The sequence below is a fragment of the Cynocephalus volans genome, chromosome 17 (genome assembly GCF_027409185.1).
Source record: "Cynocephalus volans isolate mCynVol1 chromosome 17, mCynVol1.pri, whole genome shotgun sequence".
Classification (NCBI taxonomy): domain Eukaryota; kingdom Metazoa; phylum Chordata; class Mammalia; order Dermoptera; family Cynocephalidae; genus Cynocephalus; species Cynocephalus volans.
This window is the reverse complement of record NC_084476.1, coordinates 38,115,287-38,187,375: the sequence shown is the minus strand read 5'-3', so window position 1 is coordinate 38,187,375 and position 72,089 is coordinate 38,115,287. Positions and strand designations below refer to the sequence as shown.

The following is a 72,089-nucleotide window of genomic DNA, read 5'->3' as shown; positions in this document are numbered from 1 at the left end:
CCTCGTGGAGCTGAATCCTATCTCACAGAGGAGATCCTACCTGAGATCTTTCGCCCTTCCTCAGGAGAGGTCTGCTGATTGAAGAAAATCAGTGAAGGATCCCACACAGAAAACCCTTTTGTGAGGTTTTTTAAAAGGAGAAAATAGAGAAACATTTTTATCCACCTTACAAGGGAATAAAAGGGAAGTAACATAGAGCTCCATGAATGCAATGCAGGAAGACTATTCATGCATAACAATCTGCCTAGAGAGAAGGGAGAGAATGAGCCTCACCCTCCTTCCTCTTTTGTCTTTCAGCATCAATGCAGAGAGAAGAGGAGAGAGAGGGAGATTTTACAGGTAAGTGTCTTAGTGCATCTGGGCTGCTATAACAGAATACCAACGAGTCGGTGGCTTATAAACAAGCAGAAATGTGCTGCTCATGGTGCTGGAGGCTGAGAAGGCAAAATCAAGGTGTCAGCCAATTCGCTCTCTGGTGAGGCCTGCTGCATCCTCACATGGTGGGAGAGGTAAAGGAGCTCTCTGGGGTCTCTAATAAGGGCACTAATCCCACTCTCACAGGCTTCTCCCTCATGATCCAATCACCTCCCAAAGGCCCACCTCCTAACACCATCACATTGGGGGGGGGGGTTCAACATATGAATTTGGGAGGACACAAACATTCAGTCTCTAGCAGTTAGATTCTGCCTCTTCAGCAAAGAGCTCTCGAGGGCTAACCTTAATCTCTCCTTTCCAGAAGGTTCCAAGTTCACAGTCTCTCAGGATGTCAGCGGTTAGAGCACATCCCTCTCAGAAAACAAAGCTCTCAGTGGGGAAGCTCATAGGAATCAGAACCTGGAAGCTTGTCAGATTCCCTGCTCTGCCCATCCCTGGGAAGGACCAGTGGGTCTTGCCCACTAGGCGGCCACGTGAGATGCAGTGGAAGGAATATCTGGAGGTGAACCTTTTGAGTCCTGATTTTGGACAAATTGTTTAACTTCCCTGAGACTCAGATTCCTCCTTGAGTTACACTTGGTCTGCTTCCCTCACAACGTGGTTATGAAGATCATAGGGGATAACGTATAAGAAAACACTTTTAAGTATAAAGTGTTGTTAAATACTTGACCCTGTCGATTGTTGTCATTGACCACTTGACATTGTGTACTTAGCTTGGGGCTCTCAGAGTCTAGTCTCCTAAGAGCCTCCTCCTATGGTCTGTTTTACTCAGCCTCCTCTATGATCCCTTTACTCCTGCCTCCACCACATGTGACTGAGTCTCCTGGTTTCCCAGCTTGGAGAGCTTATCAGAAAGGAGCTCATGTGACCCTGGACCTGCTTGCTCTTTGGAAAAGCAGGTATTGATTAATCTCTTCTCCTTTTCTGTACCCTTCTTTCTAGCATGGCCTATGTGATCCTAGGGTCTTAATGCTGCCAGGGTTGACATGGGAGGGGAAGCCCATAGGGAAGGGAATATGAAAGAAAGCTCCGGCATGAAGAATAAAGGAAGTGTCATGAAGTCAACGATGTGGGGGAATGTGACTCCTGCCAGGCCTGCTGGACCCTCCGATCCTCATTCTGCTCCTGGCTGCAGCTTGTACCTCCTGTCTTTTGCAGCCATTTGGACCAACTTCTTGTTGAGGGCAGCTTGCAGCTAGATCTGAGCTGGGAGGATCACAATAGAGCAACTATAGAAGCTGACCTCCTGCTGTTTGAGGAGGCTGGGGGAGACACTGCTCCCTCCGTGTCCTCTTTGGCTTCCACAGCTCCTCTGCCTGAGTCCTCCCTCCCTTCAAGGCCGTCTCTGGAAAACTCTGCCAGCAGGTATGTGGAGGCAGTAGTCTCTCTTCCTCAGCCCTGATATCCAGGAGCTCCTGGAGATACAAGTCACAAAGAGAGTGCGTTTCTGCATTACAGAGGAGAGGTATTTCCCAAACAATGGAGACAGACTACCAACCAAAATATTTTGGATCAACTTTAGAGCCTCTTGCTGACAAGCAGGACACCACAGGCTCCCAACCCTTGTGGACAAATCAAAGCAGCTGGACAGTCCTCAGCAGCTCCCAAATCCCAAAACCTGGGGGAACCATTTGCAGCAGAAATGAAGCCAGTTCTTCTGGGGTCTGTGCTCCCTGCACAGAGAGTCCCTAAAGGCTACGGTCCTGGTCTCTGACAGTGAGTGTCCTGATCCCTGCTAGGATCTCCCTTTGTCTTACTCAATGGATTCTGTAATGGCCCCCAGTCTATATTCAGGCTAAAGAATCTGCACTGCCTCCCCAGCCCCTGCCCCACCCCAAGGCCCAGCCCAACCCTTACCTCAAACCCGGACCCCATCCCAATCCCAACTGCAGGCCCGTCTTCAGTCTTCCCTCCCACCCTCATTCTCACCCCAGAGTAGGTCCTGTGGAGTGACCTTCCCTGGAGCCCAGGATGAGGTACAGTTTCTCATCCCAAGGGAAATTCAATGCCTGGATTGGTACTTGCTGCAGAAGCAGCTGGAACATTTGTGGTGTTATACTCTTTTTTGTTCCAAAGACCTCAGGGAGTGTTGAATCCTCCAGCTCCCAATATTCCTCAGTATAGTTTGGCCTCTCTGACCCAGGTACAAGTTTTCATACTTGTGGGAGAATGTCCCATCAGCAACGAGATCTGGGGGCAGTGGGACCACCTTCAAAAGAGCCACATCCAACACTGAGCCCACTTGGCATGTATACAGCCTCAGGGCAAATGAGCAGGGACTTCTCAGCCAAAGGGCAGATATGAACCTTCACAGCCCTCTGTGGTAAGGGTCAAAGCAGCAAGGAAAGATCTGAGCCAGATGGCACTGAGGCACCCATGAAGCTTCCATGTGAGGGGCCCAGCAAATTTCCAGGAAGGAATGACTGCAAAAAGTCTAGAGCACAGTCTGAGGAAGGGCCAACCGCCCCCCACCACTCCACCTCCTCCCCCCCGCTGCCAAATTTATCTAGAGAGCTACCCTGTGAGCAGTCTAAGGTCTGACTCTGAGAAGGAGAAAAAAAGTGGCTTGGAGTGTCACTCTGGGAATATGTTAGGAAATGACTTATCGATGTATTCAAGAGAGAACCTAGACAGGAAGCAACTGGAAAACACCCTAAAGATTTACTTGGGCAAGAAGTTGGTGGATCTACCAGAGTAGGGTCCCTATAGATGTGTATTGCTCATGGCTTGCTGACAACTATTCATTGCCCCCTCCTGGAGAGTCCCACAGCTGCTTGGAAACTGGAAATTTGGCACCCGCAGTGAATCAAGAACTGCCTAAGTACCTCTTGGAAGCTTTCCTTCCTTGATTCAGGCATTACGTAGGCACAAGAAGCCCCAATGGTATGGTTTTGAGTGTGGCAGAGGTAAGCTTACTTCTCAAGGTCCTTGAACCCATAAAACTATTAAGGTAATAGAGGTCTAATCATGGCCCCTTCCTCAGTCCATCTTTCTCTCTCAGTCACCTATGTTTCAGGGATGGCTAAGCCGAGGTTGCTTAGCTCCTTGAAAGAAACACTTAGGCAGGTCAGGAGACAAGCTGATCACAAAAATTCGGTCCCCACCCTAGACAGTCCTTTCCCTGCCCCTTCATCTGTTAGCAAGGAAGTCCAGAGGGCCCTGAGATATTGGTCAAGTGCTCACAGAGGCCCCTCAGTCTGAGGAGAGCAGACAAACTTTAGCTCCTCAGACCGTCACCATGGACAACTCATGTCAGATCGGGACTGTAAGGGGGATAAGAGAGGTAATCGAGTCACTACAAGTCAAATAATGGCACGACATGCCCAAGGGATCAGAGTGGACTTGTGTCTCAACAGACTCCAGCCATGGCAGAACAGCGCCCAGAGGCAGAGGACAGAGAGGAGAGGGTCTGGAGGGACTCTCCAAAGAGGGGAGCATCTTCTCGGAGTCTTTACTTTAGGAAAAGGATGTTGGAGATTTAGGGATTCCTTCAGGGGCTAAAGAGGCTGTGAGAGAGTGAAATCCAAGGAGACTCCAGCTCTTAAGACACAATCAGAAGATGTCCTGAGGGCCGAGCCCGTGGCGCCCTCGGGAGAGTGCGGTGCTGGGAGCGCAGCGACGCTCCCGCGGCGGGTTCGGATCCTATATAGGAATGGCCGGTGCACTCACTGGCTGAGTGCCGGTCACGGAAAAGACAAAAAAAAAAAAAAAAAAAAAAGAAGATGTCCTGAGAGCCAGTGAGCTGGGAGATGTCCAGAAGGTAAATGGCTATCTCAGTGGTCAAGGGGCTCCAGTGACCAAGGTATGTCCCCAATGCCAAGAGTGCTGGTTGCCCAAGATCCAGGATGGCCAACCCTAAAAGAGCAGCTTGCTGATTGGAGGCTCAAATTGGAGGCAAAGCTGCAGAGCCTGCCTCAGGGTTTTCCCATTGAAGTGCCCCATGCCTCAGACAGCCTGGCTACTCCACTCAGTTCTTGAGTAAGTTTTGATAGTCTACATCTTTCAAGGAGTTGGTTCATTTCATCTAAGATGTCAAATTTATGGGCATAGAGTTCTTATCTTTTTAATGTCTGCAAGGTCTGTAGTGATATCACCTCTTTATTTCTGATATTGGTAATTTGTCTTCTCTTTTTTTCTTGATTAATCTGGCTAGAAATTTATACATTTTATTAATCCTTTCCAATAACCAGTTTTTTGTTTCATTGATTTTTCCTTGTTCTTCTGTTTTCAATTTCATTGAGGTATGCTGTAATAAGCCATTTGTTAAATTTCTGCAGTGTCATTTTTGTCTGCCCGCTTTCAACATAGTTTTCATTATCTCTTGTTTTCAGCAGATTAATTCTGATGTGTGTGGACAGTTTTCTTTTAATTTACCCTATTTGGGTTTTTCTGTGCTTCTTGTATTTGTGTATTTATATCTCTTGACAAATTTAGGTAGTGTTCAGCCATTTTCTTAAAAAATTTTTTTTCCACAAATTTCTTTCTCTTCTTTTTCAGGGGTGCAATACCTTTTAATATTGTCCACAAGTCCCTGATGCTCTGTTCATTTTTTTATGTCTTTTTCCTATGTTCTTCAGATTAAAGCATTTCAATTCATCTATCTGCAAGTTCACTGACTCTTTTCTCTGTCACCTCCACTTTGACATTGAGCCCATTACAGTAAATTTTCTATTTTAGATATTGTAGTGTTCAGTTCTAAAATTTCTATTGTGTTCTTTTTTGTAGTTTCTATATATATCCTGAGAACTTCTATTTTTCCATTCATCTCAAGAGTGTTCTCCTTTGCTTTTTTATAGGACGGCTATAATAACTGCTTTAAAGTCTTTGATAATTCCAACATCTGGGTCATGTCAGGATTGGCATCTGTTGGCTATCCTATCCCTTGAGAATAGTTAAGATATCTCTAGTATATGTTGAGTGATTTTGGATTACATCATAGACATTTTGAACATTGTTATGAAGCTCTGGGTCCTATTAAAACCCTCTGGAGAACACTGATATATTTTTTTTTAATCCAGCAATCAGCCCAGTTAGGTTTAGACCACAAGTTATGTCTCACCTTCTGTAGGTGGTGGCTCTAAAGACAGTTCTGTTTTTAAAGCCATTGCTGTGCATGCTTCCCTGTGCATGCACAGTCAGGGGTTAGCCTGGGGTATGAGTGGTGGTTTATGTTGTACTTCAGTTGTCAAAGTCTTGCCATCGATTTTTATGTCTGTTTTGTACATGTGAAGCTTGGGAATGAGTTCATACATAGAATTAGAGAATTTACTTCTCCAGGGCTCTCTCCTCACTGAAATTTCCCTCATATTCTCCAGTTCCTAGGGGTCCCTTTTCCCAGTTCCTCTGGCCAGAAAGATGAGGTTCTCTCAGGATTTTAGTTCCCCTGACTATTGCACAGTTCTGCACAACTGGACTTGCCTCAGCACAAAGTGTTGGGAGAAAAGAGAGAAAAAAATTAACAGGGATTCTCCCCACACTCTTCCTACAACAAGTGCACCCTTTCCTGGTTCTTCTATCCAGAGAGACAGGTTTTCTCTCTGGGATTTAGGTTCTAGTACTGCCAGCACCACTGCAACTGTGTAGTTCTGCATCTGGGACTGGACTCAGGGCAGAGCCAGGAGACAAATTGAGAAGAAAAAAATAAAGGGGGATGTATTAGGGTTCTCCAGAGAGAAAGAACCAACAGGAGATATAGAAATGTGTGTGTGTGTGTGTGTGTGTGTGTAGAGAGAGAGATTTATTGTGAGAATTGGCTCACACAATTATGGAGGCTGAGAAGTCCCACAATATGTCATCTGCAAGCTGGAGAACTAGAGAAGCCAGTAGCATGGCTCAGTCCAAGTCCGAAGGCCTCAGAATCAGGGAGACTAGTGGTATAATTCAGTCCAAGGCCAAACACCTGAGAATCCAGGGGACTTCTGGTGCAAGTCCTGGAGTCCAAAGGCTGGAGTACTTGGAATTCTTATGTCTAAGGGCAGGAGAAGAAGGGTATCCCAGCCCCAAAAGAGAGAGAAAGAGTTTCCCTTTCCTCTGCCTTTTTTGTTCTATCTGGGCCCTCAGCTGATTGGATGGTGCCTGCCCACAATGGGTGAGGGCAGATCTTCCTTAATCAGTCCACTTATTCAAATGCCAATCTCTTCTGGAAACAACCTCACAGACATATCCAGAAATAATGCTTTACCAGCTATCTGTGTATTCTTTAATTCAGTCCAGTTGACACCTAGAATTAACCATCACAGGGGATTCCCCTGATACTCTCAAGCTCCATGGGCCCTTTTTACCAGTACTCTGGCCAGAAAGACAGGTCTCTCTCAGTGTGTTTGCTAAGTCCCTGCACAGTTTCCCTATATAGAAAAATCTTCAGGCTGGCTGGTTAGCTCATTTGGTTAGAGCATGGTGTCATAACACCAAGGTCAAGGGTTTGGATCCCCTTACTGGCCAGCTGCAAAAAAAAAAAAAAAAAAAAGAAAAGAAAAAGAAAAAGAAAGAAAGAAAAAATCTTTGCCTAATCTAATGTCACAAAGATTTTCTCCTGTGTTTTCGTCTAATTTTTTCTTTGTTTTAGCTCTTATATTTAGGTCTATTATATCAGTCTAGGTACAATCATGAGACAGAAACCACAGTGGATTTTAAACAGGGAAAGTTTAAACAGGGGAAGTTTACTATATTGCAGGATATAAAATTAACACACAAAAATCAGTAGTATTTTTGTACTCCAATAACGAACTAGCAGAAAAAGAAATCAAGAAAGCAAGCCCATTTAAAGTAGTCTCCAAATGCCTAGGAATCAATTTAACCAAGGAGATGAAAGATCTCTACGATGAGAACTACAAATCATTGCTGAAGGAAGTTGAAAAGGACACAACAAGATGGAAAGACATTCCATGATCTTGGATTGGAAGAATTAACATTGTGAAAATGTCCATACTACCCAAAGTGATCTACAGATTCAATGCAATCTCTGTCAAAATACCAATGACATTCTTTACAGAAATAGAAAAAACAATCCTAACATTCATATGGAACAACAAAAGACCCTGAATAGCCAAAGCAATCCTGAGCAAAAAAATTAAAACAAAGCCAGAGACATTAGACTCCCTGACCTCAAACTATACTACAAAGCTGTAGTAACCAAAACAGCATGGTAGTGGCATAAAAACAGACACTCAGACAAATGGGACAGAATAGAGAACCCAGAAATCAACCTACATACTTATAGCCTACTGATCTTTGACAAAGGTAACAAGAACATACATTGGGGAAAAGACTGCCTCTTCAATAAATGGTGCTGAGAAAACTGGAAATCCATATGTGGAAAAATGAAACTAAACCCATACCTCTGTCACCATATACCAAAATCAACTTAAAATGGATTAAAGACTTAAATATAAGATATGAAATTATAAAAGTCCTAAAAGAAAACATAAGGGAAACACTTCAGGATCTAGGACTGGGCAAAGACTTTATGAATATGACCCCAAAAGCACAGGCAACAAAAGAAAAAATAAATCAGATCATATCAAACTAAAAATCTTCTGCACAGCAAAAGAAACAATTAACAGAGCAAAAAGACAACCTACAGAATGGGAGGAAATATTTGCAAACTATGCATCTGACAAGGGATTAATATCCAGAATATATAAAGATCTCAAACAACTCAACAGTAAGAAACAAGTAACCCAATTAAAAAATGGGCAAAGGAGCTTAATAGACATTTCTCACATAAAACTATACAAATGGCCAACAGACACATGAAAAAATGCTCAACATCACTCAGCATTAGGGAAATGCAAATCAAAACCACACTGAGATATCATCTCACCCCAGTTAGACTGGCTATTATCAAAAAGACAGAGAATAACAAATGCTGACGAGGATGTGGAGGAAGGGGAACCCCCAACACTGTTGGTGGGACTGAAAATTAGTGCGGCCACTATGGAAAACAGCATGGAGTTTCCTTAAACAACTACAGATAGAACTGCCATATGATCCAGCAGTCCCATTGCTGGGTATACACCCAAAGGAATAGAAAACATCATGTCAAAGGAACACCTGCACTCCCATGTTTATTGCAGCTTTATTTACAATAGCCAAGAGTTGGAATCAACCTAAATGTCCATTTACAGATGACTGGATAAGAAAAACATGATATATATACTCAATGGAATACTACTCTGCCATAAAAAAAGAATGAAATTCTGCCATTTGCGGCAACATGGATGAACTTAGAGAAAATTATGTTAAGTGAAATAAGCCAGGCACAGAAAGAGAAATACCACATGTCCTCACTCGTAAGTGGGAGCTAAAATACAAAAAGAAAGGAAAGGAAAGGAAGGGAAGGGAATGGAAAGGGAAGGGAAGGGGAAAGGAGAAAAGGGGGAGGGGAGTGAAAGGAGAAGGGGGAGGGGGAAAGAAAGGGAAAGGAAAGGAAGGGAGGAAGGAAGAATCACAACAATAAACTTTCAAAGAAAAAAGAGAGAATAACCCCTGCTGAGAACTGGGGTTATTAGAGGTGGGAGAGAGGGAGGGGGTTGGAGAGAAACTAGTTAAGGGTCACAAAGATTGATTACATTTTGTAAACATAAGTATACTAATTATCCTGATTTGATTACCACATATTGTACACATGTAATGATATTCAATTCTGTACCCCACAAATATATATAATCAATAAAAAACTAAAAATAACTAAATAAATGAATAAGAAAAAAATAAACAGAGGAAGTTTAATATAAAGAATTATTAAACTGAATTTAAAATAACAATATGATATAATAAACGTCTATATGGTACTCTATGGCTGAGGGAGCGTACCCAAGGAAGAACACACTTGGAAGGGGGCCCCCTCACCAAAGCTGGGTTCAGACTTCATTGGAGAAGATATAGTTGCAGCCCCCTGAATGGCAAAGAAGTTCACCATAGTTCCCAGGTCAGAAGCAGAAAGCAATCACATGAACCCAAGGTGGGGCACAGATGAACTGCAGCTGGTGGCCAGGAACATGCACGTGTAGAGGGGAGGGGATGCTAATGTAGGCAGGAGGCCTGGAGTACACAGTGTCCTTGGTGGGAGGGCAGCAGCATCAGAGAGCTGTGAAAGACAAACCTCTGTTGGCTATGGGGAAGTGGACAAACAGAGAGAATCAGGGAGCAAGTATAAGTAGGAGGCCTAGAGCACACCATGTCTACCGGTGAGAGCGATGCAGGAAGGTGATCACTAGTCCTGGCCAAGACTGCAAGGTCATGAAGGAACCGTGCATGCATTCTGGACATATGGCTGGGCAGAGAAACACTGGATATCCTCACACCCATACTGTTCACCACCTATGCAACTGCTGGAAAATAGCAGGGTGTTCCTTCCTCTTGAAATGCCCTATTGCTGAGAAAGCTTAAGATCATACTTGCTGTAAAGAAATGTTTAAGTGAATTCTATTCAGTTTTACAAAACATATATTTAAGCATGACTTGAAATTGAAAGGCAATTGACAACTAACAACTCTAGATTCATTTTGAGTTTATTGTTATATGTGGTGTGATGTATGGGCTGACATGCACTTTTTTCCGTATGGCTATTGAACTGCTCCTGCACCATTTGTTGAAAAGACTATTCTCCCCCATTGAATTATTATTATTTTTTTAAAGCAAGTCAAGTAAAGCAGTGAGAGTGAAGAAGGAACAAAGAAATCTGTACCTGAATGGGATCAATTAGCCGTAAACACAACTGCACTTGGATTGCTCCAATGAATTATCTTGTCACCTTGGTACAAAATCAATTGATCATAGGAGGGGTCTTCAAGTAGTTCGTGAAAAGATTCATGTTATCTTTCAATTTCATTTTTCCACAAACTTTTTGAAGTACCCTCGTGTATGTGTAAGTCTATTTCTGGAATTTCTGTTCTGTTTCTTTGATCAGATTCATACCTATCCTTTCAACAATAGCACATTTATTGCAAGACTGTAGTGAGTCTCAAAATCAGGTAGAGTGAGTCCTTCAACTTCATTCTTCTTTTCAAAAATTTGTTGACTATTCTAGGTATATTTTCTACATAAATTTAAAAATCAGATTTTCAATTTCCACAAAATTCCTGCTGAGATTTTGAGTGGGATTTCATTGAATCTATGTATCACTTTGAGGAGAACTGATATCTTAATATTACCATGTCCTCCAATTCATGAACACTGTAGATCTCCGTGTATTTAGGTCTTTAATTTCTTGCAACAATGTTCTGTAATTTTCAGTGTACAGATATTATACATATTTTGACAAATTTATTTCCAATATTTTTATGTAAATGGCATTTTTATTTGAATTTCCAATAGTTCATTGATAGTATATAGAAACAAAATTGACTTTTGTTTTTTGACTTTATATTCCATACTTTGTTAAACTTGCTTACTTTTCCTAGTAGCGTTTTTGATTGATTCTTTAGGATTTTCTACATAGACAACCATGATATCTGTGAATAAAGGAAGTTACATTTCTCCCTTTCCAATCTGTATGCCTTTTCTTCTTGTCTTATTGCATTAATGAGCACCTCCAGTACAATACTAAATAGAAGTGGTACGTGTGGACACCCTTGTCTTTTTCTTGATCTTGGGGTAGAAAACATTCAACCTTTCACCATTAAGTATAATATTGCCTGTAGGTTTTTTGTAGATGTGCTTTATCAAGTTGAAAAAGTTCCCTTCTAATCCTAGTGTTCTGAGAGTTTCTATTAGAAATACACACTCAGTTTTGTTTATTGCTTTTTATGCATCTATTGAATATATGGCTTTTCTTTTTTAGTTTGAAAATATGGTGAATTACATTAACTGATTTTCTAAATGTTAAACCAATCCTGCATTCCTGGGGTAAATTCTACTGGATCATGATGTATTATCTCTTATTATATACTGTCGGATGAAATTTCCTAAAATTCTATTTAGAGTTTTTGTATCTGTGTCCATGAGAAACATTGATCTGCAATTTACTTATAACTTTTTTGTCTGGTTTTGGTATCGGGGTAATATTGGGCTTATAGAACGACTTGAAAAGTATTCTCTCCTTTTTAAATATTTTGGAAAAACTTATTTAGAATTGATATTTTTTTCTTCCTTAAATGTTTGATAGAATTCACTGGTGAAGCCAACTGCATCTGAAGCTTTCTGTACCAGGTTTATAACTACATTTTCAATTTCTTTAATAAATACATAGAGCTATTCGGGTTATTTATTTCTTCTTGAGTGAATTTTGGTAATTTGTGTCTTTCACATAATTTATTTATTTCATATAATTTAAAAAAAATTTTTTTTTAAAGATGACCGGTAAGGGGATCCCAGCCCTCGACTTGGTGTTGTCAGCACCACGCTCTACCAAGTGAGCCACGGGCCGGCCCTTAATTTTTTAAATTTATCAACATAAAGTTGCTCATAATATTTCTTTTAAATATATGCAGAATCTGTAGAGTTCTGGCCAGAAGTTTATGGATTTAATTGACCTGAAAAAAAACTGACTTTTGGTTTTATTGATTTCCTCTCTTTTTAGTTTTCCATTTCATTGATTTCTGCTTTGATCTTTATTATTTCCTTTTTTCTGTTACTTTGTGTTTAATTTGTTCTTTTTTGCTGCCATTTGTTGGGGTTATAGCAGGCAGCAGAGACAAATGCATGAGTTTACTCTATTTATATCTAGAAGTAAAAGATTTGATGGAAAGAAGTGGTGAACTTGACTTTAGTTCCCCTTTCTAGCTCTTTCATTTGTATATATGGAATTGCCATTTGTAGATTCTCCTTGCTAAAAACTTGGAGTTAGTGTTTAAGAAAATTCGTTCTGGGCCGACCCTGTAGCACACTCGGGAGAGTGCGGCGCTGGGAGCGCAGCAGTGCTCCCGCCGCGGGTTCAGATCCTATATAAGGATGGCCTGTGTGCTCACTGGCTGAGCGCGGTGCGGCCGGTCACAAAAAGACAAAAAAAAAAAAGAAAAGAAAAGAAAAGAAAATTCGTTCTGCAGCCTGACAGACTCAGGATTTATATCCTAAGTCTTTCCCCTTCCTAGCTATAAGATATTCTAAAGGAACTTAATGTCCCTGAGCCTCAGTTTGCTCATCTGTACAAAGTAAATAATAAGGGTGCTCCCTCATCGGTGTGCTGTATTAAATGAGATAATCCAAGTGAAACTCTTAGCTCAATACCTGACCCACAGTGCATGATAAATGTTAGCTATTATTATTACTCTTTCACGACTTTTATCACAAAAATCCATCCTGCCCTAAAGACCTCCTGATTATTTAAAGATTTTTCATGTTAGATAAACTCCAGCTTTCCACTGCTCCTCTCAAGAGTGCAGAAGCTAAATTTATCAGCTAGCTTTTTCTTTTTAACAAGCCACCCCAAAATGTAGTGGCTTAAAATAATGAATTTTTTCCCCTCATGGTCCTTTGTGTTGGCTGGGAAGTTCTGGACTAGACCAACTCGGACAGATTCAGATGATCTAGGATGGCCTCACTTGCATGCCCAGTGACTGGCTTGATGTCAGTTGAGACTTGGTCATGTATCTCTCATCATCCAGCAGGCTAACACAGGCTTGTTCATGGGGTGCTGGAAGGATTCCCAACAGGAAGAGAGGTCAAGCCCTGATGACCAAGCTCCTCCCACCTTTGGCCCAGGGGACATTTTGTACATGGCTTCATTAATCAATCCATTTAATGTTACTTGTTTCCCCCTGCCTCATCATTTACAAGCACTCTTTACTTACATTATCCTACTATATTGAAGGTATCTTTATATGTGAACTTGTAGCTTGGCAAAGATAGGATGTTAGACAAAGAACTAAGAATCTTCAGCTCCAATATGATGAGGAGGTCATTGCCTTGAGGTCTTTGCGGCTCTCTGGATAACCCACCTAACCCCTCTGGGACTCAGGTCCTACCCTGGCTCTACCAGTTCTCTCAGATCTTGGCTCCTCTATCAACCCAGGCAGAACCTGAGCTCCCAAGTCTGTTGGCAGCCCTACTCCACCCCACACAGGCTCTGCTCTGCCACCTGCCAATATACCAGGCTGGCCTTCCTGTAGGTCTTCCCCACCTCCACTTCCTTCCTGCCCCTTACCCAGTGGGCACAACTGATCTCAAGCTCCAAGTCTCTCCCTTCCTGCTGACTCAACTGACTGAGCTCAGAGTTCCCATTCTGACTGTGGGCAAGGGCCAGCCCTGGGGATGCAGGGAGAGCATTCACATCATCTGTGAACTCACTACATGTAAGTACACAGTGAACCATTGGGTGGAGCTGACAAGTGAGTAGATCCTGCAAGCAGACACCTATCCCTCAGTCCAGATTGAATGAACTGCATGCACAGCTTTCATGAGTATCAGGTTAAGGAACTCTCTGGAGGTTCAACTCTCTGCTAACAACACCATCCACATGGGTACCTGTCTTGTGCCTGCAGAATGCCTTATCCAAAACCCTGTCTTTACAGAAAACATCGGTGCACCCTCAGGGACAAAGCTGCCCAGGCTCAGCCAGATTACCAGCTCCAAATCAGCTTACTTCCACAGCCGATGTGTGACCTGGGTGGTTTTTGGTTTTGTGATCCACGTGTGATGCTCTAGGAAAAAGTAAAAATGTCTCTAACCATATTTACCAAATCTTTTGGGGGGATGAGAGTGGGATTGGGGGAAGGGAGGACATATATTATATATTTAAATATATAAACTAACTTATTGTTAAGTTACACTGTCAGGTCCATTCTAGTTTGACTACTGGACACTCCTTATGTTTCACATATAAAAATAATGCGTGCTTATGATTAGAAAAAAAATTCACAGTGTATTGAACAGAATAAAGCAAAAAGTCCCCTTCCCCAATTAGTCAACAGAGAACCCTCCCCAGAGGTAACCATTGTTAGCATATTTTTGTTTATCCTTCTAGAAATTTTCTACTTATGTGTAAACATGGATTTATTTAGCTTCCTCATTTTCCACATATGAATGGGATGTGATAATACATATGTACCATTTATATCCTGTTTATAATTTCTCCCATGGCTACATAAATAAATCTTTTCAAAATACAGATAGTCCCTGACTTAGAAGCACGTGATATCCCCAAAACTTAATTTGTAAATAGCCTTTCTGGAACTCAAAACACTGTTTCAGAGAAATAGTGTTCTAAATCAGGGGTCGGGGTCAGGGGTCAAGGGATTTTCCTCTAAAGGGCCAGATAGTAAATATTTTCAGCTTTGTAGGCCAATCTCTTCATGTGTTCTTCTCTGTGTTTTTTGCTTGTTTTTGTTTTGTTTTCTTCTGTTTACAACAATCCTTTAAAAACATAAAGACAATCCTAGCTCTCAGTCAGTACAAAAACAGGCTATGGGCCAGATGTGGCCTTTGGGCTGCAGTTTGCTGACTCCTCTTCCACAGGGTGGTGGGGCCCCAGCCTAGTACCTGAAAGCACAGTTAATTCATAATGTTGCTGAGATACCAAATGAAATAATATATTTAAAATTGCTTTGAAAGTCTAAAGTCTATCGTTGGCTCAGTTGGTTAGAGCGCAGCCTTGTAACACCAAGGTCAAGGGTATAGATCCCTTTGACCTTCGTGTTACAGGCTAGCTGCCAAAAAAATAAATAAAAAAGAAACCGTAAAGTCTATACTCATGTGAAGAATTACAGTTTTTCAGTGTGCAGCATGTGGGTAATTTTTAAAAATATGTTATCATGGAAAAAAAAGTATTTTATTTATCTTAAATTGGATGAAGAATTAGGTGTATTAATGAAGAATCTGAGTAGAACTCAAGTTATCTATAAGGCAGAAGAGGTTGGTAATGCTGTGTTACATACAATCCTACTTTTGTCAGCACAGTGTAAACACACGTTGACTCAGATGTGATTGGTTCACATGGTGTGAGTTCATATGCCAAATGACCCCTCCACCAAAAAATAGAGAGCATTCTCTGAGTTTTTACACCAGGGACATTGACAAGGCTTTTCTTCTGCTTGCTGTTCACAGCCACATGCACTGTGCCTGAACCTTGAATCCTTTATGAATCACACCTGCTAGAAACCTAAAAGGCAGAGGAGGGGCAGAGAGTGTAAGAATAGGATAGACCCAGATCAGAAAACTTATTTTTAACGAAACAGTCACTGTTATATTTAATTGAGCTTTAAAATGTATGACTTCCCTCTTCTCCATGGCAGAGGTAGAGCTTGCTGTAATAACCTCACATCGTGCTTACAATTTTATTTTCTTATAAAAATTTTCACTCGTGAAAATTTTCTCACATGTGGTACTTTCTCTGCGCTAGAATCAGGAAAGAAGGTGGAAGATAAAGCACCACATGTGAGAAAGAGATTGAGCTGGTGACTGTGTGCATGGTTGGTGAAGGTGGTTAGTGGTACATGTGTAACCCCAGAAAGGAAACCCAGGTGACAGGAAGAAGTTGTCTTGGGCATGTGGCATAATGTCAATTGAATCCTTAAGGAAGGAGCACCTTGTGATATCTTTCTCATCAAAACATCATACAGCTTGTTAAAAAGAGTCCTTTTTAAAAAGAGTTCTGTAATAAAAAAAGAAAACAGAGGCCATCCACACACTGGACTTTAGGGACCCCTGGATCCCTCTGAAGTTGGCTCATCCAGCCAGATAAGCCAGAGTGGAGGGGTAGAGAAAGGCTGTCATTCATAGGAGCAGCACAGACTATAAATGACTTCTCAACAACAATAGTGGATGGAAGTTAGAAGCAAGTATAAATATTTCTTCAAGAAAACATAATTAGAAATTGAGTTGAATTCATTTACTGAATGCAAGAAAGCCTTCCCACAAAGAAAACTACAGGTTCAGAAGGCTTCTCCAGCAAGTTCTATTAAAGATATTTTAAAAAATCCAATCTTACACAAAGTCTTCCAGAGAACAGAAAAAGAAGATATTCTTTTCTCTGGCTTCTCCTTATGTTATGAGACCCGCATAACCTTGTCATCAAAACCCAACAATAGCAGTACAAAAAGGACATAAGTAGAGGCCAATCTCAGTCAGTCATTACTACAGATGCAAATAAATCTCACAAAGTTGACATAGCCATAAATCTTTATACTTTAGTTAAACGGCATGAGGATGCATAAATCAAAAATTATTAAAAATAAAAGGACAATCAATATGATTGTTTTAGTAATTTAAAATACCCTCAAAAGTTAAAAAGGAAATCAATAGTGTAATTATCTGGCTTAATGATAGCAATAAAATATGTTCTATATTAAAAAAAAAAAGAAAGAGTGTCAATGCAGACAAGCACATATTATCTAAGTTTACAGACCATTGAACAATTTAGAAAATACGTTCCCAAGCACTAAACTTGTAATGCCTCTGTAAGGTCATGGAGTTGGAGATGGGGTGCAGCAACTTGCCCAAGATCACGCAGCTAGCACATGGCAGAGCAGAAAATAGTGCTTAAAGTTTCTGAGGCCAAACCCAGTGCATTTCACGTTTCCCATCCTGCTTCCAGGAGGTTCCATACAGATCTGGGGGGAATGGGCATCTCGGCCCCTATTCCTCTCCCTGTTCTTTTAGTGGTTGGAGATCTATGAACATCGCCCTGCTAATTAAAATGTCCTATGCTTTAGCATATGAACTGCCAACCCTCAAATAAACAAGCTTGGTTTGCTAAGCATCGGCATCTGTACTGGGGGAGGCAGTGAAGTTAAGCTGAGAAGGGAGCAGACTCTGGGCCAGACTGGGTGGGTTGAAATCCTATATGCATCCGACCAGCTGCCGGGCTTCAGCATGTTCCTTAACCTCTGATTTGTGTATGACAAGCACATAGCCCAATGCCAAGGAGACAATAAAAACTCAGTCACTGATCAGACTTTCATTATTACTGAGTCCTCATCTGCCTTCTTTGGAACTATATCATAAAAAGAAAACTACCAACAAGAAGATGATCCATGTCTTTAACTCCATTTTCTCCTCCCCAAGGAAACGAGTCACAAACACATAAGTGCAGTGAATGCCTTGTACCTGTGTGCTCGTGGGTTTAGCTAATGAGTCTACCTGGTTGTGCACAGCTCCACATGTTGGAATAATCCATGCCAACCCTTAAGTCAAGCTACAATTTAAGAAAAGTTTAATGAATGCCACTCGTCCTTCAAATCTCTTCCTACATGTGACTAACAAGCATCAGCATTTCTTGTAGAAGGTACTGTTCTTGAAAGCTGGGGCAGGTGGGGCAAAAGCCTAAATTACCAGAACAACTTGAACTGGAGCTTTCCTCAAGCTAGTAAGAGGGGAAAAAACCGTGCTATCAAGGGCTCCCCCTACAGGCACCAAAAAGCAGAGGCTAAAAATTAAAGTGGGTGTCACTTAATGCCTAGTACAGTTGTTTTCCTTTTTCTTTTGAAAAAATTTAGAAAGCAGCCCTGAAATCGTAACTTCACTTGTGGCATGATCCTTATTCCATAACTGTGGCCAAAGAGCCTAACTATCTAAGGAACCAAGAATCAAGCTCTTTCTCTTGATGTGCCCCCCAACGTCAAAAGGACCTCTCAAACGTGATTGCTGAGACAAACAGGACACGAAATTACTCCACAGCTGCAGCAATTTTGATAGTTGCAATTCTAGCACTTTTGAGTTTTTTGTGGATCATTTCCTTCTCATCTTACTACTGTGTGTATGTATACATATAACCACATATGTATACCAAAATAACCTCAATTCAAGACAAAATCAATGACCATCTTTAAACCACTCGACAGAGGGTTTGAGAGAACTTTTGTGTTTGATTTTTTTTATCTACAAATCAGGTATATTTAATTCTGTGTTCATGGAATAAGCTTGGATAGAAGAAGGCAAACAGTAGAGGATGAGAGTAAATTCTCTGAAAGAAAAAAGTTTTCAAGACAAAAAGGAACAAATGGCTTATTTTAAACTTGTACTTCAAACTACTTCTGAGAGATGGAACTTCACAAACTAAAGATCCAAACGTCCTCAACAAAGGACACTTGAAGTACACACCCCCAGAGACAAAAGCTCACATGGGAAGGACTGGGGGTCGGGAGAGGCTTAACATCATGTTATGAGAAAGGGCTGAGGAAAAGGACTGCTCAGCCGAGAGGAGACCATGGGGTGGTCTGGCAGGCTAACCTGGGAGGGCAACCAGCCTCATTCTGTGTGGCCCCAGTGTTGGGCAGAGTTCTCAGAGAACAGATTTGATCCCACATAAAGAAAGAACATTTTAGTAATGAGCACTTTCCATATGGAATGAGCTGCACAGGTCAGGGGTGAAGACCTTATCTCTTGAGAGTATTTAAGCACATGCTGGGAGGCCAAACACCGGGAATATTGAAGAGACTTATGAACTGGCAGAAAACTGAACTGCATTATATTTATGATCCTTCTAAGCTCTAAAGTCCTGAGAATGTATAATCAAACCCCAAACTACTGAACAGTCCTCTTGTTAGAAGTCTGGTTGGTATCGTCCCCCAGAGTTATTGTTACATATTAAACATCAACATTTGTGCTTCAAGCCCTGATTCAACTTCAAAATAACTTTTTAGGAGAAAAGACATCAAAATCAAACTGAAAGGTAATTGTACCAATGTCAATTTCCTAGTTTTACTATTATACAGTCGTTCCTTGGTATCTGCAGATTGATTCCAGGATGCCCTGCAGATACCGAAATTTGCCAGTTTTCAAGACCCACAGTTGGCCTTGTAAAACCCACAAATACGAGAAGTCGGCCCTCCGTATCCGCGGGTTACACGTACTGCAAATACTGTATTTTCCATGTGCAGTTGGCTAAATCCACACATGCAGAACACGAGAATACAGAGGGCCAACTGTATTCTTTGAAAATAATCTACGTATAAGTGGACCTGCACAGTTCAAACCCATGTTATTCAAGGGTCAACTGTACTATAGTTATGGTACCACTGGAAGATGTTGGGTGAAGGGTACACAGGCCTTCTGTACTATTTTTACAATTTCCTGTGAATGTATAATTATTATAAAATAAAAAGCTTTAAGAAATCAAATTAAGGATACTTCTCTGAGAAGTTGTAACTAACATCAAAGACAACTACTACAAACCAGTTTGGCTAAGGAGTGCAGTGTCACCAGCCACAAATAACTCCACACAAGTATCCACAGGCAGTAGGGCTCATTTCAAAACCAGGATCAATCAGCTAGCGAGATTTACACTTGTGATTAGGAAAGCTGTCATGTTGACAGGTGTCTAATTTGGTTCCTCTGATCATAAATCTTCAGTTATCTGGGATCAAAGTTAAAATCACACATAGGCAATACTTTCTTACAACTGCTTCCTATGTGGTACTATACAGGAACCAGGAATAGACAATACTGTATTCATCAAACTTTAATACAATAATTTGCTTATGTCTTACTTCCTCCACTAACCATGACTTGTAACAAGAACTGCAACTTGTTCATCTCATTTTTTCACCATAACCTAACCCACAGTAAGTTCTCAATAAATAGTCACACAATGAGTAAAAATGAAGGTAGTTTCTTGAACTTTTGGGGTGATTTTCTCTTCTGGTACAAAGACATCCAAAGAAATCTCAGAGAGTGTCTATTTTATTTTTTTTATTTATTTATTTTTTAAAGATGACCGGTAAGGGGATCTTAACCCTTGACTTGGTGTTGTCAGCACTATGCTCACCCATTGAGCTAACCGGCCATCCCTATATAGGATCTGAACCCATGGCCTTGATGTTATCAGCACCTCATTCTCCCGAGTGAGCCACAGGCTGGCCCAGAGAGTGTCTATTTTAGAAAAAGGATTTTATATATACACGCACACATGTATACATGTGGTGTGTGTGTCACAGATTCTTTGAAACAGAGGGATTTAATCTCTAAAGATATCTATAACCATTTGTTTTTTTGGTTATTTTATTTATTTTTTTGGCGGCTGGCCAGTATGGGGATCTAAACCCTTTTTTTGTCTATTTGTGACCGGCTGCACCGCACTCAGCCAGTGAGCGCACTGGCCATCCTTATGTAGGATCCGAACCCGCGGCGGGAGCACTGCTGCGCTCCCAGCGCCGCACTCTCCCTAGTGCGCCATGGGGTTGGCCCGGATCTAAACCCTTGACCTTGTTGTTACCAACACTGCAATCTAACCAACTAAGCTAACTGGCCAGCCTATAATCATTTGGTTTTGATCTGTTAGTTTTGTAAGATCTCTTAACTCAGTTTGATGTAGAATAAAATAAAGAGGTCAGGCTTTTCCAGACAGGAAAACCAATGTAACTTGCTGAACAGACCCCCTCAACTTGAGAGCGTGTGCAAAGATGATCCCTGCCTAATTTTATCAAGCACCAAGAACAATCACTTCTTTCAGAAATCACTGAGACAGCATCACCTCTGGATCCTTCAATATTAACAGGTCAAAAAGCATATGGCAATTTTTCTATATTTTATCTCTCTGTTAAGTTTATTAAAATACATGTTTTTTCAAATAAATATAATGAACAGCCCAAATCAATCAAAGCAGTGAGATCACAATGCTTTGCTTCTTTCTACAAAGAAGGCACATCATTAGCTTGTACAGAAAATCCAAAAGCCACACCCAAAGGTCAATGAGGCTGTCTTCAAGATGTGATGGAGGCTCTTCCTTATTTTTAATTTTTATATTTTTTAAAGATGACCGGTAAGGGGATCTTAACCCTTGACTTGGTGTTGTTAGCACCACACTCTCCCAAGTGAGTAAACCGGCCATCCCTATATAGGGATCTGAACCCGTGGCCTTGGTGTTATCAGCACCACACTCTCCCAAGTGAGCCACAGGCTGGCCCCTGAGGCTGTTCCTTAGGAGCCCAGAGACACCAGGGACTCCACAGGGTTAGTCATCTGAACAGGCTCAGAAGCTGGCTTGATCCTTAGAACCTCTGCAAAGCCATCACCAAACCAGCAAGTGACATGCGCTACGTCTACAGTGAAGTAGAAAAGGCGGTCCTGGCAGAGCTTCCGGCGATACACAGACCGAGGATCAGCTGACAGCACAGCCTCAATGGCTCGCTTTGCTTCCTCTGCTGACTGGAAATATTTAAATGATGCCTGACCAACACCTGCAACAAGAAGAACACAGCTTAACGCTCCAAATTACGTAGGTCAAATTTCCTTACAGTGGACTTCTACGGAATTTGGTTGGTTTCTTAAGCATCACTTGAAATGAACAGGGTTTAGAATCTATCCGGTCATTACAGAGGATATTACCTTCAAGTGGCATTTATTGTCATTAGATTTAACTTGTGTACTCCAAAACTTTTATTTTACTGAACGGGAAAGTCATGGTGGTACTTTCCCTTAGTATCCTAACTAAGAAAGGTAAGCTTTCATTTTCTGTCAACCAAAATGTCACTTTTCTATACTCAATATAGATTTTAATTCAATTTCTGTCATTTTCTTCTCAGAATGGAGTCATGGTCAAGGAAACACATGACACTTTCAGCATTCCCAGGCCACAAGAAAGTGAACTTTACCCACACATACCCAGAACACTAGCTATAGGCAAGGGAGGGTCACCATCAGAAAGCTGAGTGTCCCAGACCCACAGTTATAGGTAATGCCACATTCCCTAAGGAACAAGGACATGAGAGTCCCAGGACAAAAGTGGAACAGATACACTAAGAAAGTTCAATGTCATCCCTAGGGAAAATGCTACTCTCTTCCTCCCAAGTGATGCTTACCCTGTCAAGTGGCAAAATTTCCTATGTTTATATGATTCTTAATGTACTTTAAATTTCAAAGATACAGTCTGTATAAAACTTAAATTTAAAAAGTAACTGTGAACTAGTTTTTAATAACTACAACACCAAATGAAGGCCAGTTCTTTCCAGGAAAGTATGTGCTTTAAAAATGTTGTCCTTGCTCAAAATATCATCTGGAGTGGCAGTGGATCTTTACCCTTCTTGAAGTGGATTCAGTTTTTATAAACAGCTAAAAATCACTCTGGACTATATATAAGTGAGTTTGTAAATAAAGTCATGAAGTACAATTTTTTTTTTATCAAAAACGAAGGACCAATTATATGGTGATGAGATTCCTGTATTACATGGCTCACAAAATGACTCTTAAGGCCACTCGAAAAAGAGGAGTTCATCACACTCCTAAGTAACAGTATTTCTGGCTCCGGCTTTGCTTGGCCATTCATCTGGCGTGGTACCTTTCCCTGGATTCCCTACCTCCTCATCCTTCCGGATTCAGCTCAAATGCCATTTCCTCCCCCACTCAAGGCAGGATTCTAGTCTCCCTCGTGTGCCCACAGCACTCTGCCCAAACCTCTCTTCCAGGACGATTTCCTTCCCTTCTCAACACCTTTCACCTCTTCTAGACTCAGAACTTCCTGAAGTCATTTCTTATCTCTGTACTGGCTCTCAATTCTGCTGTTTGCTATCAATCATCCCCATTTTAGTTTATTTATTTATTTATTTATTTATTTTTATTTTATTTTTATTTTTATTTTTTTAAAGATGACTGGTAAGGGGATCTTAACCCTCGACTTGGTGTTGCCAGCACCACACTCTCCCAAGTGAGCCGTGGGCTGGCCCTAATCATCCCAATTTTATAGTTATATTGCATAATTTCTCTTTTTAACCATTTTTTTTATCAATAAGGCATATTTGAATCACCTCAGACACACTGCACTGCAGTTTGAAAAACAAAACTTTCCACAGCAGATAGCATTTAATGATAACCACAAGACAAGGAATAAGTGTAAACATAAAGTGTCTAGTAGGCAGCACTGCTTTGTCCCACCACAAAATCCTTCACAACTGACCTTCCTACCCCCATCAACTATACACAGTGATAAAATCATCTCTATAAACAAAACTTTAAAAATAATGAGATCAATTTTAAAAGCAAAAGCTTTGTTTAAAAATAAAGCCTTAGGAAAGAAGAAGCAGCCCAGTCTTTGAGTGGCACTGCCACTCACAGCCATGGGGCTGCCACATCTATCCCTGCACGGGGCACCCACCAAGGTCGGCACGTCGGGGCTAGAACCAGTGCCTGAGCCCTGACAGGAGGCTGCTTCCACCCAAAGGAAGGGCCTCATTTGTGAAGGCAACAGTGTGGGCTGGCTGTGGCCCTAACGGGAAGAAATGGCGAAATCTCCAGACTTGGCTGTGGCATTTGTCCCCGGCCCCAACTTTTAGACCTCTTCTTCCCATCAGGAGGACTCCTTCAGGTTGGAGTGTCAAATGCCAAACACCCTCATATCCTCTTCATTCTCTCCCTCCCTTTAAAGTAGAGTAAAATCTAACATCTATGGTTGCTTAAGCCTTTTATTTTCTGGATATGGAATGAAAAACTTCGTTGTCTGAATAAGGAATTCAGGCCTGCCTCTGCATGCCACTGAGATGTGACATCCCAGTATTCACCTACAGCCCACTCTAGGCAATGCTCTGACTCGAGATGGCCCCCTGCTCTCTGGGAATACTGAGGTCAAGTTCCTCTGCCTTCCAGTTCTCCCAAGACAGAAACTCAAGTCTTTACAATGGCCTATAAAACCCTACGTGACATCTTCCCTTCCCTGTAGCTTTCCTGATTTCAGCTCCTTCCCCTCTGCCCTTTCTCAGTCCACTCTGGCCATGTGACTTCAAATGTGACCTCAAACATGCTTTGCACCCTCCACCTTGGGGCTGTGCAAGGGCTGTCCCTCAGGCTGGGACGTCCTTTCCCTGAACAGGCTGGCTCACTCCCTCCCTTCTTTGGCCTTTGCTCATACAAGTCTCAGTGAGGCCTACTCTGGCCACCTATTTAAAATTACAATGCCCTGAACCTACTCTGTCCTCTTTTAAATTTTTGCATAGTCCTTACCACCTTCTAACATCACATGTTGATTTTGTATGTTTTGTACAATAATATGCTTACTTAATAAGCTTTCGGTTTGTCTCTCTCTAGCCCATTAGAAAGAAAGCTCCATGAAGGCAGGGATTTTTTTGATCTGTTTTGTTCACTGATGCATCCCAAGGGCCTAGAATAGTTCCCAGTACCCAGAAGCAGCTCAGTGAACAACTGTAGAATGAATGAATGAATTTCCCTCTTTATATGGCTACACTGGCTCTTTACTGAGTTATAACAAAAAGAATAGCTTTCTACATTTTTGAAATCTGACAACTCCTTGGCAACTAGTTATTTCTTACTGATATCACTGTACCCAGCTCTTAACAGCCCTTCCTTCACTCTAGATTGCTGCTGGGGGAAGCTGCTGGGCTGGGGACACCAGAAGACATTTGTTAAGAATCATGTATGAAAGTAAACAGGCTCCAAAAGTAAGAGCCTGTGGCCTTTCTTCTGCAGTAAAGTGCATGTTTCTAGAGCTGGGACTTTGTGGGGGCATGTTCTGTGCTAAGAGACTCTTCCCCTCTGTGCCAGAGGTTGAGCTATCAGCTACCTGATTGTTAGCAAAAAATTTAACATTTCTCTAGTCAGATAATAAAACAGGTGAGAAGACTTAATGTACATATGTATAAAACATAGTTTAGCTTCTGAATGCTGTTTGAAAACCCTAAGAACGACCGTAACATGTAGACAAGGGACTGTAAATGACAGGCCGCCTCATGAGGCAGCAGCCATTCTCTGCAAACGCTTTACCGAGTGGTTGGAACTAACTGTGCTGACCAAACAGTTGTGAAACAAAAGTCGTCATATGATGGTGTTGCCCAAATATACTTTCATGCTCCTGTTTCTTAAAAACCAGTCATACTGACAAATACTCCATATAACTACCACAGAAATACCCAAACTTGGCTAAGCTCACAGTAAAAGCTCATGTCTCTAAGACACCGAAGGTACCTGGTTCACCTCCTGAACCGAGCTGTGTGAGGTCCATCTCTGCATGAGGAGTAAAGCGGACTTCCAACGTGGCCGCAGGGGCCTCCCGCAGCCAGGCAGGGACTGTGCTGTGGGGGGCTCCATCAGCTGTTCTGGCAGGGCAGTGAGGAGCCACGAGCTGCATCTCTGCACTGCTTCCTTGTGGAGCTGCGGCTCCTCCCTCTCTCCTTAGCTTCTTCTCTGTACGCTCCTTAGAAAAGCTCTTCTCCAGGCCATATGGAACAATGTGCTCTTCTGCCACACTCAGACTCGGGTCACTTCTGGATTCCAAACCTAAATCCACTGCTATATCCCCGGGCTTAGGCAAAGTTTGCTGGATTTTTGCTGTGTCCTTGTGTTTCTGGTAGTTTTCTTCTGAAGTTCTGTCTTCAGGACACTTAGGTCTCTCCTTAGTGCTATGGTAGGGCTGTGGTTCGTCACACCCTGAGAGCTGTTGCTGGTCACAGCTCTCAGTCTTGCCATCAGACTGAGAATCAGTTTTTGGTTTATATTGGTTATTCTCTAAATTAAAGTCCCCTGGAGGCTCTGTCATATTTTGTGGTGAGTCATAATCAGCTATGTAGGGCTTTATGTCCAGCACAGGTGTGCCATGGATCATGTCAATTCCAGAAAGGTATACAGCTCCACCTGTAATGTGAAAGAAACACTCTCAAATAATCACAATGAAAAATAGTGCAAACAACTGGAGAATACAATTCCACCCAAACATCCTCTCCCTGACACCGTCTGCTTATGCCTCACCAAGCTTACTCACAATTCCCTCACTTACCAGGCTCTTTATACCAGGTGCTGACATACACCTTTTTTTCTACCTGGAAACCCATCCTCTTCTACACTCTTCAAACCACTGCTTACTCTTCAAGGTGCTCACATGACACCTCTTCCACAAAGCCTTTCTGGCTCTTCCAGACATCAGCCTTCTTTCCTGTGGGTTTCCAGAGGAACCTGTGTACACACCTCCATAGAGCCCTTTCACATGGTATAGCAATGACCTGCTTGGCGTCTCTATCCATAGACAGTGAGCAGCCCCTATGCATGGGGTGGGGTCGACTCATCTTTGTGTCACTGGTGCTTCTAACTCTATCCAGGTACATATTGGCCCTCCATTTATCTGTGTGGGACCAGCGAGGGTTTCTGTTGTGGCAAACAGACTCTGAAGTGGCCCCCATGATCACATCCTTGTATAATAACCTCCTCTCGAATGTGGCTTGCTTATAACTAACAGAAAATGATAAAAGAGGTGTGATCTCCCTTCCAATGATCATGTTGTTATATGAGATTCCTGCTTGCTGGTGGACTCACTCGAGAGACTCTCCTTGCAGACCTGACAAAGTAAGCAGGCGTGCTGGGAAAGCCCACGTGGCAAGCAACTGCAAGCGCCATCCAGGAACTGCAGGCAGCCTGTGGTAGCTGAGGGCAGCCTCCAGCCAACACCAGTGAGAAGCAAGGGCTCTCAGTCCTACAACTCCAAGGAAAGGAATTTTGTGAACAACCTGAGCAAGCTCGGAAGAGGATTCTTCCATATTCAAGCCTCCATATAAGAATTCATCCCAGCTGACCACTTAACTGCAGTCTAGTGTGACCCTAAGTAGAGGACCCAGCTAAGCTGTGCATGCCCTCCTGACCCACAGAAACATAATGTTTCAAACACATAATACATGTGTATTGTTTAAACAGATAAGTTTGTGGTAATTTGCTACAAAGCAATAGAAATCTAATATACCCATCAAGATCAAACAATTAAGGAGCACATAAGTCACCATTACCAAATATTAAGGACAGGCCTCCTGTTGTCCCACTTGGACAGCTGCCATCCAGTTTCTGCTACTGGTATAGCATCTACTAACCTGACCCTTGGGAAACTGGCCAAATGAGAATCAGAAAACTGCATGTGGCTGTATTTATTTAAGGAAAACATGACTAACACAGGACCCTGATTTCTAACACATGCTTACTGTGAATGAACCTGGAACTTTTGAGAGATGATTCCAGTCTTTCTAAATGATAGATTATGCCTAACAATGTGTGCATGAGAAAGAAAGGCACCGTAGCATATTTAAGAGTTTACGGGATTTAAGAGTCAGACGACCATCTGCTGGATGCTATTAGGCAAATTATCTATCATTAAAGAGCCTCAGTATCCTTACCCATAAAATGGAGACTGCTACCCTATCAAACCCACACAGCCATTGTGAGATAATGTATATGAACGTTCTTTACTAACTATACAGCACCACACAAACACTAGTAGTTCTCATAAAGCTTATTTAGTAATGTTTACAGTGTTTTTTAAGGCATTTGCCTTTTATCCTTTCTGACTTGACCTCTCCAACTGGAACATTAGGTCATTTAGAGCAGAGATTTTTATCTGATTTGTTTACTACTATATCTCCAGCACCTAGAACAATACCTAGTACATATTGTGTACCAGAAAATATGTGTGGGTTGCACGAATGATCATAAAATGTTCCAAGTTAGTTAGTCATCACAAATTGATAAAATTCAAGGTGGACTGGCTACTAAATTTTTCTGGGAAACCTACCCAAGCCCTGGTTGAGTACAATCCAGCAGAGAAATTCAAGTTCTGAGAGAGAAAAAGCAAAATAACTGCTCTCATCTATTTACTGCCCAATGGCATGCAAAGTACTTAGAGCTTTTGTCTCAAAAAAAAAAAAAAACAAATCCTGTGGAGTCACAGAAAGAGCAGGTCCTTCTTTTTTGCCCACTTCACAAACAAGCAAGCTGAACCCTGGAATGGTCTCCTGACTCCTAGTCTGCCTGCCATTTCATCTTCTGTCTCTCTAACAAATGTACTGATTGGGTCAGAGTGATCCAAGAATAGTATGATTTCCAAAAATGTGTTATAAAAATAAGTTATATACAAATACATAGTTAATACTAATCTGGTATTCTACACAGGTACTTCTACTGTCTGACAGATGTTTGATCCTGTAGTGCTATTCATCCCAGACCCCTGCCACAGAGCACAGATGATAGCTGCACTGCAGGTACGATCCACGTCTACTTCCTCAAGGCTGCAAGGGAGAACTGATGCACCACGGCCCCATGTGCTTACCATATACGCATGTACAATAGTTACTGTGAAATCTGAAAGTGTCCAATTATTTTCTAATCATTTTGTATTTACTGCATTCCAAATCAGAGAAAATTTGTTTATTAATTTAATAATGATAAAATTTATTCAAGTTTTTTAAAATAACTTAATAGTTTTTGATATATGCAATGATATAAACAAACACTGAACATCCTGTGAGAGCTATTTCAAAGTGTTTTTAATGCTAAGATTCTCCTAATCATTGTGTTTTCTTTGATATCTGGTGGTTGTCAGGAGTTCACACCATGGGGAAAAAAAGGTAAAAATAGAAATGAAATGGGTTACCTTCTACCTTGTCCAGCTTGGCCAGGGTCAGTCCTATTGCATTGGGACGATGAGGGCTCCTTGTGGAAAAAACTCCAGTCTTTGCACCATTCAGCCTAGGGGGCTGCACTTTTGCCTTACAGCTCAAATGACCATTTTTGTGAAACACAAACAAAATCCTATTGAAAATAAGCCAAACCACTGAATAAGAAAAAAGCACAAGTTATTTTATTATGATTTGAGGGGGAGAAAAAGTAATCCCCCTCAAATTAACAGAAAGAATATTTTTTATTTTTTTAAATTTTTTTAGCTGCTGGCTGGTATGAGGATACAAACCCGTGACCTTGGTGTTACAAGGCAGTGCTCTAACCAACAGAGCGAACTGGTCAGCCCCCGTGTTTTTAATGGTATTAAACTGTAATCAGTCAGTAAGAAAATAACATTCCCCTTCCTTGAAGGAAGACATCTTCTCATCTCCACACCCTTTGCACCTGACACAATGACTGGCACATAGCAGGAACTTAGTAGATGCTTGTCAAATGCCTGAATAAATAATATTTACTAAGTGCCCGCTGTATGCCAGGCAATATGCTAGACATTTTAATACTCAATTCATGTAATCTTCTTAATAATCATAATAATAATAATTTATCCCCCATTTTAGAGATGAGAAATTGAAGCTCAGAAATGTTAGCTTGACCATGCCTTCCTAAACAAGACACAAAACCAAGAAGCCGTGAAGAAAAATAGTAACAGATTTGAATTCATTAAATCATTACATTTATGTACTACAAAATGTCAGCCTAAGAAAAAATGTTTGCTACATATATAATAGACAATGGGTTAGTATCTGTGATATACAAAGTGCCCCTACAAAACACTAAGTAAAGGACAACCCACTATAGGACTCTAAGCAAAGTACGTGAATAGGTAATTAACAAAAGAATTACAAACAGCTAACAACCAGGTGAAAACATATGAGTCTCTAATAATAATTAAGAAATTAAACTGAAAAACAAAATACTGTTTTTCCCCATCAGGCAAAAATGTGAAAAACATAACATTTTGTGTTAAAGAAGGTGCAAGGAAAAGGTCACTTGCATACACTGTTGAATTATAAGTTGATTAATTTTAGAGGGCAATTTGTCAGTAGCTCTCCAAAATTGTAAATATGCACACCCTCTGACTCAATATATCCATTTCTGATATTCTATCCATAAAAATATATAAGTGCCCAAAAACATGTGTCCAACGGGGTTTGTCAAAGTATTATTACAATAGCAAAATAGCTCCCCATTAACAAGGATGTGGTCAAACCATGGTACATCTATATTTTGCAATAACAGACAGCTACTAAAATAAAAAAGGTAAATCTATATGTACTGCCTTGCAGGCTTTCCATAATATAACAGTGAAGAAAACATTTCATTTTTAAAAATAAATCTCCACTCCATATGTGTATATTTATGCTTCCGTGTATATTAAAAAATAAAAAGAAAAAAGGAAAGATCTGGCAGAATCTACACCAAGCTGTTAAAGTGATAATCTCCATGGACTAGCTTGTTAGTTCAGCTGGTTAAAACACAGCCTTATAACACCAAGGTCAAGCATTCAGATACCTATACCAGCCAGCTGCCAAAACAAAAAAAGTGATAATCTCCAAAGAATGTTGGGGGATGGGGGCGAGAGAGGAGAAAAATAGGAGGGGTAAGGAAAAATCTCTTTATATACTTCTGAACTCTCTTTTTATGTCAACAATGTTTTTAACTTAAATAACTCAACTGAAATTATACAAACTTGGTCAAAACACCCATGTTTTTCTAATATACCCATGTCTCCAAATTAACATGAAAAAATATACTATTTCAGAACAAACAGTTAATTTTAGTTATCCAGCACTAAAATCAGACTGCTGATGTTGGGGCAAGGAAGAATGGACAGAGACAGAATTCCAAATGACAGCAAGTAACACTAGTATAACACAGACCCTAATACAGGTAAAACTTTATTTAAAGTATCCAGATTTCTACTGTCTGCTATCTTTTAGAAAGAACAGACTCAGTTCTTCATGGGTCTTGAGCAGGGTCTGCTAACTTTTTCTGTAAAGAGTCAGAGTAAATATTTTAGGATTTGCAGGCCAACCAATCACTGTGCAGTATTGTGTAGCATAAAAGCAGCCACAGACAATATATAAACAAATGGGCATGGCTGTGTTCCCATAAAACTAATTTACAAAAATAGATAGTGGGCCATATTTGGTTTATGGGCCATAGTTTGCTGACATCTTAGAAGACAGCATAATAACCCATGGGTAGAATAAAGGAGGTCTATAGTTTCAGCTCAACACAAAGCGCTCATCACAATTAGAACCAACTGGGCCAAGGGCCAGCCCTTTCCACCTGGATGCAGGCAAGAAACAGAGCACATCCAGGGTCCAAAGGCAGGAGCTGAGGGCCAGCCCCCTCTGCCTGGATACAGGCAAGAAACAGAGCACACCCAGGGTCCTAAGGCAGGAGCTGAGGGCCAGCCCCCTCTGCCTGGATACAGGCAAGAAACAGAGCACACCCAGGGTCCTAAGGCAGGAGCTGAGGGCGGCATCCCCCACCAGGAAACAGGCAAGGAGCATGCCAAGAATACCACTTTCTCGCATGTGGCTCACAACAGCCACCACCACAGCCATAGCCACGGCTGCCATAAAAGCGACTCAACACCATAGCAGTAGCCACAGCTACCATGCAGGCAGCCCACCAGAGACACCCAACTGCAATGATACAAGGAGAGTCACAAGCAGAATCCCGGAAAAAGAGGAGGACATCTCTCTCCTCAAAGCCTACTCCAGAGTAAAAGAAGCAACTGTTCTATCACACCTCTGCTTTATTTCTGATTTTAGTAATTTCTGTCTTCTCTCTTTTGTCTTGGTCAGTCTAGAAAAACGCTTGCAAATTTTGACCTTTTTAAAGAATAAAAAAAAAAAAAAAAAGATTACTAAGCAGTCTGCAAAGCACCATTGATACAAACAGTCTAATCAAACACTAATTTCACATAATTCTTTTAGGGTACAATAATCTTTACATATATTGTGTAACTTGTTAAATATGTAACTGTTATCTATTTTCTTTGACAGATTTTGTTATCAAGTTCAAAACTCATTTCTCAAAATAAATAAATAAATAAATTAACGTTCACATGCCTTGAGAATCTTAAATGTTCTTCTTCCTGACTTATGGTATAAAATTTGCAATACAGTGTAAACTTTTTGTATGCCAAAAAAATTTTTTTAGTATAATTAGAACCAACTGCAAATGGAACATGCCCACTCAGTGGATCCCAAGCTTCACTGAGGATGCCCAAATTACGCATATAATCACACACAAATATAGTACAGGAATTCCATGAAATACATAAGCATGGCCTGGATGGCAGACTTCAAAGTTGCCTTCAACTGCAGAACTTTTACTCACTGGCACGTTCTGGCCCAAAGTTCCACCTCTAACTATAAAACAACTTACCAAACATGAGAGAACTGCTCTAGGCCCATCAAGGAATGCTCAGGATTATTAAAGATGTTCTTTCTAATCCTCAAACAGGCCCGCGAATAGCTACAAACAGATGGCTGCCTTGGAGTACCATTCTTGGCCGAGAAACAGGATTCCAAGTAGCCTATTGGCTCGGTTAAAATATTCCCTACAGAAGAAAATTAGGTAAGAAATCATTACTCAAAAGGTCAAATCAAGTTGTAAGAAAATGTTTTCTCTAAGGCATTGACTTCTTACTTTTCAAACCTACTAGGTGTTATACAACTATAAAAAATGATTTCTTTTATGTATTCAAGAATGCATATAAATATCCTCATCATTACATATATATAACAACATCCCTTTAGATGATACACTAGAAACAGCACTGGTCTAAGAAAGAAATTAAAAATAAAAGGATGGAGGGCCGGCCCGTGGCTCACTTAGGAGAGTGTGGTGCTGATAACACCAAGGCTGAGGGTTTGGATCCCCATATAGGGATGGCCAGTTAGCTCACTTGGGAGAGTGTGGTGCTGACAACACCAAGTCAAGCGTTAAGATCCCCTTACTGATCATCTTTTTAAAAATTAAATTAAATTTTTAAAAAATGAAAGGATGGGGCATTTTTAGAACACCTACTATGATCATAATTCAAATTCTATGCTACCATTACTAAGCTTATGTGACTTTGGTCAGGGGTCAGAGGGTATTTCAAACAGAGGGGATAACATGCACAAAATAAAATGAGAAATGTCACAGCACATGCAGGGAACAAGCTATTTTGTCTGACTGGAGTGTGAAATATGAGGGAACTTCAAAATTTCATGGAAAAATGGAATTAAAAGATAAAAATAAAAAATATAAATGCTATTTCTCAACATAAGCTCCATCAAGTTCAAGACACTTCTGTAAGCTATGACACTAGCCATTTAGTCCATCCCTAAAGTACTGAGAATCCTGGGATTTAACCACGTAACCATATTGATGCAGTCTTTTCTACATTATTAGCTGAAGAAAAATGGGTGCCCTTTAAAGATTTTTTTTAGAATGAAGAAACAAAAACAAGTCAGAAGGAGCAAATTAGACTAAGGTAGATGCCTAATGATGTCCCATCAAAACTCCTGCAAAATTACCCTCTTTGATGAGAGGAATGAACAAGAGTACTGTTGTGAAGGACTCTCTGGTGAATCTTTCCTGCTAAAACTCTGGCTTTCTCAAAAAACTCATAATAAGCAGATGTTCTTTGGTCCTCCATAAAGTCAACAAACAACATGCCTTGAGCATCCCAAAAAACTGCTGCCATGACCTTTGCTCCTGACTGGTCTGCTTTTGCTTTGACTGAACCACTTCCACTTCTTGGAAGCCATTACTTTGATTGTATTTTGTCTTCAGCATCGTACTGGTAAAACCATGTTTCACCTCCTGTCACAATTCTTCAAAGAAATGCTTCAAGATATTGATCCCACTTGTTTAAAATTACCATTGAAAGCTCCGCTCTTGTCTGTAGCTGATCAGGGCTCAACAGTTTTGGCACACATTGAGCAGAAAGTTTGCTCAACTGTAATTTTTCTATCAGAATTATGTAAGCTGAACCAATTGAGACGTCTATGGTGTTGGCTATTGTTTCTGTTGTTAATCGTCAATCCTCTTCAATTAGGGCACAAACAAGACTAATTTTTTCCTCGCAAATTGATGTGAATGGTCTGCCCCTGCAGCCTTCATCTTTAACATCGTCTTATCTCTTCTTAAAACAAATTATCTATTTGCAAATTGCTGATTTCTCTGGGGCACTGTCCCCATAAACTTTTCATAAAGTATCCAATGATGTGACATTCTTCTGCCCAAGCTTCACCATAAATTTGATGTTTGTTCTTGATTCAATTTCAGCAGAATTAATGTTACTCTGATAAGGACTTTTTTCAAACTAATGTCTCATCCTTCTTACTGCCCCAAACTAGATACTATTCAGACATGCTATAACAAGTTAGTATGAGTTTATTTTGGTGCAAAAAATTTTGAAATCTATGCACAATTTTTTCATAATATGCATTTTACATCAACTTTTTGAAGACCCCTCATACTAGGCAGAGAATAATGAAAGGTGAAGAGCCCGTGGTTCCATATGAGGGTACTTCAAAAAGTTCATGGAAAGATTCATATTGCCTTTTAATTCTATTTCTCCATGAGCTTTTTGAAGTACCCTTGTATGACTAAGGATGATTTCAATTGAAATCAACAGAACATATGAAACAAACTAATTTAAGAAATAAAGGTAGTTCATAGGCTCATACTACTAAAATATCTAGAGAGAGTAGATTTCAGGTTAGGCTTGCTCTAGTAGATCTCTGCTCCTCTAGAATGTGAGCTCCATGTGGGCAGAAGCTTTCCTGTCTTTTTACTACTGTATTCTCATTGTCCAGTACATTGCCTGCAAGAGGGTAGGTATTCAAAAAATTCATGTTGCATGTAAAAAAAAGATTTTTTTATTTTTAAAAGATAACCAGCAAGGGGATCTTAACCCTTGACTTGGTGTTGTCAGCACCATGCTCACCCAGTGAGCTCACTGGCCATCCCTATATAGGATCCAAACCCATGGCCTTAGTGTTATCAGCACCGCACTCTCCCGAGTGAGTCACTGCCCGGCCCTAAAAAAAGATTTTGTAAGTCTAAACTTATTAAAATGGAAAGTGAAAACATGAAAGAACAATATATATATAACATAATCTCATTTATAAAAATTTGTTTATATATTTGCCTATCTAAATATATATATAAACACACACAAGGGTACTTCAAAAAGTTTGTCAAAAAATACAATTAGATAATACGAATCTTTCTGTGAACTTTTTGAAGTCCCCTCATACATGTCTAGAAAGCTATCTGGAAGACTATTCACCAAAATGTTAACAGTGGTTAAACTAGGAGGTGGTGAGATTTTCAGTTATCTTTATATTTAACTTTGCAATTTTTTTTTTTTTTTAAGATGACTGGTAAGGGGATCTGAACCCTTGACTTGGTGTTGTCAGCACCACCACACTCTCCCAAGTGAGCTAACCGGCCATCCCTATAAAGGGATCCAAACCCAGGGCCTTGGTGTTATCAGCACCACACTCTCCCAAGTGAGCCACAGGCCGGCCCCTAACTTTGCAATTTCTACAGTTGAAAATTTTGCAATAATCACAAATCATTAAAAAAAAAAAAAAAAAAGCAATGACACTTTTCAAAAGAAGAAAAAATTGGCCAGGCACCATCAATATAAGTTTAAAGTCAAAGGTCACCAAAACTACCATTGTGAATTTATATATAACTTTTTTTCATGTTTCACAAGAGCTTTATTAACTTCTTTTAAGACAGACACTTTAAACCTTCATTTTACGATCAGAGAGGTGCACAGTGGGAGAAGCCCAAGATCTACGGAGACCACACACCCCGTGGTGCCAGTGCGCAACCCAGCAGGTAGGCCTTGCCACCACCGCCCGACTCTATTCCCAGCCCGGCTGAGTGTGTGCTGACCAGAGAGGCACCTCCCCTGAGATGCCCAAGATCTGAGGCAACCACGCACCCGAGGCACTAGTAGGCAATGGAGCAGACACTGAGGCACCCATACCAAATTGGCAGTCCCAGCAGCATCCTAGCCAGACAATAGTGTCAAACCAGTGGACCGTGAAATCCCCTGCAACAATGACTAAACATCAAAGGAAAGATACCAGAAATATGAAAAATCAGGAAAGTACTCCACCAAAGGGCAATAACTCTCAAGATCTAGATCCTATAAAACAAGAAGCCCTTGAAATGTCTGACAAGGAATTTCGAGTGATAATTCTAAGAAAACTAAATGAGATACAAGAAAACTCAGCTAGACAACACGATGATGTGAGGAAAAGCATACAGGACCTGAAAGAAGAAATGTACAAGGAAATCAATGCCCTGAAAAGAAATGTAGCAGAACTTGCCGAACTGAAGAATTTATTCAGCAAAATAAAAAACACAACGGAGAGTTTAACCAGCAGGCTTGTTGAAGTTGAAGAGAGAACCTCTCAACTTGAAGATGGGCTGTTTGAAATAACACAGGCAGACAAAAAAAAGAAAAAAGAATCAAAGGCATTGAAGAAAATCTGAGAGAGATATCAGACAACCTTAAGCGCTCAAATATCCGAGTCATGGGTATTCGAGAAGGGGAGGAAAAAGGAGATTGCATTGAAAACATATTCAACAAAATAGTGGCAGAAAACTACCCAGGTATAGGAAAAATCACAGATCTTCAGATCCAGGAAGCTCAAAGACCTCCAAATGTATTCAACCCAAAAAGGTCTTCTCCAAGACACATTATACTCAAATTGGCAAAACTCAAAGACAAAGAGAGAATCTTAAAAGCTGCAAGAGAGAAGCGTCAAATCACCTATAAGGAAACCCCAATCAGACTAACATCAGACTTTTCATCACGAACCCTAAAAGCCAGAAAGGAATGGGATGATATATTCAAAATACTAAAAGACAAAGATTGCCAGCCAAGAATACTCTACCCTGCAAAGCTATCCTTCCAAAATGAAGAGCAAATAGTATATTTCTCAGACAAAGAATAACTGCAGGAGTTCACCACCACACAACCACCCTTACAAGAAATTCTCGAGGGAATACTGGGTTTGGTTCCTGAAAAATAACTACCACTGCCATAAAAACCCAAGAAAAATCAAAATCCACTAGTATAATAAAAATGGCATTCATGAAGAGAAAACAAATAAACAAAAAGGCTATCTACAACCCAAGGAACCAACAAATACAGAAAACAAACAGTAAATCAGAAAGAAAGGAACAAAAGACACCTAAGACAACCAAACAATAATCAATAAAATGCAAGGAATAAATCAACACTTTTCCATAACAACTTTTAATGTAAAAAGCTTAAATTCCCCAATCAAAAAACACAGACTGGCTGACTGGATTAAAAAGGAGGACCCAACTATATGCTGTCTTCAAGAGACCCACCTCACCCATAAAGACTCACATAGACTAAGAGTGAAAGGATGGAAAAAGATTTACCATGCAAACAGAAAAGAAAAACGAGCTGGAGTAGCTATTCTTATATCTGACAAAATAGACTTTAAACTAAAAACCATAAAAAGAGACAATGAGGGACACTACACAATGATAAAAGGATTGATCCATCAAGAAGACATAACAATCATAAACATATATGCACTCAATGTTGGAGCAGCCAGATTTATAAAACAAACTCTATTAGACCTAAAGAAGGAAATAGACACTAATACCATAATAGCAGGGGACCTAAACACCCCACTGTCAATATTGGACAGATCATCTAGGCAAAGAATCAGCAGAGAAACACAAGATCTAAACAATACTCTAGACCAATTGGACTTGGCAGATATCTACAGGACATTCCATCCAACAACCTCAGAATATTCATTCTTCTCATCAGCACATGGATCGTTCTCCAGGATAGATCACATATTAAGTCACAAATCAAGTCTCAACAAATTCAAAAAAATTGGAATTATCCCATGTATTTTCTCAGACCACAATGAATTAAAATTAGAAATCAATAACAAATGAAATTCTGGAAACTATACAAACACATGGAAATTAAACAGCATTCTACTTAATGATATATGGGTCCAAGAAGAAATCAGGCAGGAAATCAAAAAATTTCTTGAAACTAATGAAAATAATGATACATTATACCAAAACCTGTGGGATACGGCAAAAGCAGTACTAAGGGGGAAATTTATTGCATTAAATGCTCACCTCAGAAGAATAGGAAGATGGCAAGTGAACAACCTAACACTTCACCTTAAAGAGCTAGAAAAACAAGAACAATCCAAACCTAAAGTTAGCAGATGGAAAGAAATCATTAAGATAAGAGCAGAACTTAATGAAATTGAAACCCAAAAAACAATACAAAAGATCAATGAATCAAAAAGTTGGTATTTTGAAAAGATAAATAAAATTGACAAACCATTAGCATGGCTAACAAAAAAAAAAAGAAGAGAGAAGATTCAAATAACAAAAATTAGAAATGGAAAAGGTGATATTACAACTGATTCATCTGAAATACAAGGAATCATTCGAGACTACTATAAACAACCATACGCCAACAAATTTGAAAATCTGGAGGAAATGGATAAATTTCTGGACACACACAAGCTCCCAAAACTGAGCCATGAAGATGTAGAAAATCTGAACAGACCAATAACAATAAAGGAGATTGAAGCTGTTATCAGAAGGCTCTCAACAAAGAAAAGCCCAGGACCAGATGGATTCACAGCAGAATTTTACCAAACAATCAAAGAGGAATTGACACCAATTCTCTACAAACTATTCCAAAAGATTGAAACAGAGGCAATTCTCCCAAACTCATTCTATGAAGCAAACCACCCTAATACTCAAAACAGGTAAAGATACAACTAAAAAAGAAAACTACAGGCCAATATCCTTGATGAATATAGATGCAAAAATCCTCAATAAAATACTAGCTAACAGAATACAGCACACATATGCAAAATTATACACCATGATCAAGTGGGATTCATCCCAGGGATGCAAGGTTGGTTCAACATATGCAAATCAATAAAATCAAACACCAGGACCATATGATCATCTCTATAGATGCTGAAAAAGCATTTGATAAAATTCAACACTCATTCATTATAAAGACTCTCTATAAGTTAGGTATAGATGGAAAGTATCTCAACATAATTAAAACCATATATGATAAACCCACTGCCAATATTATCTTGAATGGGGAAAAGCTGAAAGCTCTTCCTTTAAGAACAGGAACTAGACAAGGATGTCCACTCTCACCACTCCTATTCAACATAGTGTTGGAAGTACTAGCCAGAGCAATCAGAGAAGAGAAGGGAATAAAGGGCATCCAGATTGGAAAAGAGGAAACTGTCCCTCTTTGCAGATGACATGATCCTATATATTGAACAGCCTAAAGTCTCTACAAAAAAAGTCTTGGAGTTGATTAATGATTTCAGTAAAGTAGCAGGATACAAAATCAACACACAAAAATCAGTAGCATTTCTATTCTCCAATAGTGAACATGCAGAAAGAGAAATCAAGGAAGCCTGCCCATTTACAATAGCCACCAAAAAAATAAAATACTTAGGAATTGAGTTAACCAAGGATATGAAAAATCTCTGTAATGAGAACTACAAACCACTGCTGAGAGAAATTAGAGAGGATACAAGAAGATGGAAAGATATCCCATGCTCTTGGATTGGAAGAATCAACATAGTGAAAATGTCCATACTACCCAAAGTGATATACAAATTCAATGCAATCCCCATCAAAATTCCAATGACATTTTTCTCAGAAACGGAAATAATTATCCAGACATCTATATGGAATAACAAAAGACCATGCATAGCCAAAGAAATGCTGAGCAAAAAAAATAAAGCTGCAGGCATAACACTACCTGACTTTAAACTATACTACAAAGGTATAATAACTAAAACAGCATGGTACTGGCATAAAAACAGACACACTGATCAATGGAATAGAATAGAGAATCCAGAAATCAACCCACACACCTACAGCCATCTGATCTTTGACAAAAGCACCAAGCCTATACACTGGAGAAGAGACTGCCTCTTCAGCAAATGGTGCTGGGATAACTGGATATCAATATGCAGGAGAATGAAACTAGATCCATACCTCTCACCATATGCCAAAATCAACTCAAAATGAATTAAAGAATTAAATATACACCCTGAAACAATAAAACTTCTTAGAGAAAACACAGGAGAAATACTTCAGGAAGTAGGACTGGGCACAGACTTCATGAATAAGACGCCAAAAGCACAGGCAACCAAAGGAAAAATAAACAAATGGGATTATAACAAACTAAACAGCTTCTGCACAGCAAAAGAAACAATTAACAGAGTTAAAAAACAACCAACAGAGTGGGAGACAATATTTGCAAAATATACATCTGACAAAGGATTAATATCCTGAATATACAAGGAACTCAAACAACTTTACAAGAAGAAAACAAGTAACCTAATTAAAAAATTGACAAAAGAGCTAAATAGGCATTTCTCAAAGAAAGATATACGAATGGCCAACAGACACATGAAAAAATACTCAACATCATTCATTCAACATTCGGGAAATGCAAATCAAAACCACACTGAGGTATCATCTCACCCCAGTTAGGATGGCTAATATTCAAAAGACTGTGAACGATAAATGCTGGCAAGGTTGCAGAGAAAAAGGAACGCTCATACATTGTTGGTGGGACCGCAAATGGTGCAGCCTCTATGGAAAATGGTATGGAGGTTCCTCAAACAATTGCAGATAGATCTACCATACGACCCAGCTATCTCACTGTTGGGAATATACCCAGAGGAATGGAAATCATCAAGTCGAAGGTATACCTGTTCCCCAATGTTCATCGCAGCACTCTTTACAATAGCCAAGAGTTGGAACCAGCCCAAATGTCCATCATCAGATGAGTGGATATGGAAAATGTGGTACATCTAACATACTACTCAGCTATAAAAAAGAATGAAATACTGCCATTTGCAACAACATGGATGGACCTAGAGAGAATTATATTAAGTGAAACTAGTCAGGCACAGAAAGAGAAATATCACATGTTCTCACTTATTTGTGGGAGCTAAAAAAATAAATAAATAAATACACAAACAACCTGCTGGGGGGGGGGGAGAAAACAAAACAATTACAATTTCTTGAAGTTGATATGACAAGCAAACAGAAAGGAGACTGTTGGGAGGGAGGTTTCGGTAATGGGCTACAATAATCAACCACATTGTATATTGACAAAATAAAATAAAAATTTTTTTTAAAAAGTGAACAGACATGATGTTGATGGGTGGGAGGGGGAGGAGGGGGAGGGAGAGGAGAATCGGAGAAGGGACATGAAAATCAACTACACTGTATATTGATAAAGTAAAATAAAACAATAAAATAACCTAAACTAAAAAAAAAAAAAAACCTTCATTTTAGGGTTGGCTCGTGGCTCACTTGGGGGAGTGTGGTGCTGATAACACCAAGACCACAGGTTAGGATCTCTATATAGGGATGGCTGGTTAGCTCACTTGGGAGAGTGTGGTGCTGACACCACCAACTCAAGGGTTAAGATCCCCTCACCGGTCATCTTTTAAATAAATAAATAAACAAACAAAAAAACAAATAAATAAATATAAATAAATAAATAAATAAAAATAAACCTTCATTTTATTTCCAGTTTTCATTAAAACTATCCCACCAGCACTAAGAATAAGACTATAGGTCTGGAACTGTCCTTCACAGTAACTTTCATTATTTTCAATTTTAAAAACTGTATTATTTGATACATATAAAAGATTGTATACAACATATACGTAAGCTATAAAGCATATTATAATGAAACCCTCTGTACCCACCACCCATCCCAAGAACTAGGGCACTACCAACAGCTTGCATCTTTTTAGGTTGCTTTTCTCCCATCTCATACCTTTCCTTTCTCTCTGAGATAAACAGGAGCCTGAATTTGGTCTTTATCATTCACTTCCTTTTTTAATATGACTTTATCACATACATATGCATGCCTAAACAATATTTCATCTATTTTGTCTTTGAGTTCTATAAAAACTGGCATGAAACTGTAAGTTATCTTCTCACACTTGCTTTTTCTCTCTCAATGTTATGATTCTAAGATCCATCCATACTGTATATGTTATCGATGACTTTAAATTTTTTTCCAAGTATGTCTATAGGTATTCGGTTTTGTTGTTGGTGGTTTTTTTTTAAATCCTTTTCCATGCTCCTGTGGAACTGATACAGTAAACATCTTAAAGATGAAGAAACTAAGGCCAAATGACCTGATGTTCATTAAAATGTCAAGAAGAAAAGTGGCCTAAAAGGACTTCTAACCTGATCATAGGATCCCTGTGTCCTATTTTTAAGAAACATTTTCCAAGTGTCTACAATTGCCAGACATTGTGCTAAGTTTGGAGAAAAGATATAAAACAAGAACTCCTATCACAGTGGAATTAACAGTTGGGGAGAATTTCACATTATGCTTCAATATAACGGGAACTGTTAACATGTCATGCAGTGACATGATCAAAGACTTCTGACCTTGAACCTCTGATTTGGGGCCTACACATTTAATAATTGATCTACCACTTCATCAAATCAGTCTATGCCTGTTTTTCACAGATTATACATATGCTATGACAAATACAAGTGGCAACCAATTAGATTTATTCCAATCCTCTTTATGCATCCCTGTAAGAACATAAGCCAGTAACAGTGGGTTAGCAATTAACTGAAAGCATACTCAGGAGCTACTCTGTAGGAGTCCCTCCAACTCCATCATTCTTAAATGTCTGGGACCACTCTCAAAATATGAAATGTCCATATTCTAATATGTCTGAACTCTTCTGAAACCTATTTATGTATTTTTATGCATCCCTTCTTGAGATAATAAATGCTCTGAAATATAAATGCCCAATAATTTCCAAATGTAAGTGCTACTTGAAGGAGAGACCTGAGAATGTCCACCCAGGGGAATTATGATCTTCTTCCTCTTGCCTCATATCTCAAACAAACAAACAAAACACTAAGTACCTACCATTTGGTAAGCACTGTGCTGTGTCCTGGGTACACAGATAAATAATTAAGAACCAGTTCCCACCTTCAAGGTTTCCAATATATTAACAGAGATGGACAAGTAAATTAACTATTATAGCAAAGTGCCTTACATGCTGGGATAAAGATATGCACAGGTACACCAGAGTAATATCGGAATGAGAACCACATGGAAAGAAGAAGTGGTTCCTCAAAAGAGCATGGGAGGGTTAAAACTGTATCATAAGAGAAAAATGATAAAAAAACTACATCAGCTGTGTGACCTTGGGCAAAACTCGCTTACCTCTCTGAATCCCTGTTTTTTCATCTATAAAACAAGGATAATAATACTTATCGTGGAAAGCTTAAATAATAATAATAAAATACGTAAAGCACCTAGTACAATAGAAGGTGCTCAGCAAGGAGTGGTTTTTAAAGCCCTTGCTCAGGCTTTCTCCACATTTCAACATTACAACTCTTTGAACTGCAATAAGAAAAAAACTCAGCAAGATATTAAAGCAGAATTTTTTGCACACAAGGCTTATCTACATGTCTTGCTCTGAAAGAAAGTTCAGGTCTTTTCATCTCTGCCTAGACTATTAAATTATACCTGTTATACTTTGTCTCCCCACTGCAGGTTCCTCCCCTAGTCAAAACACACTAAACCGAAGAACTAACACTTTAGCTCAGTTGGTTAGAATGCCGGAACACCAAGGTCAAGGGGGTGGCATCCCCTTCCTGAACAGCCGCAAAAAACAAAACAGTCCACTAAACCAATCCTCCAAACTCCTAGAGTTCCTTGTGTTTTGCTGCTCTGTAACTTCGTATTACTTAGCCTGGTATTCAAGGTTCTCCACAATCTGAATCCAATGGAAGGTTCCCACCTCCCTGTTCCATCCAACACTTATAGACTTATAGCTCCCCAAACCCACGCTCTGTAGGCCTCTGGCTTCTGCTCTTTACTGCCCGTCAAAATATTAGACCTCTAATCTGGCAATGTACATCAATTTTTAAATTTTTTTTTAAAAAGATGACCGATAAGGGGATCTTAACCCTTGACTTGGTGTTGTCTGCACCACGCTCTCCCAAATGAGCTAACCGGCCATCCCTTTATAGGGATCCTAACCTGTGGCCTTGGTGTTGTCAGCAAACAATCTCGCAAGAGAGCCACGGGCAGGCCCTGAGCACCAATTTTTTTTAGATGAGCACAACCACTGACCAGGTAATAGTACTACTAGGAAATTTAACTTAAATTCAGCATTTAGAACATACACATAGATATCAGTTTCGAGGATTTTCATTTAGAACAATGAAAACTGGCAATAACTTAAATGCCCAACAATAGAAAACATGTTAAGTAAATTAGAGCACATCTCTAAAATAAAATAGCATACGAACCCTTAAAATTAAAATTGCCATGGAAAGATTTTTGTGAAACTTAAATTTTTAAAAAAGGTATAAAACAGTGGAGTGGCATATCACCTCATTTTCCTACTGTGTATGCAATCAAACAAGTATGGAAGGTAGACATCAAGATAATAACAGTGGTTTTCTACGAGTGACGGCAAGCATTTTAATTTTCTTCCATTTGCTTCTTCTGGTTTCTAAAGCTAATACATTCCGCTCTCTACAAAGAGGTGTAAATAACGTAAAACAAACTCACGTCTACCTTTCCAGGCCCAGTTCAAAACTACTTCCTCCCCGCAAGCCTTTTCCTTCTCCCTCCTCATTTCCTACAGCACAGGATGCCTCTCCCTTATGGCATCTATTGATTCCTAACCGGCATGAGCGAGTTGTACACGTCCTATCTCCTCTACAGAAGACAAAACTCCCTAAAAGAAAAGCCATTACAGTGCACGAGGCGGTTCTAGCCACAGCGTCAAGACTAGGCAGACAGTACATGTCCTGTAAGAAAAACCGAACATACGAGATGACGTCATTCCGCTGGTCTCAGACATCACGTGGTCTCCCAAGCACGTGACCCATGCCTTCACCATAAGTAGAATGACGCACCTCACTTCAAGATCTGGAAATGCCACGTCCCTTTCCGCAATGCTTCTCCCGAGTGCCGCACCGCCAGTCTCTTAGAACTAAGTTACCTGTCTCCAGGGTCGGTTTCACGCACCCGCACGAGGTGGCTGGGGAATGAGGCCCTGCCTCCTCCACGCCACGCATGGCTACTGGCCTCTGAGGTGCTTCAAGCTTTCCGCTTCCGCGTTCCTTGGGTGGCGCCTGCGCAGTATCAGCACTGGTTGGGTGGCGCGGGCGTCAGACAGCGCGTGCCGCACGCCGCGCGGGTTACCCTCAGGTCTCGGTTGAGTCTCTGGGGCCCTGTTCAGGTCCCGTTCTTCTCTCCCGGTCTTGGTTGTCTGGCGCTGAGACTGCGGTTGTGCACCCTCTCAGGGCATTCTGCGGTTCCGAGTTCCCGCGCTTTCCGAGGGGGACACATCAATGAAGATTTACGCGCAAAGGTTTCTCTCAAAACATTATTAATAATAAGCAACCTACATGTCCAACGAATGACTCTTAATTTCTGAAGAACAAGGATGTATATATGCAATTACCACATAGCAAAAAGACTGGATGTTAAGAAATGTTGGTGGGAATAGAGAGATGGTTATTCTCCTCTGTATGCTCCATATTTTCCATAATAAAAAAGATGTTTTGTTAGACTTTATAGTCTAACAAATATATATTAGTCTATATAATATAGACTATATATATATAACATATATATATATTTATATTATATATATATTTGGATATGTTACATATATATTAATATAATATATTATATTCATATATATCTATATATAACAAATATATATTAGTCTATATAAAGACTAATTAGACTTTATTTCAAGTGTGAAGGGTAAGGGAGCCTCACACCGGGCTAGAGGTTAAGAAATGGGGACTGTTTCTTGTGCTCCATAACCTCACCGGAACTGAAGTAAGAATGATGTTATGAGTTAATAATACCATATACATTGGGGGGGATTATTGTCGTTTCTTGGCAGCTCTGAAAAGTCGAGGCCCAACAGGAATCATTTTTTCATCCTATGCAGTGACCAGTTGTTCCTGCACCCTTAGCCTATCCTTTACCCACTTGTAATATCATCTCATCTTTGTCAAGTTTCTCTATTTATAATGGTTTCTGAGCTTTTTATCCTGTTGGTTCTGAAAAATAATATATTACCTGCAATATAAAATATTCAAAAGCATACAAACCACGAAAAGCTATTTCTAAGTCTTCATTTGATAACTACAAGAAAATAACCAGCAGTAGGAGCCAAAGGTTTAAAGAGAAGACTGCGGCTTTAAAAAAAATTAAAATTGATCAAATTCATGTAGTGTCCTCGGGCAGGTCTTTTCTACGTGACAATTTGGAAAGATTGTCATTACTGTTTTTACGAGGAACAGCTCTGTCCAGCTGGAGAAACAAGTTTCAGAACCATTGGGCTACATACACGTTGTAAAACTGGGTCGAAATTTTTGCACTTGCCACTAGATGGTGGTGTTGCTGAAAGAGGTAGTCCCTTAATTTGTGGAAAGACTTGCTGGAGAGGTAATTGCCATCCTAGAGGGCATAATAGAGTTTGATACTCACACAAAATATTTACCAACTGTGACAAGTACTGAAATGCAAAGCAGACTTGGAAACACTAATGAAGTAGATTGCTACCTCTTTTAAAGGTAAAACTTCTCTTTACTGAAAACAAGAACTTAAATGTACAGCACTTTTATTATTATGTTCTATGATTTGAAGTTTTTATTAACCTGTCTAGAGTTGTATCTGATTATTTCTAGTTTATTAAAGTTAACCCTTTCTCTGGAGGTAGAGCCTAGAAATCTGCCAAAAAAATAAAAAAAACCCCAAACTAGAGCAGTGTTGAGTCAGACAAGTCTAGAGGTCCCTCAGACAGCAGAGTTGGGACGGGCTTTGGGGGCATGAGCTGAGGGCACAGGCCAAGGCCACGAGTATTTCATAGAGATTGATGGAAGTAGAAACCAAAACTCTTCCCCTGGGGAATGCATCCATCTCTCAGTGGGCTCTCTACCAGAAGGGAACTGATTATGGACTGGCAATCTGTACCCCAAAATCACAGAATACCACCTCCTTAAACACCTTCAGAAGTTTGGTAAGGTAAAAGCAATTTAACCTCCTCTTCTACAAGTCACGTGCTTTGGAGGGACAGCCTCAAGGGTACTGTCTCATTAATTTTGAAACTAAGCAGGAAGCAGAACAAGCTATCCAAAGTCTCCATGGCAAGCTTGCTTTCTCTAAAAAGTTGGTGGTGCGATGGGCACATGCTCAAGTAAAGCGATACGACCATAACAAGGATGATAAAATACTTCCAATTAGTCTTGAGCCATCCTCAAGCACTGTACTCAGTCTAACCTAAACATCACTGTCAAGATAAAAGCCATTTAAGCAAAGCTGAAAATGATGGGAGAAAATTGTGAGGCAGATTATCCAGCAGTACCAGTTTATTCCTACTTTAAGCCACCAGATTAAAAAAGGACTACTCCTTATTCTAGAGAGAAATCTCGAAGATGATGGTCATAATTACTGTAGCAGCAAAAGCAGAGAAAAAGGCAAACATACAAAATGTTATTACTTAAGTAGGGAAATGAAATGTATTAACATCTGTGTTAATAAATACAAGACAGTGAAAAAAAATTATTTTGATACTGGTGGTCATCAGCCTGTAGTACTTTGAGAACACTTCCCAGTAGAGTGGTTCTTAACCTCTCATTTGGGTAAAAGACCCCTTTTAGAATCAAATAAAGCTCTAGACCTTCTCAAACAGCATTTTAGATGTAATATCATAGGGTTCATGGATTTCTAAGAACTATTGTGGCTACCATGAGAGGAGAGAAGCACAAAGTAGGGCTAGATGTATTCTTGCAAAACTTTGATTCTGACTATGACCTCAAGGTACTAAGCAAAGAAGAAAACTGGAAAAACTTTATATGCAGCTGGTATCTGAATGAGAATAGTGAGAAAGCAGAGGTGATGTGTGTATATAAGGAGTGGTGTAACAGGGCAGGCAGAAAGGGTCCTAAAAGTGAGAGAGAAGATTCTGCTTCCTCTAATGTGCTATATTCCTCTTTCCATCTATTTTTCCATCTCTTTCACCTTTGTGCTCCTGTACATTGTACGTATGCAAGTCTCTCAAGATTCATCTTCGTGCAACACTATTAGAACTTGAGATTTCAGTTGACTCTCTTTTCTCTCTAATCTTGACCCACTCTGGCAGATGAAGTTGAGACAGAAGAAGCATTCTGAACATAAGGCATCATCATGAAAGGCACTGAGGAAGTCAAATGTGACTTTGGGTGAGTACCAAGACTCTCTGAGGTTATTCCCTCATCTGTAAAATGGGAGTGATAATCACGGCCTACCCTATTTCACAGACTTTTGTGTAGATCAAATAAAATAGTTTATATGGAAATATAAATATTGAAGGAACTATTATGTAGTTGTGCTGCCCTCAATGTTACTTGAGTAATATAATGGGATATAAGTAATAATTGTACAATGAACATATCCTGAGGGGAAAAAATTTAATTTACCCTCAAAGCAGGGTAGCAAGTAGGAGGGAAACATAATAACTTCCCACTATACCAATGGTATAGCTTCACATTAGAATCATCTGGAGAGCTTTTAAAATAAAAATATCCTAAAGCAATGCTGTATCCTGGATAGGATCCTGAAGCAGAAAAAGGACATTAATGGAAAAACTAATGAAAAACAAATAATGTCTGTAATTTAGTTCATGGTAATGTAACTATCTTAATTTCTTAGTTTTGACAAGTGGACCATAGTTATGCAGGATGTTAACACTGGGGTAAACTAGGTGAAAGGTATACAGGAACTTCTATACTATCTTTATAATTTTTTCATGATTCTAAAATTATTTCCCCCAAAGAGATTAAAGCATAAAACAGTTCAAAAATACATATATATATACCTTTGCCTGGACGTCACCCTAGACAGGTGAATCAGAATCCCTGGGGAGGTGTTTGGGCATCTGTATTTTTTTAAATCTAATGTACCCTCATGGTACATTAGGGCTGAGAGAACCACTGCTGTATACCATGAAAGCCTAAGGGGCTGGGTCCTGTCTTGTTCTGAGATGTACCTAGTACCTAGCACATGCCTATATGGACAGCTTGTGTAATTGCATGAATGAACCTTTATTTGAAAAAAATATTTACTTTTTAGTCCTTTGTGATTACAGAAGGAAAACTGAAAACAAGCAAAAAAATAGCAGGGGAAATTTTCAGGCATCATCCTACCTAGAATAGTTCCTATTCCTGCCCCCAGTTCTTGTGACATTTTTCAGTTAATCTTGACTATCATCACCCAATAAATATTCCTGAAATACTAAAATAGCCATTCCATTGTTCAAAAGTCTTACTTAGGTCCCCAACATCTGACAAGTGATATACTTCTTAGTTAGGTAAGCAAAATTCTCTACATGCTGTCTAATATTACCAGATTCTTAGCATGCAAACCTACTATTTCATATGGACCTACACTATAGTTTGCATGCAGTCCTCTTGAATGTGTCTTGAACTCACACTTCTGTGTGTCACATGCAGTAATGCTGCTATCCTTACCTATACAAGTCCTCTCCATCTTTCAAGGCTTCACTTACGTGTAATTTTTTCAGGTCACTCCAGCAAAAACTGAACATTCCCTCTATTGTATCTACTATTCAAATGGCACTAGCATTTACTCTTTTCTTTTGTGATTACATTCTGTTTTATTCCCCCATGAGACTAGATTAAACCCCGGTGGGCAAGGATAATGTACTATATATGTCTTCTAACCCCCACAGTGTTTAACATGATGCTATCCATACAGTTCAGCATGCAATAATGATTTAATGTACACTGCACAAATACAATATTTAAAAAGTAAAAACAGAAAATCAAAATTCAAATACAAAAGTAAACTACACCCATCACTTCAAAATATCTTTTAAGGAGTCCAGAATAAGATTTGTTAACATTAACTAAAAGATCCAACAAAAGCCTGAATAAATTTTTGATGCTACTGTTACATTAATAATTGAATAAGTTTACAGGAAAACTATATACTCTCCAAAATTTTAAATATTCAGACTTAATCATTTATCTGCTCTTAAGAATTAAGCAAACAAATGTTTGTTCTTAGAGGGAAAAATCAATTATTTAGCCCTTGCCCTTCCCTTGTCTCTTCCCACCATTATCCTCCTCCCCATACACACACACACACACACACGCGCGCGCGCACACACACAATAGCAGGATATTGTCTATATGGTAGAACCTAAAAAAATGTTAGTTCTGTCTTTCAGATATGGTCTATAAATGGAAAAAAGACTACGTTAAAATATTAGTGAACATTGTAGAGATTTCTACAATGTTTTGAGAAAATCACACAAACTATTAAGATGTATATTCCATTGGACTGCAACTTTATGGTTGAGCATTGTTAAAACAAAACATAACTGTAGAGGTCATTTTCTGGAAGAACTTCTTGAGGAATGTTTGGAATTGCTGGTATTTCTGGTTCTTCTGCTTTGGGTTTTTCTTTCTTTTCTGTAAAATCAAATAAAATACAGAAATAGATTGAAAAAGATGGTATTGGGATAATTGACTATCTATTTGGAGGGAGAAAAAACCCTACCTCACACCAGGCACAAAAATTAATTTCAGAGAGATTAAATATTTAAATATCATAAATTGGGCTGGCTGTTTAGCTCAGTTGATTAGAGCATGGTGCTGGATAACACCAAGATCCAGGGTTCAATGCCTGAACTGGCCAGCTGCCAAAAATAAAATAAAATACCAGAAATAATACTGTTTTTATAATCTTAGAATTCTAAGCAGGACACAGAGACCAAAAGCCATTAAGGAAAAGATTGAAGTTTAAATACTAAAAATTAAAATTCTATATGGCAAAAACCACTATGAATAGAATGAAACCACAAACAACAACTGGAAAAAATATTTACAACATATATTTAGGAAAAGGTTTAATAACTATCATTTAAAGAGATTTTTTAATCAATCAAGAAAAGGCACATATCACAAATTTTAAATGGGACAAGGATTCAAATCAAGCATTTCTCAAAAAAATTCAAGTTTATAATAATCATGAAAAGATGCCTAGTATCATAAATCATCAAAAAAGTGCAAATTAAAACAATTAGGTAGTTTTTTTCATTTTTAACCTAGCAGATAGGCAAAGATTTTTAAAATGTCATCACGTGCAGTGCTGGTAAGGATGTGGGGAAAAGGCACTTATGTAAACTTTTGGTTTGTGTTAATTGTTACAACATTCGTGGAGGCTAGGCTGACTGAATATATCTGAACTTTAAATGTGGGTACCCTTCGGCCCAGCAATTCGATTTCTAGGGAAATCGAAGGAAATAGTCAGAAAACTTAAGCTTCCAGTGCCTCAGTTTCCTTATAAATAAAATAGGGATATTGTTTATCTAATAGAGTTTTTAACATTGAATAAAATAATTCACATAAAATATTTAACACAGTGTCTGGCACATAGAAAGTGCCAAATAAATACCAAATAAATAAACTTTATTCCCAATGACATTCATTGAACATTATGTAATAGTAAAACCTGGCAGTAACCTAAGTGTTCATCATTATAAGGATTGGTTGAATACATTATTGCACATACAAATAGCACAATACTATGCAATTGTTACAGAAGATGTGTTGGGAAAATATAGGAAAATGGTCAGGGCCCCTCAGATGTTCGGAATTTTGCTGAGCATTTGCTGTGAATAGGGTGGAGTTAGTGCACCTGTGCGGTGCTACCACCCTGGCTGGCGTCTTCTGCCTTGGGCGTCTGCCCGAGCAGCCATGCTTTCCAACCCACTGCTTCCAAGGACCTGTTTGCCAGTTACCTAGCTCATAGACCTGCATGTAAAGGGTCTGGTGACCCAGCCTGGCATGTGAAGGGTTTGTGATCCAGTCTGTGAATGGGCTTGAGGGGTCTGTGAGCTCCAGACCCAACCCTAGCTCATCAATTGGCCCAGTCAGTGCAAGATTATGGGCAAGTAAAAGAGCCCGACAACTAGCGTGGTCGTGTAGCTTTACAATTGGCGTCATTGGCAGGATTCCAACATTAGCCCTAGTGAGACAAGATGTCATAAAGATGGCTACAACATACATGGTAAATAAATTTAAAAAACAAATTACAGAATAGAATGTACTATACTATCTAGTTTGGTAAAACAAAACAACATTGGGGATTAGAGATAGGAGATGATATTATAGGTGACTTTTACTGTATATTCACTTACATATTGCTTTACATTATTATAATGAACATTTATTACTTTTATAATTAGCAAAAAATAGATATTCCCATTTGTATGGTAAGACAAAACCAGAAACAAGGTGAGCATTAATTAATTGCCCATATTGACCTAGCTGGGTTTAAAATAAAACTGTTAGAATTGGGGCACTGTGTTGATTACAGCTGCTTCTCCAGCAGGGTATTCCCATCAGTGCTACATTTGTCTGCTTTTTACTGTAATTTATTTCTTTAAGGTATTTTTTCGAACCTGTATTACTTGGAACCCAGCTAACACCATGTTTTTGTTGCACTCATCTTTTACAAGAAAGAACACATAAGCTTCCAAAGGGATTTCTTTAGAAAACAGTTCACTAGGGATAACTACGGTGTGATAGACTCAGCCCATTTCTTATACTGTCTACACAGTATTGTACACAAAGACAATCGAGGTTCTCAGTTATGTCCCTGAAGCAAGTCAAATTAAAGAAAGGTCACATTATTTTCAAAATGCTATGCTTAGAACAAAGCTTTTCAGGAACAAATATTGAAATAGAAAGGGTTTTTGGTAAACCTGATAAGTCCTGCAAGAATGAGGTCTCTGGTAACAATCATATTTTACACCTCTGTATCTCCCTTGGTACTTTGTACTATGAATTTATTTGTCTTTATCAGGAAAATTAAATTTTCCAGAAAAACTTCACTCATCAGGCTTTCTCATTAACCTAGACTTAGTTGCCATTTAAAATATTTTGCATATAATTCATCCTATGTTGGGTTCATTTTGCTAGCTATAGCTTCTCAAAATAGGTAGTACATACCAACTGTAAATGCATGCATTTTCAGTTATTTTGTTTTAATTCTTTGGAAATGTGCCAAGACAGATTTTGGTTGCATGAAAAATATTTTTTACTTGAACTAGCCAATGAAACTTATAGTACCATTTGAGATAATTGGGGATAACCTAGGATTGGAAAAAAAAAAAAAAAAAAAAAAAAAAACACCTGAAAATCACTACTCTGAGGGAGATGTACCTACGTTGGTGCTATGGGGATAACTGGGTGTGCCCAACACACAGCCCGTACCTTTAGGAAAAGTACAAACATCCTTTGCATTGTCCTGGTGTGCTTGAGGATCTTGGCCTTGGGGCCCACCTATTTCTTGGCATAGTTTTGGAAAGCATTCTTTAGGCACATCCTTATTTTTGTAAGTCTTAGTAGAGAGATCTTCAGGCCCACGTATTTCTTGGTATATTTCAGTTGAATATTTTTCAGGCCCAGGTGTTTCTTGGTATCTTTCAGATGAATGATTTTCAGGCCCAGGTGTCTGTTGATATGTTTCAGTTGAATATTCTTCAGGCCCAGGTGTTTCTTGGTACGTTTCAGCTGCATATTCTTTAGGAGCAGGTGTTTCTTGCATTGTTTTAAGAGAGGGGCCTTTAGGCGCAGTAATTTCTTCATATGCTTTATGAGAAAAGTGCTCAGATTCAACTGTTCCTTGGTATGTTTTTGTAGAAAGATCTTCAGGCACAGCTATTTCTTGTGTTTTAGGAAAGAAGGTTTCGGTCTCAGCTATTCCTTGATCTGGTTCAGAATTGTATTCCCCGGGTTCAACTGTTTTTTGATATGTATCAAGAGCATAGCCTTTAGGCACATCTGGTTTGGGATATGCTTCAGGAGAGCATCCTTCCAAGTCAGCTATGTCTTCAGATGTTGTAGAAGGAAGGGGTTTGGGTACACCTGTTTCTTGACACATGTTAGAAGCAAGGTCTTCAGGTTCAGCCATATCTTGGCACATTTTAAAAGGGTGATCTTGAAGTACAGCTATTTCTTGGCAGATTTTAGGAGAGAGGTCTTCAGGTTGAGCCATATCTTGGCATGTTTCAGAAGGATGGTTTTCTACCACTTGTTCTTGGAACTCAGAAAAACTTTCCTGATGTATAATGCTTTTTTGACATATTTCAGAAAAATGTTCCTCAAGCATAACTTTTTGCGGGGAGGCTACCAAAGGAAGGCCTTCAGTTACACTCCCAGGTAGCTCATTTTTTTTCTCTGTAGGTGCCAGTGCTTCCTCCATCATTTCCTTTTCTATTTGTGATTGAGGTTCCACCTTCAGTTCTGTATTTCTTTGTCTCTTTCTGCCTCTTTGATTTCCTTTTCCTGTTCTCTGCCATTTGTGTTTTTTCTGTACTCTGCTGAGAGATCAGAATTAGTGTCAGCAACAGGGCTACAGAATCAAACAAATGCTTGTAATAACAGTCCCAAGTCCCCCCACTGCCTTACTGCACAACCTTGAACAAGTCACTTAGTCTCTCTGGGCCTCAATCAAAATACATGGAACTTGTTTGTAAAATGACAGAGCGGTGCTAGATGTTCTCAACTGTTAGAACAGGAAATGTTCCTCCAGGACTTTTTGGCTTTGATGCCTTGATCATCAGTAACTTTCTTGGTGAGTGAAATATGTGTGTGTCTTTGATAGCATATACTTGAAGTTTGGTTATGGAAAATGTATAATGCCTATTATAAATTAATAGATTGGCATTCTGTCTTTTTTTTTTTTTTTTTTTTTTTTTAAAGATGACCGGTAAGGGGATCTTAACCCTTGACTTGGTGTTGTCAGCACCACGCTCAGCCAGTGAGCGAACCGGCCATCCGTATATGGGATCCGAACCCGGGGCCTTGGCGCTATCAGCACCGCACTCTACCGAGTGAGCCACGGGCCGGCCCTAGATTGGCATTCTGGTTTATACACTAGTCTCTTTGAGTTTAGTCTGTGTGAGTTAGCCCCACTATCCCCTGGGTAAATTGATACACCTGAGTTTCTAGATCTTCAGTTCAGGCACAGCTCCTCATTTGTGCAGGGTGCAAGTGGATGAGGTGCTTCACATGCTTGCTTATCTAATACAGTGTCCCGTGTAAAGAATGCTGAGTAGCTACAGTATACCTCAAATGAGGTATACTGTAAGCTGTGTCAAAAACTGCAAAAACATTTCTTGAGGTTAAGAAGCCTGGTGGAAAGACATGAGTGGCCATATTACACCTACTCCTAATTAATAAAGATCTAGAAGATGAAAGGATATGCATGGAAATTGTAGCCAAGGACAAACTGTTAGGCACTGCAAATATAACCAAATACAGATGGCTAATACAGATGGGCTGGGCAGCGGGGAGGTACTACAAATAAACATTTTATCATTTTTCTAAACCTACTGAAATTCTGTTCCATGCTACCTGCTCCATGGAGCGTTCTCTAACAGACTGCAGGACTGAAATGCTCTCCCTGCTTAGCACTCCTATGGGATTTATTCTGAGTATTGTGCTTAAGGCAAGGAATGAAGGCTGTCTCATACTGTAGTTATTTCTTTTAGTAAACTAGACATTCTTTGGAGATGAAACCAGTGTTTTTCATATCTTTATAATGCTCATAATTCCTTGCACATATAAAAATGTATACCCTGTTCTATTTTTGTGTTTGAAAATTTCCACAATAAAACAGTTTTTAAAAAATTACTTCGGTGAAAACAGTTTGAAGTCAATATCAAAAAGGCATATACGTAATAGGACAGTAAAAATAAATTCTAAAAATCATATAGAAAAAGAGAAAATCTAAAGATGATGGTTATGGCACCTCAGCATTTTGCATTCTTACTCCAAGAAACCAAGGTAACAAAATAAATTATAAAGTTCTTATTGTCAAATTTTTTAAAAAATGGTGTATATGAATTCTTCAGGAAACACTTTTTTTCCTACAGTATTTAATACTAAATAATTTATTATTTATTTATTGTTATTATATAATAATTATAAATTATTGTATAGATTTCTATACAAGAATATCTGAGTAGTATAATGGTTCATGGGTTGGCTGATTAGCTTAGTTGGTTAGAGCGCGATGTTATAACACCAAGGTCAAGGGTTCAGATCCCCCTACAGGCCAGCTGCCAAAAAAAATAAAATAATAATAATAATGGTTCATGTCTTCCCTGGGAGTTTTTCAAGATACAAAAATATGTAGCCTAAACTTTAGTCTGTATTCTCTCTCATGATCGTGGGCAAGTTACTTAACCTCTCTGTGCCTTGGTTTCCTTATAGGTAAAATGGGGTAAATAATACCTGCCCAACTTCATGTGGTGGTTGTAAGAATTACATATGAAAATTTATATGAATGAATTATTCAAATATAAATTAGTACTCTAATATTAACATAGGAAACACTTATAGAGCCTCCTATGTGTCAGGCACTATATTAAGTCATTTACTTATTATCTCACATAATTGTCACATCAACCTATGAAGTAGATATTATTATCTTCATTTTGTAGATGACAAAACTGAGGCACAGAAAAGTTGAGTAACTTGCTCAAGGTCAATGGCTAGGAAGTGGGGGAGCCAGGCTTCAAACCTACATAGTCATTCGGACATGAACAACCCGGTTCTTAACCATTACACGCTGCTACTTCTCTCTGAAACTACTAAAGTTTCACTGTGTGTGGTATGTTGTAGTGACAAAAGAGGGTACAGCCCTCAGCAGTATAAATATATGTCACCAGAGAAAGTCCAGCCAGCTGCCAGGAGGCTCACCATGGTGTCATCTACTTCAGTGATGACACCTCAGCTTTTCAGCCCAGCAAGCTTCAAAACCCACACTAAGACTAGCTCCATTTATCAGGTGCAGAGCCCATCAACCAGGGCAAAGAGACTGATATATAAACCTAAAGATCAATTTTTAAATAAACAGAAATACAAGTCACACAGTAGAGAATGCTTGGACTGAGAAATGAATGCACTCTTTCTCTGTAGACAAGTATTTGGGAAGCCAAGTAATGATAGAAAGGTTGTTTAGTGGGTATGGAATTTGGGGAGCTCATTGGATAATCTTCAGCAGAGTCACCTGCTACCATAACCAGGTATAGAAGTTTCTGCTATAAAATAATATATGGGGGCCGGCCCGTGGCTCACTCGGGAGAGTGCGGTGCTGATAACACCAAGGCCCCGGGTTCGGATCCCATATACGGATGGCCGGTTCGCTCACTGGCTGAGCGTGGTGCTGCCAACACCAAGTCAAGGGTTAAGATCCCCTTACCGGTCATCTTTTAAAAAAAAAAATAATAATAATAATATATGCATTCCTGAAAAACCTCGCTTTCTGCAAAATCATGCTCTAAAATGTACCTGTGGTTATTCAGGGGGAAATAGGCTTGGGACAAATGACTCAAAACCTATGCAACCTTTTAACACTGACAAAAATAATAATTGGTATCAGGGGAGATAACTTGGATGGTCCAGACAGGCAGCTTACTATGGCCAGAGGCTGCCTTAGGGGATAGTAAAAATGTGAAAAAGCAAGAGTGTAGTTGCAGGTTTGCAGATGCTGAGACCTGAGCTCTGTGCCAGCAGGTCTGTCATTAAGTTGGGCACATGAGGAAGTGCAAGCTCCCACATGGTGGAAAACTACGCAAGGCTGGTGTTGTGCTTCTCTGGGAAGGGAACACTGGGTGCAGGCTGAAAAGGATCCTGCCTATGCTGCAGCAAAGCTGAGGGCTTTTTCTTTCCTGTTGAAGATTTTAATCCTATTCCCACTATTCTGGCTCCTTTTGACTAGGGAAAATCATGAACCAACACAACTCCCACATTATAATGATATCATTCTCTTATTTACCAATAATATGTGAGCTAATTGGTGTTATAGAAACATCTGTTGTAGCAGAACAGACAGTACGTAGTGCACAGGGATGGGGGGCAGGTGGGAATGGGGGGAGTGGAAAACACCCTTTCTTAAGAAGAGTGTTTTGCTTAAAGCAGTGGTTCTCAACTGGGGTGATTTTTCCCACCTCTCCCTGACCCCAGCCCAGAAGACACTTGACAATGTCTGGAGACATTTTGGTTGTCACAACTGGGGCAGAAGGTGAGGAGGTGCTATTGGCATCTAGAGACCAGAAAATGCTACTAGAAGCCAGTCCCCTGGTGTCACAGTCATATTCTAAATGGATGCAATTAGATACTGTCTAATTTATAATCATGTTCTTATACTACCTCCCTGAGTTGACACACAGGTGACTGACGATTTAGGAACTCCCAATCACTTCTTCACTCATTTGCAGACAATGTTTTGGTTTACTCCATGGGGAGTTAATCACACTCATTCAGTAAGAATTTTACTGACAGAATGCTTGGAGAACAATCTTGGAGGCTTCCTCAGTGATGTTTCCCACTCCCAACAGTAAGATGCTTGTATGTTTGTATTACCAGAGTAGCTAAACACCAGCCTTCTCTACAACATAATTCGGTTGTCCAGTGCTTTAATTAAGAAAGGCCAGGGAGAACATTCTGTTCCCACCACTTTACTAGCTGTGTGACTTTGGGCAAGAGATTTAACCCACTTGAGACTTAGTTGTTTTTTTTAAAAAACAGGGATAACAGATCCTGACTTACAGGATTGTTAGAAAGATAAAACACAGTGTGTAAAAGTGTGCAGCACTACTTGACACATAACATGTACTCAATAAATAATAATTCCCACTCCCTTGTAATGACATCATACCCAAATAGCCATTGTGAAGTTTGCTTTTCTTGTGCTTCAGCTTTTCTTTTCCTGAGTTGTTCTCTGTTTCGCAAACTCCAAGTTCCAATGATTTCTATAGGATCAAAATGAAAGTTACTAGAGAAAGTGAGGAACTATGGCTTTTATCAGCAAAAGAGTCTGATGGCAAAATGGTAGAATGCCTATGGTAGTTTTTTTTCCTGGATTTTTGAGGACCAGGACTATATCTTATTTATCTTTGTGCCTCCAGAGAGCGCCTGGGAGCAGACATTCAGTAAACATTTTTGAATGAAAAATACTACTGAGATATTATTTGTACATAAGTGTGCTACTAACCTATTACTTTCTTCAAAAGAATTTTTATATATTATACAAATAATAAAAAAAAATCAGCCATGTTCTGCCATGTTTAACATGATAACCTGTTTTCATTTTATTCCTCATTTCCATCCAGTCCTTATTGTAAAACTGTAAAATTGCAATCATAGCAAGCCATAATTTTATCTTTTTATTAACCTAAAATTATATCAGAAATATTTTCCATGATATGGTCTTCATAGTTATAATTTTAATGATGTCATGATACTTAATCTAGTTGATGTCTTCTCATTTACCTGATCATTCCACTTGTACCGAGCATTGGCGTTGTTGCCAGTTATTTTTTGCTTTGTATATCAAACTATAATAAGCATATTCATTGCATACAGCTTCATTTTTCTTTTGGATTTTTTCCCTTAGAATGGTGTTTCTTCAGGTTCTTTGGAAATATGAGGGTATTATCAAAAAAGGTGGTGCTGCCATTCGGGTTTGAGAAAAGTTAATGGGTCTTTGATATAGAATTTCTTAGAGCCCATGGGGGTGATACAAATCTGCACTGGGACCTCCAAAAGCTAGAGAATGCCCCTTGGACCACGGCACCTTTTGTTCTTAGGACAAGAGTTCTTGATGAGAAAAAATTATACCTTTATTTTTAGCAACCTCTAATTAAAATTACCATTTCTTTCAGGTATGAATGTAGTAACAAACCATGGTAGTTTTAGCAGTAGGTGACAAAAAAGTGGTCACAGATTTTTTTTCATGTCACATTACAGTTGTTGCAGATATCTTAAAATATCATTTACTGTATATGATTTATTTGATTTGAAACCATATTAGACCCACCACTGTATATCCTATTTAATGCATCTGTAAATGAGCACACATATTACTATATCAGTGTTCTATTGTGATAACTGTATTTTAATATAATTGTGTCCTTTGTAATCCTATATATTTAATTCTATGTTTTTAAAATTTTTATTCTAAGAACCTATAGAAATTTTTATTCTGGGGCCGGCCTGTGGCTCACTCAGGAGAGTGCGGTGCTGATAACACCAAGGCCACAGGTTCGGATCCTATATAGGGATGGCCGGTTCACTCACTGGCTGAGCGTGGTGCTGACAACACCAAGCCAAGGGTTAAGATCCCCTTACCGGTCATCTTTTAAAAAAAAAAGAAAGAAAGAAAGAAATTTTTATTCTGTAGTTTCATCAGAATGCCAGAGATCCATGGAACAAAAAAGTTTCAAAACATTGCTTTAGAGTATCTCAAGGCCTAGGGTTCCACAAAACATTCAGAGAAATGCTGCTTTAGGAGAGATCCAAGGAATGAGATAAGTGAGTCAAAAGAATAAGTACTATTATAGTTCTTGCTACCTATTGTTAAATCTCCTTGCAATAGTTATACCACCAAATGTATGCTAACATAATATGTGTAGGTATACTTGTTTAACCACAGCCATCCAGTATTGTGTATTTTCATAATCTTTCATTTAAGTATATTTCTTGTTAATAATTTATTATTATCTTGTGTTTCTCTGGCTTATTAGAATCTTAGTGCTAAAAGACACCTCAGGAAGATATATAGCCCCAATTCTTCCCACCTAAGGTTATATGAATGTACTCAATTTTGCCTTGTTGGAGTTTTTTTTGGCAGACCCATAAAGAGGAAAAAAATCATAGCCCCAAATTTCCCCAACACCCACCACCTCTTAATGGTCTCTTTCATTACCTGGAGCATGGTTCTCTTCTCGATGAGGATCAGGTGTCTTATGGTCCTTTCCCAAATCCATCTTGCTGCAGTACCTTCCTGCTATTTGGTCTGACTTCCAAAAGCAGCCTAAAAGCTTTTTTAAAATATCAAAAACAACTAACACTAAAACACACACACACATACACAAGTTCGCTTGTCACTTGAGTTCCCGCCTAAAAGTTTTATCTGGTTGGACCACAGCTGCAGGCTAATTCTCCCTTCTTTATCACTCTGCACAGGTATGAGCAGGGGAAATGGCCGGTGCTGTGTCCTCATCCTCTAGCATACGTTGCTATTTATACAGGGAACTCCTCTGGCCACAGCCTGGTATGGCACAGCCACCAGTACAGCAGTCATTTTGTTCTATCTGCCAGGAAGTGTCTGGATCCGATGTTCCTTTTTACAAATGGAGGTGGCCTGTGCAGGAAGAACATTGGGTATAGGCTCCAGTCAGCTCAGTGGCCCAGGACAAGTCACCTCCCTTTTCTGTGACTCTTTCCTCATTTGTAAAATGGAAAAGTAATTCCTGCTTCCTACAGTTCTTGTGAAAGTGAGGATAATGAATGCAAAAATTAGGAAGTGTGTTATACACATGTGAAATTAATCTTACATTATTTTCCTGTATGTGGCTTTTTCCCACCTTAATCAGTTACAAAAGAATGTAGTCTTGCTGTGTATGCTGTTAGATTTAGATAAGTAGACATAAAGAACTAAATCAGATATGCAAAATCTTGGGTAAAAAAAAAAAGAACCAAATTAGGAATTCAAATTTGTACCTTTTTTTGCTTGCCTAATCATTCACAAATGCCTCAAAATAACTAGTGAAATCCACTGTCAACATCCAGGGGAAGTTCAAAAAAGCATTTCTCAATGAAAATATCACCACATTATGTCCCCAAAGTTAAGTTGAAATCAAAAGAACCATCCTATCTCCAATCAGTCACTCCATTTATGAAGTCAAGGAGGCACTGAGGACCAAGTTCAACTAAGGAGAGAACACTGTGCACCTCCTGATACAGGCAGCCAGCTTGGGAGACTCAGGGTTAACAATGTGTTCTGGAGTTGGATTGAAGAGTTTGAATTCCAGTGTTGCCATTCACTAATTCAGTGACCTTAGGCAAGTTCGATAGCCTTGGAGCCAATTTACCTCTCTGTAACATGAGGACAATATTGGTATCCACCTCATGGGGTTATACTGGAGTGATTAAATCAGATGATCCATATAAGGCATTTTATGTGTTCCTGGCTTATTGAATACATGGTGCCTATCATATTGAACTTGCTTAATGTTAACTGCTTTTGTTAATAATTAAAATATAGTAACCAGATTTTCGTAAACCGAGGCATAGTTTAAATGCACTAAAGAAACTCAGAAAATCTGAAGGGAACCCTTTATAAAGACTTTTATGTAATATGAATAGGTGCCCCCCACTTCCATAGAGTCTTAAGGCATTAGAACGGGAAGAGCCAGAAACCATTTAGTCCCTCCCCCTATTTTATATATGGAGAAACTGAGAACCAAGGAGGGGAAGGATTTACCTGCCCAATATTTTCTTACTTATTGCCAGCAGTACCTCTTACTGATTATAAGATGGATCATCTTTTTTTCATGCTTGATCTTGCCTTGGTATGAAAATGTATGTGTGGTGTGAAGGTATGAGAGGAACAAGTTTTCAAACACACTGAAAAGTATTGAGAATGATATAACAAACACCCAAGCACCTGCCACTAAAATTTAACTTGGTTTTTAATTACCAGATCCTAATTTTTATCTTCACATATCTCAGTTCCCCAGTCTTTCTCTTAAATAAATTTCTGCATCAAAAAATTCAGATAACCTCAGGGAACCTCTATTCAAAGGAATCTTGTAGGGAACAGGCATTCTTTGTCATTTATCTCTTGAAAATTTTGAATTTTCAGATATGGGGTTTAAAGAAGTCAAGTTAAAGTAACTTTGAAAATTATAAAATAGTAGTGTTTTATAAGTTAAACTAGCATTTTAAATATTGGTCCCTTTGAGATATTTTCATTCTTACTAGTTGTGTCTTACATTATGACAATTCAATAAAATAACATTATAGAATCCCTCTGGGACACCTTCAGAGAACGCAGAGGTATTTCTTAAATAGGATTATTCTTACTCTGAGTTTACAAGACCCAGTTTAACAGTTCAGCAGACTTTACTGAATGCCCACTCTGTACCGCATACTGAGCAAGCCGTTAGGGTACAGAAATGGATAATGAATTCCCTGAGCTCTGTGTACTGCAGGCATAGAGTTAAACTCTTTGCACCTTTTTATTGAAAGGAAATAATATTTAGATTCTTTACGCCCTATTATAACCTCCCAAACTTGGTTACACCCCTGCCCCATGTTCCCTGTATCTAGAAGCAGAGTGTGGAGGAACTATAAGAGGGTGGGGTCTCAAGTTAACAGTAAATCGAGGATAATATTGGGTGGAGGGGGGCAGTGGACACACTTTGGAGCAAACTAGATTGGAAGTCAGGCAAGGTGTCTCCGGTGTGATAAGCAGGCTAGAAGGGGAATTTGGGACATAAATAGCCACACAGTAAGTTTACAAGCCATAGTTCATAGTCCCTTCTCTTTGTGGAAAACTTCAGAGTTATTACCAGAATATTAGATGTTAAACATTAAAGGCTAGATATTTTTAACAAATGCTGCCTTGTTGTAGAGTTATTTGCATGTATACTTAAACCCTCTCTGTAGGCTACAAACCCTTAGAGAGCAGTTACCACTTGATTCACCTTTCTGTCTCCACAGTATGATCTAGAAGGAGGCTTGGCCCACAGGAGTCCCCACAAATGCCCACACTCCCTGTATGCAAGGCCAGCTTCATAGACATGCAGTCTAGGAAAGTACTTTATACACTCAGAGGGGGCTGGTGTGGCTGTGACTTAATAATAGTAATACCATTATCTGTCCCAGAGCTTCTCCTGTCATTCATTCCTTGTGTCCTATGGCTGGATATGTAGTAGTTTAAAGGCAAGGTTCCTGCCCTTATGGAGACTACATGTTAATGGAGAGAGATAAACAATAAGCAAATAAACATATAATGTATCAGGTGGTGATATGTGCTTTGGAGAAAACTGAGCTGGGAATGATAGGATGAAGAGTGAGGGAAGGTTGATGGTGGCTGCTATTTTACATAGTGTGGTCAGGGAATGCTTGACTGAGAGGGTGACAGGTGAGAGGAACTGGAAAAGGTGAGGGGCCATGCCATGCTGATATCTGGGAGGACATTCCAGGCATAGGGGCACCAGCAAATGGAACATGAAGGGGGATTGGAAAGGGATAGGTTCAGAGAAGTAGCTTTTTGCTCCTTGTAGGAATTTCTACTCTGAGTGAGGTGGATAGTTATGGGATGGTTTTGAACAAAGGAGTGATATGATCAGATTTAGATGTTTCAAGGATTATTCTGGCCACTCTGTAGGACAGGGGAGCAAATGGAAGCAGGGAGAGAAATCAGAAGGATATTGCAATGATCCAGATGAGAGATGATCAAGGCTGGAATGTGACGATAGCGGGAAGAAGTGGTCAGATTCTGAATCAATTTACAAATTGGATATGGGGTGAGAGATCAAAGACAAGGGTTTTGGTCTGAGCAACTAGAAGGATGGAGTTACCATTCAAAAATGATAAAGACTGAAAGGAGCAGGCATAGAAGAGATGATCAGGAGTTTAGTTTTGGGTGTGCCAACAAATTAAGGAGAAAAGAGCAAAGAAGCAGCCAGTGAAGCAAAGGAAAACCAGAAAAGAATAGTGTCCTGGAAGCCAAATGGAAAAAATGTTTCAAGGAAGAGGGACTCATCAGCCGTGTCTAGTTTTGCCAATAGGTGAAGTAGAGGAAGGATTGAGAGTTGTTCTAACAATGTATTTCCTAACAATTCAATTATAGACTATCGAGTCCAGGAAGGTTAAGTGACTTGGCCAAGGTCATACAGCTACATAATTTGCTGGGGCCCAGTGCAAAATGAAAACTTAGGGCTCCTCCTCCAAAATTTAAGAATTTCAAGACAGCTACAGCAGAAAATTAAACCCAGCACATGGCCCTACTTTGACAAGTGTTTCACTGGACTGGTGCTCAGTGTATTGAGTTATATAACTAAGGTCACAAAACTAGACTGATAGTTTTAGCTGGAACCTGCGGGGCCTTCAGCCTCCAAATCTGGCTCTCCTCCCACTAAAACAAACTAGGTTTTGAGGGAGAGAGTTGCTTTCCTGCCTCCTGACCATCTGGAGCAGGTAAGTATTGAGGCCTTGTCCATGCATTTCAAAGGCCTGATTGAACTGGGCAGATGTGGGATAGAAGGAAACACATTGCTAAGAACTTCTGCCCTCGGGCTCTTTATGATGGGGATGAAAAGGTAGCACAGGAAAAATAATTCAGCCCATGTACTGGATACTGTTTAGTAAAAACATGACCTGATAAAAATGACCCAAATCTAATGTCATTTTTAGGCTAGATTGATAGAATTAAAGAGCCCCCAAAACCAGGGAGATGAGAGTCCTGGTATACTTTGGTTTGTCATACCATAGCTAGAGTGTCACACTGTGAAGACCATGTGATTGTATTTGAAAGCATGTGCTGAAAAGAGCAAGGGTATAGAGCTCTACCATTTCCTGGCTGGGCAATTTGGGAAAAATCACTTAATTCTTTCTGATCCTCAGTTTCTTCCCTTGTAAAAACAGAAAACTATGGGCCAGCCCATGCATGGCTCACTTGGACAGTGTGGTGCTGACAACACCAAGTCAAGGGTTAAGATCCCCTTACCGGTCATCTTTAAAAACAAAACAAAACAGAGAAAAGTAATAACTCACAAGGATCCTATGAGGATAAAAGAGATCATGAGAGCTTTTTATAAAATGAAAATCCTGTGCAGATATAAGTCCCATAAACTTGGGCAGTGTTAATAGTGTTATTAGAGTGTTCTAATAATACACCTGAGCATTTTCTTAAAATACACTTGAGCGGAAAGGCCAAGGAAGGGATGACATCGTACACTAGTTTTTCTTAGCATTCCTTCCTTACTGAAATACTTTTCAAAGCTTTTGAATACTTTTCAAAGAATGGATCAAGCTTTGTTCTCTAAGTAGGGAAGCAGAATTTCTTGTTTCCCACTCTCACAGTCTGTTGATGCATGATAAATGAGTTTTGTCTGCTAAAACAGACGCTGCTGTACACATACAGATAACGTGTTCTATAACTTTAGAATGGCTGTAGCCTATCTAATTTGTTCCAAAGTCCCTCCTCTGGTCTCCTTCAAACAATATTGCCTTCTATTAACGTCTAGACAAATAAACATCTCTGAATAAACTGTGCTGAGTGGTTATTTATCTGGGAAAGAACAATTCTGCTCCTGCCTTGAGGCACCGTCATATCTCTGTCCTTTCATTCCTGAACCTCTTGAACTAATAATGTATTCTCAGTACTTCCTTCCCCCCCCCATGCTACTTCATTCCTTTGTACTGGCAATCTATTTTTTTCTTCCACATGTTATTCTCTCATAAGTCATCAGTGATTTCCTAATGGCCAACCCAGGGTCCCTTCTTAGTTCTTTGTTTTTGCCCTCTCTGCGTGCAACTCATGTTTCCTCTGAGCACTTCTGTCCTCCTTGAAACTCACTCTGCTCTTGGCTTCAATGATGGTGCGTTCTTCACCTCTCTCTCCCTCCTCCTCATCCTTGCTCACAGGCTTCTTTCACTCTCCTAGATGCAGGAGGTGTTTTCCAAAGATGAATCCCTGATCCCTTTGACTGCATACTGTCACTCTTAAACAGATGATCCAAACTGTATGCTTTTAGCTACTACCTTTGTGCAGATATCTTTTTTTTTTTTTTTTAAAGATGACCAGTAAGGGGATCTTAACCCTTGACTTTGTGTTGTCAGCACCACACTCTCCCAAGTGAGCCACAGGCCGGCCCTGTGCAGATATCTTCTAAATAAGTATGCCTGAGTTCTAAGATCACATTTTCAAGTGTCTCTTGACTATCATTCATTACCAGATGTCCCACTTCTCCTCAAACTTAGTATAATTAAGGACAAATTTATTTTTCCCCTAAAACTAGGTTCCCCTGGGTGTTTTTTTCTGTGAGAATAGTAGCACCATGCTCCTGGCCATCCAGTTCAAAGCCTTCAGAATTGTCCTTGACTCTGTCTCCTTACAAGTCTCTTGTGTTCAGCTGGATACAGTTCTCTCAGTTCATTCTTCCCCATGTCCCACATGCTCATTCCCTCTTTTCTTTTCCAAACCACAATCCCAGAGGGGGGACCTCAACTTCTCATTGGGAGTATTGGAAAAGCTTCCTAAGTGGTTTATCTGCTTCTGTCTTCCCTCACCCTCCTCAGTCAATCCTGCACAAATAGCCAAACATTCTTCCCATAACTGGCTCTGAACCGGTCACTATTTTGTTTAGAATCCTGTAAAGTCTCAGTGTCACCTGCAGATTAAAGACTACACTTCTGTCTGGCATTTAAGGCCAACTTCCCAATGTATTCTCCCATTACTTTCCTGAAACTACCCAATGTTCCAATTAAATAGTGCCACTTGCCCTCCCTTTTTGTCTCGAATCTTTCTAACACCCACAGTACCTTTATCCACACCTTCTGGTTGTTCGGTGCTCTTCCCTGTGTCTGCCCCTCCAGACAGTGAGTGCTTCCATCACAAAGCCTTTGATGATGACAATGATGATATGATGAGATGTGAGCCAGTCTACAAACTCATAATGGGTACCTGAGACTTTATGTGCATTATCTCATTTACTTCTTCTAACTAATGTAATTGCCATTTCACTGATCAGGAAACTATGGTTTGAAGAGGTTAGGTTACATCCCTAGGTCACATAAGATCAGAAGTGGCAGAGTTTGGGCTCAAAACCAAAGCTGTCTGACTCTAAAGTTCCCAATTTAACCATTCTGTTCTATTGCCTTTTCCTGTGTAGAAGTGATCTCTCCTTTCTAAGCTATAATTGCACTTGATTTAAGCCTTTTTATGGTAAACATCACAAAATATTTATATTTTTCATGTGTACACATCTTTCCTACTATATTCATTCAGCACACATTTATTGAGCATTTATTTTTTGCCAACCCCTTTGGTAAGAATTGGAGACAAAGAAGTCAAAAGGGATTCCTTTCCTTCAAGGAATTCACAGTCTAAGGGTGATAGACAATAAGTAAGTCTGGATTTAGAATTTAATATAGTGTGGTAATTTTAATATCAATTTTCTAAATGTTCTGAGAGTAGAGGTGGAGTCCTTAATTCTGCTAACATGGAACTGGAAAGATAAGGTATAGTGGATTGAATTATGTCCTCACAAAACTCACTGGAACTTGAATTGTGTCCCCCAAGTTTTATGTATTAGAAACTTGGCCCCCAATGTGACTGTTAAGGGGGTCGAAAATCCTATTATGGTAACTGAAAGGTGGAGCCTTGAAGAGGTGATTAGATTGTACGACCATGTAGTAGTGAATGGATTAAAAGTGGTGGTCGGGGTGTGGTTCTGAGGGCTTTAAAAGAAGAGGAGAGTCTGTCCTTATCTCTCTTGCTCTCTCTGCTTCCACCGTCTTGCAATGTGAGACCCCTGAGTCACCACCAAGACCCTCACCAGATGGACTCTGGATTTCCCAGCCTCAGAAACTATAAGCAATAAATTTCGTTTTTCTTTATAAGTCACCCAGTTTCAGATATTTTGTTATAAGCAACAGAAACAGACTAATATAAGGATATTACATTGTTCATCCTATGGCTGTAAATGTCTTTATTCATAATTGCCTCGGACTGACCCTGGCATTGGTCAACAAGTAGAGGTGAGAAAATGAAGAAGTTCTATCCTAAAGCCAAACAATGCTTTGCAGAGGCTGGTTTATATTCAGAAGGGACAGAGCAAAAGACTCAACTCACTCCCTGGTCTACTACTGACCCATTATTATTCATATCAGCTACTCTTCATGAGGTTTCCAGTTGAGTACTAGTCTATCCTATTTTAGCTACCTTCTTTGTCCCTTGGAGTTTTAGGTTCCCTGGCATAGAATATGTACTAGAACCTAACATGATCTATAGCCTTGTTTATTTGGAAACTTCAATGCCCTGCTTCCAGCAGATTCTATCCCCTGAACTTGGGGTTTAGAGTTGAAATAACCTAGATTAGTCCCTGCCCAGAAGGGACCGCTGCTGGCAAAGTACAACCTTCCAAATGGTTCTGTTCCAGCTGCCTGTCAAAGGGCATGGTACACCCTATACACTCAGTAAATAGTTGTTGCCTGAACCACAAATGCCTCTGGCTAGAACTGCTGCCCCTAGGTGGACATTAGTGGCAATTGCACCATTCCCCCCTGTAGACTAGGTCGTGAGCTCTGGCTCCAGCGCTTACCCTGGGAGACAGCGCACATTCTCCCTAAATCTCTGACACCGCCTGTTCCTCCTTCCTGCAAGTCTTCCTCTGGGTGAGTTAGCCCTGGGGATGTTTGCTTACCAAACACTTAGCTGATTGATATTCAATCACAATCTGCTCAACAAATGTTAGGCTTTTTTGTATTTTGTCTTTATTTAGTAATGCTTTGCTTGTATTTTTAGCCAGGTTAGGGAGGGAAGAAAAGGGGTTACTTTAGCAGTTAGGAAATGTATTGCCAGGTCTTTCTTGTCTGGCATTCTTCTGAGTGTATGTAAGTACCTTTAACAGACAGAGTTCGGGATATGATCTGATCCGGTTTTGTTAATATATATCCTGCCCAGATTCAATGTAAGGATGAAGAATCTCTTTGTGCTGCTTTGTGTTCTGTATTGCCACTCTTTATTGTTAGTATTCTCATGCTAAGGAGGCCAGCCTTGCTCGGCCATGGTAGACACCTGTGTGTGAGGCACATAGCACAGTCTGATGCACCACTAAAAGTAAAGAAGGTGGCAGAGCTGGACCAGAACTTTGTAATGAGGGTCCCCCCCATCAGCAAGAAACACAGCTTACTCTTATGTTTAAATGTCAGAATGTTCTTGGTAATCAAAAGAGAAATTAAAACAAACCCAGACAGACTAGCCATCCTTAAAAACTGGTAGCAACACCCAGAATTACCCATAATTCTTCTATGAAAACAAAAATAGAATATTATACTTTATAATTGATGTAACTTCCATCATTAAAATTGGTAACTGCATTCCACTTCTCAGGAAACACTAATAGAAGCAATTATCACTCCAAAGAGTATGTGGTACAGCAGATAGAGCCTGGACTCTTGAATCAGAAGGTAGGTGGGGTATCTATTTCCACTGAGTTGCTACTAACTTCTGTTTTTACCCAGTTGAGATGGATATACAATACTTAGTTCTCGCACAGGGAGGTTGGGGAGAATCCTATCAGACAGAACTTAACCATCCAAAGCAGACTGTCCTTTCTAGAAAATCATGCACCTATACTGATTTATCAAAAACTCCATTCTCATATCCCTCTACTAGATATGGCACACAAATGGATTCCTTGTCTCTGAGAAGGAATGACTAGAGCGAATCTTCACTAATCCTGCCTATTTAATTCCCCTTTAATGTGAGTTAAATTAAGATGTTAATAATGCAGGATGACAGTTCTGCTTTCTAGTTTTATGTAGAAATTATTCCTTTAGCTTTAAATCCTGGTTATCTCTGATAGAGGAAGTGAACAATTGATTAAGTAATAGGGTTGTCATGTTGTAAGGAGTAGGAGTAGGAAAAATAGACTGATAGCTAGGTGACAGAATTAAAGGGCTTGAGACTCTTTGATAAGCCAGCCATGAATGCTGGGCTGGGCAGGAGAGCTACTTGTTTTAGAAATGATTTGCAAGTTGATCATTTCTGGAGTTACATGGACCTGGAACACAACAAACACTAAGTTTTATAGACTTTCATAGCTGGAAGAAATCTTTGTCATCTAGTCAAATATCCCAAGAGATGCCTGAAAGTCCTCACAGATTCAACTTACTAGAAAATGTTTCTGATTTTAAGCATTTTATTAAAAAGAAAACCCAGCAAAGATTTCTAAAATAACCCTCATATGTTATTGTTGTTATTACTTCGTGACCTGGGGAAAGTGACTTCACTTTTATGGGCCTTTGTTTATAATGTGTGTGACCTTGGGCAAGTCACTTTACCTCTCTGGATATTAGATTTCCTTATCTATAAATAATAACCTCAGGCCTGCCTCGCCTGCTCCTCAGGGTAGATATAGGCAAAAGGAGATAGTATCAGTGGAAGTGTCTTGGTAATCATGCAGGCATGTTGTACATTTCAAAATAAAAAGCACTGCCATTAGCTCCTACATTCCCTAGCCAGGGACATCTCCCCTGTTATGTAAGAGTTGCAATGTTTCATCTGTCTCCATTCTACTAAGAGGTTTCTCCTCCTTGCCCATACTTCTCCCCTGCAGAGTTAGCCACAGATGGGTCCCTACAAGAGCATTCTTCAAGGGATCCTATGTTTTTTCATGTAAAACAAGGAATGGGTCTTGTGCCGGCCACATGTCCGCCAGGGTAACAGCCAGCAGACAGTGGGGCTTTCAGTGGGAACAGCTGCAGGCCTCTTGCTTTTCCCCACATCCTCAACCACCAGGGCCACTTGTCCATAGGCCTCTATCAGCGTGGTGAGCTCTAATGAGCATGACAACAGCGAGCTACACAGAGGATTCTCATAATCTTCATTTTCAGTCATAGTGGAACCTCATAATGGCACAGATTGTTGTACATTCTAATGGGCATTTAATAAGTGTTTACTGTGAGTCAGGTCCTGTGCTAGCTACTGGGGATAAGAGATGAGTCAGACATGCTGCCTGCCCTTGAAATTTTACAATTTAGTGGGAGTAACAGACTCATGAGTGTCATACACAGAATCTGTTATGACCAAAGCCTGTTTGGGCACAGCTGATGGATCACTTAAATCATCTGAGGGTTCAGAAAAGTCTTCTCAGAAGAGATAAGATTTGGGCCGGCCTGTGGCTCACTTGGGAGAGTGTGGTGCTGATAACACCAAGGCCCCGGTTCGGATCCCATATAGGGATGGCCGGGTTAGCTCACTGGCTGAGCGTGGTGCTGACAACACCAAGTCAAGGGTTAAGATCCCCTTACCGGTCATCTTTTAAAAAAAAAAGAAGAGATGAGATTTAAACTGGACCTTAACAGGGGTGTAGAAATTTACCAGGGAATAAGGGGATGGGATATTTCAGAAAGAGGGAGCTGCACATACAAAGACACAGAGATATAAAAGGGCATCTTGGTTCTGGGCACAGTAACAGTGAGGCTAGAATGTGTGCTACACATCAGTGGAAAGACCTGGAACAAGAGAGGAAGGTGGGGGTCCCAGGAGCCTGGCCTTTATGATGTCATGGGGAGCCACTGCAGGGTTTTAGGGAGGAGAATGTCATGGGCAGGTAAGG

The 72,089-nt window shown here is 39.7% G+C and overlaps 2 protein-coding genes and 1 pseudogene across 8 annotated transcripts; 1 reads left to right on the top strand and 2 right to left on the bottom strand.

The window, feature by feature from the left end:
* Positions 1–20,848: 20,848 nt before the first annotated feature.
* TRMO (tRNA methyltransferase O) lies at positions 20,849–44,943 on the bottom strand. Of its 7 annotated transcripts, none has more exons than XM_063082371.1 (5): positions 44,853–44,943; positions 32,146–32,320; positions 28,658–28,815; positions 25,219–25,884; positions 20,849–21,488 (listed from the first exon to the last, which is right to left on the bottom strand). In XM_063082371.1, exons 1-5 carry the CDS (start codon positions 44,926–44,928, stop codon positions 21,229–21,231), a joined length of 1,335 nt encoding a protein of 444 aa, XP_062938441.1. In that variant the 5' UTR covers positions 44,929–44,943; the 3' UTR covers positions 20,849–21,228. The 7 variants fall into 7 exon arrangements, with proteins under 7 accessions (XP_062938441.1, XP_062938443.1, XP_062938442.1 ...); XM_063082373.1 differs by having other exon boundaries at positions 44,767–44,930; XM_063082372.1 differs by lacking the exon at positions 44,853–44,943 and adding an exon at positions 44,423–44,583.
* A 1,805-nt stretch (positions 44,944–46,748) lies between these two features.
* On the top strand, positions 46,749–47,311 carry LOC134366239 (probable RNA-binding protein 18; annotated as a pseudogene).
* A 2,928-nt stretch (positions 47,312–50,239) lies between these two features.
* Positions 50,240–60,719, bottom strand: HEMGN (hemogen). Its single transcript, XM_063081486.1, has 4 exons — positions 60,659–60,719; positions 58,610–58,703; positions 53,155–54,260; positions 50,240–50,346 (listed from the first exon to the last, which is right to left on the bottom strand). Exons 1-4 carry the CDS (start codon positions 60,717–60,719, stop codon positions 50,240–50,242), a joined length of 1,368 nt encoding a protein of 455 aa, XP_062937556.1.
* Between the last annotated feature and the right edge of the window lie 11,370 nt (positions 60,720–72,089).

Bases quoted from the DNA above. Each gene is read 5' to 3' on its own strand.
- HEMGN (XM_063081486.1), bottom strand. From the start codon at position 60,719: ATGGATTTGGGAAAGGACCATAAGACACCTGATCCTCATCGAGAAGAG. The intron at 58,704-60,658 runs GTAATGAAAGAG...TTGATCCTATAG, and splicing joins AGAAGAGAACCATGCTCCAG to AAATCATTGGAACTTGGAGT. The intron at 50,347-53,154 runs GTACGGGCTGTG...TTGATTTTACAG, and splicing joins TGTTTGTACTTTTCCTAAAG to AAAAGAAAGAAAAACCCAAA.
- TRMO (XM_063082371.1), bottom strand. From the start codon at position 44,928: ATGCGTGGCGTGGAGGAGGCAGGGCCTCATTCCCCAGCCACCTCGTGC. The intron at 28,816-32,145 runs GTAAGTTGTTTT...TATTTTCAATAG, and splicing joins GAGCAGTTCTCTCATGTTTG to GATTTTGTTTGTGTTTCACA. The intron at 21,489-25,218 runs GTACCTTCGGTG...TTCTTGTTGCAG, and splicing joins CGGTTCAGGAGGTGAACCAG to GTGTTGGTCAGGCATCATTT.